This window comes from Cetorhinus maximus, chromosome 32 (genome assembly GCF_964194155.1).
Source record: "Cetorhinus maximus chromosome 32, sCetMax3.hap1.1, whole genome shotgun sequence".
Lineage (NCBI taxonomy): Eukaryota > Metazoa > Chordata > Chondrichthyes > Lamniformes > Cetorhinidae > Cetorhinus > Cetorhinus maximus.
Window position 1 is genome coordinate 4760877 of NC_135910.1, and position 71795 is coordinate 4832671.

A 71795-nucleotide genomic window follows, 5' to 3' on the forward strand; every position below is an offset into this window, starting at 1 on the left:
GAGAACCTAGAACTAGGGGGTCACTGTTTAAAAATAAAAGGTCGCCCATTTAAGACAGAGATTAGGAGAATTTTTTTTCTCTCAGAGGGTTATGAGTCTTTGGAACTCTCTTCCTCAAAAGGCCGTGGCAGTATTTGAATATTTTTAAAGCGGAGTTAGATAGGTTCTTGATTAACAAGAGGGTTATCAGGGGTAGGCAGGATCATGGCGTTGAGGTTACAATCAGATCAGCCATGACCTTATTGAATGGTGGAGCAGGCTTGAGGGGCCGAGTGGCCTACTCCTGCTCCTAATTCATATGTTCGTATGTCCTGCCCTATGACCTATCCACTGTTCCTACTCCTTTAATCTCATGGGCTTCAATTTTGCTAACAAGCCTATTCTGTGATACTTTAACAGGTCCATGTACACAACACCGACCAAACCTTCCTCATCAACCCTCTCCATTACTCCATTGAAGAAATATTGAGGAAGGGTATATAAGGGAGATTCTTTACCAGTACCTCAGGCAATCGTTAGGTTCTTCCACATCCAAATAAACTATCTAATGTCTGGTTGTGGTCCCTACTGCGAAATTGAATTGTCCTGAAGCAGCCCAGGACCATCGCAAGCTGCACTCAGGGAGATCAGCCTCTTTGAATACCTGAAACAAAGATGTAGTAATGGGGATTTCCTCCTAATCTCACATTCCCGACTCCTGACCTCCCGGCCCCAGCTCTCCTCACACAATACCAACCCACCCACCACACATCTAGGACTCTGCTCTTCCCCTCCTGGTGTCCCCTTACCTGAGGGCCACTAAGATACCAGTGGCAGTCCAATTGCACCCCCCACCCCACCCCACCCCCCCATCTCAGGAGGGGCCCTCCAGTGGCAATGAAGCCTGAGGCCCTGGCTCGAGCCCAGGCTTAGGCCTTATGCAGAAAGAGTTAGTGAGAGGCTATTGAAAAGACCAGACCAATACTGGGGCTTAGAAAGTTTTTAAAAATTCTTTCACAGGACATGGGGGTCACTGGCTAGGCCAGCATTTATTGCTGATATCTAATTGCCCTTTGAGAAGGTGGTGGTGAGCTGCCTTCTTGAACCGCTGCAGCCCATGTGGTGTACATACCTACAGTGCTGTTAGGGAGGGAGTTCCAGGATTAAATTATGAGGCCAGTTTGGACTGTAGACTCTGTATTCCCTTGAGTATAAAGAATATGGTGATTTGATTGAGGTGTTTGAAACATTAAAAGGATTTGATTGGGCAGTCACGGAGAAACTATTCCTCCAGTAGGCGAGTCCAGAACAAGGGAGCACAACCTTAAATTTAGAGCTAGACTGTGCATGAGCAATGTCAGGAAGCGTTTCTTCACACGAAGGGGAGTGGAAATCTGGAACACTCTCCCCCAAGAAGCAATTGAGACTGGGGTCAGTTTGGAGATTTCAAGATAGAAATTGATAGATTTTTTGCCAACTAGGGACTTGGAACCTAAGATTACAAATGAAGTTGTAGTAATTATGGTTTTATTTAGCTGTAACGTACTTTAAGAATAATACTTGTTAGGCAAGATCACATGATCTGTAATGACCAATAGGAGAGTAGTACGGGCTACCTCAGCAGTCATTGTAGAGATAGAGTTGGAGTTGAAACTACATGTGTAGTTGCTGCTGAGTATATTGTAAATAAACTTAATGTTTCCACCTAAGAAGTGTCTGCAGATCAACTCTATAATTAATAGCACAACTCAGCCACCCTACAGCAAACTGGCGATGAAGATAAAACAGTATTGAACAGAAGAAAACAAGTTAGGAAGAAATCGGCACTGTACCTCACCCAGTGATTGTAAGTAGCAAGCTCCATTAGCATTGAAGAAGTTATCCCCTCCTAAAATGCCACAATTTGGGAGAACTGATCCTTTTGAACACAGATGATTGGTCTGAATACATAGAATGCCTCACGCTCTTTCTTCAATCAAACAAGATTATGGGGGAAGAGGAGAGGCGAGCAATCCTCTTGAGTACTTGTGGGAGTTTGATTCGAGGTTTGACAGCACCCAGTGCCCCAGATTTGAAGAATTTCAATGAGTTGGTGGACCTCGTGAAGGGTCATTTTCAACCCAAGCCCTCAGAGGTTCAGGTTTAATTCGTGAAATAGAGCCCCAGGTGAGACAACTGCATGCTACGTGGCAAATTTGAAGCAGGTAATGGAACATTGTGAGTTTGGTACGTCTCTGAACAACATGCTCAGAGATTGTTTAGTGTGTGGGGTGAAAGAAGACACTATTCAGAAAAGATTATTGTCTGAAGTGAATCTGGATTTCAAGAAGGCGCTAGAGATAGCGCTGGCCATGGAAAATGCTGTAAGAAGTTCACAACCAATGCAGGGCGCTCAAAATGGTGCCGTCCTCCACATCGGGCAGGAAACCTCAGTGGAAAATGGCGTGAAGAAGCGAGGCTTTGCTGAGAAGCGGGGAACAGCCCCCACTAGCTGAAGAATAAAGAAAAATATCTCAGTAGCAAAATCGAGGAATAATTTTAATAGAGGTGGCAACAATCAGTCTTTTAGCGATTGGCAGTTTAAAAAAATCAAACGCTACTATTGCCACAGAAATGGACATACGATGAGGCAGTGCAAGGAAAGATTCAAGCAGGCTTGTAAACAAAAGAAGAAGCCCAATGAAATCTACAATGTGGAAGAGCCCGAAACAACAAATTCAAACATTTACTCATTGTTTAATCTGAAAGTTGGAAAGGGAGAACCAATATTTGTCACAGTGAAAGTAAATGACAAAGCTGTTAGAATGGAAGTGGACACGGGAACTTCCACTACAGTAATTGGGGAACATACCTTCAGATATCTGAATAATGGTGAACATCAATTAAGTTTAGAAGAAACAGTCACCAAACTAAAAACATATACGGGTGAAGACATTCAAGTGAAAGGCATAAGCAGAGTGACTGTCCATTATGTAAGCCAATTGGCAAAGCTGCCAGTGTTGGTATTGAGAGGCAGAGGACCAAGCCTCCTAGGGCGAAATCGGCTAAGGGAAATCAACCTTGAGTGGCCACTGAGATTCCAAAAGGAAGCTGGGAGTGTTCCTGTTTTGAAAAAGGAGTGTGCAAGGACTCAACAACCTGGAGAAATGCAGGCTGTCTTAAACCAAAACCTGGAAGAACAGCAGAAGGAACTTGAAGAAACCCTGCTTGATGACAGAGTTTGAGACGAGGTGAGGGACCTTCGAAGGGAGAAAGAAAACCTGCTGGAAAACCTTCACACACGACATGATTCCCTCAGGTCAAAGTTTGTACCTCTGGAAAAGTATGAAGAGAAACAGAAAGAATTCAGCATTTCTTTGAATAAACTGAAGAACGAGTTGGCAGGGAAGACACAACAATGCTCAATTTTCCAGGAGGCAGCAAACAAATACAAGAAAGAGATGGAAAAGCTGAAGAATCAGCTAAATGAAGCCAAAGAGGCTTTGGAAGAAAAAGCTGCAGAATTTTCTAAGAAGCAGGCAGATGATGAAATTTTGGGAGACTCAACCACTGAGCTCAGACAAGTTGAGCTTACATCTGAGAGAAGTCTGGCCAATGGTGAAGTCAAAAAGAAGGTGGAGATTAAAGTCTGTGTTAGAAAGAAAAGTGCACGTTCCAAGCGAGGGAGGTAATCTATTTGGGTCACTGGGTAGATTCACAGGTCCTCCACCTGGTTGAGGAGAAAGGGAGAGCCATAAGAGAGGCACCTGCACCAAAGAACGCCTCAGAGCTCAAATCATTCCCGGAATGATCAACTATAATGTATGGTTCTTACCCAATTTGTCTACAGTGCTGCCCCCCACTGCATTCTCTACTCAAAAAGAACCAGTGTTGGTCTTGGGAGGTGCCCCAGAAAGAAGCTTTCATAAAGGTGAAGCAATTGTTGCGCTCGTCCAATCTATTAATGCATTAGGACCAGGCGAAGGACTTGATGCTGACATGTGACACATCTCCCTATGGAGTGGGAGTAGTGCTCTCTCATTGGATGGATAACAGCACAGAACGACCAATAGGTTACATATCAATAACACTCACCACAGCGGAAAAGGGATACTCACAGATAGAAAAAGAGGGCCTATCCACCACCTTTGGTGTCAAGAAATTTGACCAATATGTGCACGGTCATCATTTTACAGCCGTTTGGCTGTGGCTCAGTTCATAGCACCCTCGCCTTTGAATCAGAGGGTTGTGGGTTCATGTCCCACTCCCGGAAACCAAGAAACTGTGATTGTACTCGAAAGAGTTGCAATCTGTGACTGTTGATAACTCGAAAGATTTTACAGCCGTTTCAGACCACAAACCATTACTAGGATTGTCTAGTGAAGACAAGGCTATACCACCCATAGCCTCAGTGAGAATACAATGATGGGCTTTAATTCTGGCAGCGTACGAATACACTTTGGTACATAGGCCTGGTGATCAAATCAAACGCCGATGACTTTAGTCTTTTGCCTTTACAAGAAAATGATGAGCATGTCCCAGTTCCACAGGAACTTGTTTTACTGTTAAATTTCTTAGATTCCTCACCGGTATGTGCTCGACAGATCAGAGACTGGGCAAGTCGGGACCCAGTCCTATCTCAGGTATGAGAACAAGTGCTACATGGTTGGTCCCAGGAGCCGGTATCTGACGAAATGAAACCGCACTGAAACAGAAGCCAGGGGCCAGAATTCTACGTCCCACAGATGGATGCACATCTGATCCGATCGGGCACAATGACGTTGGGCGAGCGTCCCGACGTCATCGCGCACTCACGCGACATTTCGATTGGCAGGCACACCTGAGTGTTGGCAGTGCGCCCGCCGACAATTAAGAGGCCTATTAAAGCCATTAATTTAGTAATTAAGAGAGATTTCTCGCTGCCCGTCCAATGTTACTGTTGGCGAGCGGGCGAATCAGCCAGGCGGCCTTTGCATTTTTTAGGAAACCTCATCCACGGGCGGGATGAGGTTTCCGACAGTAATTAAAGAAAAATGTTTTGATATAAATTTTATTATGTTCATGTGAGTGAGTCTCGCCTCCACCCCAGCAGCGCTGAGCCTTTCAACGCGTCTTTCATGCTGGAAGGCCGTTAATTGGCCAGCCGGCGTGAAATCGTGGTTGGGGGCCGATCGCGGGTGGCGGACGGTTTCCTGGCCGCTCCCTGGCCCGCCCACCGTGCCCACCCGATGGCCCAAAAATTCTGCCCGTGAAATAACCAGCCAAGATGGCGTCTTATTGTGGGGAGCACGAGCGATAGTTCCTCCAAAGGGAAGGGAGCCACTGTTAGTTGAACTACACAGTGTCCATCCGGGAATTTCCCGAATGAAGACCATTGCATGCAGCTATCTATGGTGGCCTGGGATGGATGGCGAAATAGAGAGTTTAGTAAAGCATTGTGTGTAATGTCAGCAACTGTAAAAGTTGTCAGTGACAGCTCCGTTACACCCATGGGAGTGGCCGGGTAGACCCTGGGTGCGGTTACACATTGACTACGTTGGACCTTTCCTGGGAACAATGTTTCTGCTCATTGTCGATGCCCATTCAAAACGGTTGGATGTTTATGAGGTGAAGTCACCAACGTCGGGCGTTATAATTGAGAAATTACGTCAGAGTTTTGCCATTCACGGGCTGCCAGAAGTAGTTGTTTTTGATAATGACCCGGCATTTACGAGTGTGAGTTTCAACGGTTTATCAGCCTCAACAGTGTCACTCATGTGAAAACTGCACCGTACCCACCCTCCCTCAAACAGACTGGCCGAGGGGGTGGTTCAAACGTTCAAGACAGGCATGGAAAAGCTAACTGGCGACTCCTTGGCAACCAAACTAGCACACTTTCATTTTCATTACAGGACCACCCCTCACACAACAACAGGTGTCACACCCGCGGAGTTATTGTTGAAACGCTGTCTCAGGGCGAGATTGAGTTTAATAATACCGAATTTAGAGGGGAAGGTGGAAAGGAGTCAGGGAAGTCAGAAAACTAGACACGACTGGCATAGTCGGGAGAGGAAATTTACCGTGGGAGAGTCGGTATACGTGAAAAACTTCGGAGAAGGACGAAAGTGGTTACCGGGTGAAATAAGTGCAGTGACTGGACCTCTATCCTATCACGTGGAGATGAAAGGCCGGATCATCCTTAAACATATGGACTATTTAAGGAAGAGACAGACAAACCACTAAAATTTGGTTCCACCAGTGATCACAACTGGGTCAACGTTTCCTGTTGAGGATTCTCAACCCAGGACAGACATGCCTGATGTTCCTGTGAGAGTTGAAGATACAGAACTGAAAGTGTCACCGAAGCACCTGATGTTCAGGCAACTCCAGAAAAGGAGATTCCTGACAAAGAATCTGAAGTTGTGGAGCTGAGACGTTCCACATGTACCAGGAAACCACCTGAAAGACTGAACTTGTAAATTCCTGACCCAGTGTAAATATAATGTTGTCTTGAGAAATATGTACTTGTGAATATAACATGTATAGCTGAGTTAAAGGGGGAGGAATGTAGTAATTATGATTTTATTTAGTTGTAATGTACCTTTAAGAATAATACTTGTTAGGCAAGATCACATGATCTGTAGTAACCAATAGGAGAGTAGCGCGGGTTACCTCAGCGGTCAGTGTAGAGATAGAGTTGGAGTTGAAAGCTCACGTGTAGCTGCTGCTGAGTGTATTGTAAATAAACTTAACGGGCAGAATTTTTTGTCCCGCAGGCGGGCGCATGCCCAACCTGATCGGGAGTAAAATAGTCCACAATGCCGCCGGGCGAGCGTCCCAACGCCATCGCACACTCACGCGATATTTCAGTCAGCAGGTGCACGCGAGAGTTGGCAGCACACCCGCCAACAATTAAGAGGCCTATTAAGGCCCTTGGGGAAGTAATTGAAAGGTTTTTTTCACTGCCCGTCCAACCTTACGGTTACCGGGTGAGCGAATAGACCAGGCGGCCTTTGCATTTTGCACGAAACCTCATCCACAGGTGGGGTGAGGTTTCCAACAGTAAATAAAAATAAGATAAAAATGTCTTAACATCATTTTTAACATGCCCCTCTTCGTGTGACTGAGTCACATGTCGGGACACGTTTATATCATTTGTTAAATATTTATTTTTCCTTTTAAAATTCTTCAGCTCCCTGAGGCAGCTCTGTGCCTCCAGGGAGCTTTCTGTCAGTGCTCGCCCGCACTTGTACTAACTTCAGCTCCTCCCGCCCCCCCATCCCAGCAGTGCTGAGGGTCCCAGCGCGCGTTTCACGCTGGCTGCCTGTGAAATCGCGGTTGGAGCCCGATCGCGGGTGGCAGTCGCTCTCTTGGCCATAAGACCATAAGACATAGGAGCAGAAATTAGGCCATTCGGCCCATCGAGTCTGCTCCGCCATTCAATCATGGCTGATAAGTTTCTCAACCCCATTCTCCCGCCTTCTCCCGTAACCTTTGAGCCCCTTACCAATCATGAACCTATCTATCTCGGTCTTAAATACATTCAATGACCTGGCCTCCACAGCCTTCTGTGGCAATGAATTCCATAGATTCACCACTCTCTGGTTAAAGAGGTTTCTCCTCATCTCTGTTCTAAAAGGTCTTCCCTTTACTCTGAGGCTGTGCCCTCGGGTCCGAGTCTCTCCTACTAATGGAAACATCTTCCCCACATCCACTCTATCCAGGCCTTTCAGTATTCTGTAAGTTTCAGTCAGATCCCCCCTCATCCTTCTAAACTCCATCGAGTATAGACCCAGAGTCCTCAAACGTTCCTCATATGTTAAGCCTTTCATTCCTGGGATCGTTCTTGTGAACCTCCTCTGGACCCTCTCCAGGGCCAGCACATCCTTCCTGAGATACGGGGCCCAAAATTGCTCACAATATTCTAAATGTGGTCTGACCAGAGCCTTATAAAGCCTCAGCAGCACATCCCTGCTTTTATATTCTAGTCCTCTCGAAATAAATGCCAACATTGCATTTGCCTTCCTAACTACCGACTCAACCTGCAAGTTAACCTTAAGAGAATCCTGGACTAGGACTCCCAAGTCCCTTTGCACTCCAGGCCCTTCCCGGGACCGCCCACCCGACGAGGAGAAAGTCCCCCCCCCTCCCCGCAATGTTTCCACCCAAGAAATGTCTGCAGATCAACCCTATCATCAATGGTCAACTCAGCCACCCCCTACAACAGAAGTTAAGATACAGATCAGCCAGGATCTAACTGAGTGGCAGAACAGGCTCAAAGGGGCTGAATGGCCTCCTCCTGTTCCTAAAAGGTGAGCGGAGATGTGTGGGACTTGTGGATAAAGGGGGCGAGCTGAGGGTGCGGGGAAGGGACATTGAAGGAGGTGAAAGGGAAATGTGCGTAATGTGAATTGAGGAAGGAATTGGTGGTTGCACAAGCGGTTCAAATGTGATCGGAAAGTGAAGTTAGATCGTGGTGTGAGATGTGGGCAGCAAGAGGTGGTTGTAATGAGAAGCTGAGATGTTCGGCCTGTTGGTGCAATTGTACAGCGAAGAATGAGATGGAAGGGAATTCTTCAGGGAGATGGGGAAGTTGGTGAAAGGAGTGTTGCCAAGTTCTGGCTGATAGGGGCAGGGTGATGAAGAGCTGGACTCACCCTGGTTGCCACCCTGTGAGACACTTGAAGCAGGTCCTTGGGGTAATGCTGTGAGCATGGAGCCCATCATCACTATGGATACTGACCCTCCTCACTCAGCCTGTTGGTCACCTCTGTCAGTGGCCTTGATGGCATTTCTGGGGGGGGAGGGGGAGAGAGTAGCTCCCCCACTTCCCTTCAATTCGTCCGCTTTGACCCTTCCAGGAGGCATTTGAAGAGTACGAGGGGAAACCTGTGCTCATTGCAGCTAACCAGGAGCTGTTCCAAGGTGAAAAGGCCGACCTGAGGATATGACCACACTTCCAATAGGCCTCGGGAATTGCATTGGAAATGGTGCATGGTCGGTGGGCGGCTGCCTGGTTTCTGGACTGAGTTAGAGGGCAGCACAAGGCTAGGAGTTACAATAATCCAAACCTCCCCCCTCCAACACCCTGCTGGGCTTTGCTCTCTGGCCCACGGCACCCCCAGCCTGAGTTAAAATCAGGCCTATAATCAGGGCAGCCCTTCAGCTATCAGATGGGGGGGATGTAGGAAGAGGAGGAGGCCACTCAGCCCTTCAGGCCTGCTCCGCTGCTCAAGTAAATCACGACTGAATGATCTCCTTCCACCCCCCTTTGCTGCATAAATAACCTCACCCACAAAAACCTCTCAACCTCTGTCTTGAAAGCTTCAAATTGACCTGGGCCTTTGGGGAGGGGTTGAGGGGAGGGGTTGGGGGGAGGGGTTTAGGGAGGGGTGGGGGTGTTGGGGATTCCCACTACCCTTTGTGTGAAGAAGTGCTTCCTGACATCACCCCCTGAATGGCCTGGCTCGAATTTTAAGACCCTTTGTTCTGGATTCCACCCCCCACCAGGAGAGATGGAGTCCTGGGGCTGAATTTGACAATGAGTGGCAGACTGCTCACCCCCACCCCCACCCCCACCCCCACCCCCACCCCCACCAAAGTCAGCCCTGGAATGACCGACTCTAAACGAAGCCGCCCTGAAGCCTTAACAAGGTGAACAATCCCAACTTCTCCAATCTATCGGCGGAACTGAAGTTCCTCATCCCTGGAACCATTCTCGTCAATCTTTTCTGCAACCTCTCTAATGCCTTCACATCTTTCCTAAAGTGTGGCGCCCAGAACTGGACGCAGTGCTCCAGTTGAGGCCGCACCAGTGTTTTAAACAGGTTTATCAAACTTAATTGCTTTTGTACTCTATGCCCCTGTTGATAAAGCCCAGGATCCCATTTGTGCCACAGGTTCTCTCTGCAAACCCTATCGCATTGTTATATTGTTTTAATAGGTTAGGTTTTACACCCCGTGTTGTGTGTGGGGCTGAGGAGAGGGAATTCCTGGTCCTGTGAGAATTCCCAAGCACTTGAGGGTGGTGGGGGTGGAGCAATGATGGGAATGGGGAGTGGGCCCAATCTGTGTGGGTACTGGCCAAGTAAAGTAAGCATTCAGAAAGAGCCCAAAAATACCGAGGGGAGAAATTGAACTCCCATGAACGGTTTGGGACGATTTGAAAATTTTAAAAGAAATAAGATTGACATTTATACGTCAGGCAGGGCCTTAAGTTTTAACATCTCACCTGAAAGAGAGCACCTTTGGCAGTGCAGCACTCCCTCAGAACTGCACTGGGGAAATCAGCCTTGGTTGTTTTTTTTTAAATGCTCAAGCCCCGGAGTGGGCCTCGAACCCAGAAACCTGCAAATCCAAGAGAAGGCGCTGCTCCCGACTGACCCACAAATGGCTCTTTTTTTGAGCAGGTCTTTCAAAGAGCCAGCACAGGCAGGATGGGCCGAATGGCCTACGAATCTACAATTCAGTCAGCGGTAAAGGCCCAGCCGGGCCTCGGCCTTCAGCAAAACGCTCTGAGCGTGAGTCAGTCTATCTCCTCGCTTATTGTTTTTATTTGGGGGTTTTATTTGGCCGTTGTACTGTTTTGGATTAATTTGTTAGTTTGTTCCCTGCCACCAGTAACTGGATAAAAACCAGTGGCCGTGTGACGTAGGGAGTCATTGTGTCTTCTGGCTGGGGCCTTCAAGAGAAGCCTCCGGCAGGCCTCTCGCATGGAGGTGTTTAGAGGAAAGCTTGGGGGTGTTGAGGAGGGGGTGGTGGTACAGAATTCTCTCCCACAGACAAGCACTGGAGGCTGGAGGCTGAGTGAGACAGAATTTCGACTGGCGAGGGAGTCAAGGGTTGTGAGAGGGAGGGGTGGGGAGGGCGGAGTGGTGGGGCAGGGTAGGGGGGGTGGTGGAGGTGGGATGGAGTGCGGAGTGGGGTGGGGTGGGGGGGTGAGGTGGGGGTGGGGTAGGGTTAGCGGGGGTGGTGGAGGCGGGATGGAGGGGTGGGGAGGGTGGAGTGGTGGGGTAGGGTGGGGTGGGGGGGTTGGAGGCGGGATGGAGGGGTGGGGAGGGCGGAGTGGTGGGGTGGGGTGGGAGGGTGGGGTGGGGTGGGGGGCTTGGAGGCGGGATGGAGGGGTGGGGAGGGCGGAGTGGTGGGGTGGGGTGGGGTGGTGTAGGGTTGGGGTGGGGTAGGGTTAGGGGGGGTGGAGACGGGATGGCAGACAGGGAAGCGGAGTTGAGGCCACAACCAGGTCAGCCGCGATCAAGGGGCTGAATGGCCAGCTCCTGCCCTCAGACCTGCTGAACTTTAACCGGCTATTTTTGTTCTTTATTCCTGCCCCTTAATTCTTGGGCTCACCCCGAGGACTCTGTACAACATTTATCCCTCAATTGAGGTCGTGAGAGAAGTGAAAAAAAACAACCAGACCTGACCTGGTCATTAACACAAGTGCAGTTTGTGGGATCTTGCTGTGTGTAAATTAGCTAGCAGGCTAAAACGGTGACTGCACGCCTATTGCAAATTGTCTGCGAAGCACTTTGGGCAAACGCAAATAAAAGTGCTATTTTCCCTTTTGGTCATGAGGATTCTCAGTTTGAGGGAGGGGGTGGGGAGGGATTTACTGGCAGCCCGGACTCACGTGACCCAGCTGGCATTCTTTTGTAACTTGAGAAAGCCGCACACGCTCATGGGACTGAGAGTTTGTTCCTGTGACACACAGAGAGCGGCGGGGCGGAGAGGGAGAGAGAGAGAGAGAGAGGCTGCGAATCAACCAGGTCTTCCTGTGCCTGAGAACACACTCACACACACTCACACACTTGTACACACTCACACACTTGTACACACTCACACACTTGTACACACACACACACTCACACACTTGTACACACTCACACTCACTCTCTCACACACACGTACACACACACACACACACACTTGTACACACTCTCACACACTTGTACACACACTCTCACACACTTGTACACACACTCTCACACACACTTGTACACACACACACACACACTCGTACACACACACACTCTCACACACTTGTACACACACACTCTCACACACTTGTACACACACTTGTACACACACACACACACCCGTACACACACACACTCTCACACACTTGTACACACACTCTCACACACTTGTACACACACTTGCACACACACTCACACTTGCACACACACACTCACACACACACTCGTACACAAACACACACTCACACAGAGGATAACTGCAAGCCACAAGGTTCAGCCTGACTGGGTATCCGTGAGTAATGGGTTTGTTTGCTGTGTCTGTCTGGGGTGGGTCGAGTGGCTGAGAGAACAAGGCTGTTCCGAGGATTCTGCAGCCAGGAATTCATTCATTCGTCCCGGGCTGTGGGCCTTATCCAGTGTCTGTAAACCACCCCCTCCCCACCACCCCCCCCCCACCCACCACACTGCAGCCGGCTGGACCACCTCGGTGGGGCCCCCCAAGCTTCACCCTTAAGGGTGACTATGGACCCGGGAGGCGTTGCTGAAGGGGCTGCAGAGGCAGGTTGTAGCTTTGCGGAGGGAGGGAATCAGATAAATACTTGAAAAGCTGAGGGGGGGGGGTGTGGAGAAGAGTGCGAGCGATTGGGTGGATCTTTCAAAGGGCTGGCACGGGCACGATGGGCTGAATGGCCTCCTTCTGTGCTGTGCTATCACCCCCCCCTGTGGCTCTGTGTGCAGAGCTCCTGCTAGCAGACACCCCTCCCCTCCTCCTATGTGACAGTCGAAGCTGCAGCACACGGTGGGTGGCCGGAGTTAGACGTTCCCCGATTGAGGAGGACCCAGCATGTGTCTCAGTTCATGCCCCGTTTGCCAATGACCAGCCCATGTCCGCGCCGACAGTGGGTCAGGGTCTCCGGGAGCCAGGGTGAGTGATCAATAAAGCAGCGGGTGTGAAGTGTCACGTCAGCTCCTGATAGTGAAACCACCCCAGCGGGTTTATTGGAACAATCAGCTGATAAAGTTCGATCCCACACCAGAAAGGGAAGATCTCTGGGTAAAGGGCTCTGACTCACAGGGGAGGGTGAGGAATTGGAGTGCAGCTTGTTGGGAGGCCTCCTCCCCATGACGACAATGAGTTATGCCTATCGCTAAAAAAAAAACAGACAACCCCTGGTCATTGGTCGCAGTGCGCTGTTTGTGGGATCTTGCTGTGCGCCCATCGACAGAAAGCCACAGTAACGGCGCCCCATTGGCGGCGAAGCGCTAGGGACGTCCACTGTGGATGTGAAAGGTGCTAGAGGAATGCAGGTCCCCCCCCCCTTCAGCCTTGTCTACAAAACGGGCCGGTTATGTGAGGAGCGGCGGCGGCGGCTGTCCCAAGGCAGGGGGCAGGGGGCAGGGACAGGGACAGGGGGCAGGGACAGGGGACAGGGGGCAGGGGCAGGGGGCAGGGACAGGGACAGGGGGCAGGGACAGGGGGCAGGGGCAGGGACAGGGGGCAGGGACAGGGGGCAGGGGGCAGGGACAGGGACAGGGGGCAGGGACAGGGGGCAGGGGCAGGGACAGGGGGCAGGGGCAGGGGGCAGGGGGCAGGGACAGGGGGCAGGGACAGGGGACAGGGGGCAGGGGGCAGGGACAGGGACAGGGGGCAGGGACAGGGGGCAGGGGCAGGGACAGGGGGCAGGGGCAGGGGGCAGGGGGCAGGGACAGGGGGCAGGGACAGGGGCAGGGGGCAGGGACAGGGGGCAGGGACAGGGGCAGGGGGCAGGGGGCAGGGACAGGGACAGTGAGTGTGTCCGGCTCGCTGCTCTCGCTAGGTTTGGGGTGCAGGATGAGGCCTCGGTGCCGAGTTTATGACCTTCTGGATGAATGATAGAATGCAGCACAGAAGGAGGCCACTCAGCCCGCTCTATCTGTGCCAGCTCTTTGCAAAAGCAACTCCTACCTGGTGCCACTCCCCCACCCCCTCCTCCTCCACCACCCACCCCCCCCTCCTCCTCCACCACCCACCCCCCCTCCTCCTCCACCACCCACCCCCCCAACCTACCTCCTCCACCCACCCCCCCAACCTACCTCCTCCACCCACCTACCTCCTCCACCCACCCACCCCCCCCACCTACCTCCTCCACCCACCCACCCCCCCCACCTACCCCCCCCCACCTACCTCCTCCACTCACCCCCCCCAGCCTACCTCCTCCACCCACCCCCCCACCTACCTCCTCCACCCACCCACCCCTCCCACCTACCTCCTCCACCCACCCACCCCCCCCACCTACCTCCTCCACCCACCCCCCCACCTACCTCCTCTACCCACCCCCCCCACCTACCTCCTCCACCCACCCCCCCCACCTACCTCCTCCACCCACCCCCCCCACCTACCTCCTCCACCCACCCCCCCCCCACCTACCTCCTCCACCCACCCCCCCCCACCTACCTCCTCCACCCACCCACCTGCCCCTCTCCCTTTTCCCCAGCGCCCTGCAAATGTTCTCCTCTTCAGATTTTTATGAGGGCCATGTCAACAGGGAGATGGCTGCCCCCCCCCGCCACCACCCCACTTAAAGCCGCTAGGCCCCTTTGCAAAAGGAGACGTCTCATTACACAGCCACAGTGAAATCTCTCTGCGGGGAGGGAGGTTCCCTCTACTCAGATACTTCAGCGGTTTCAGTAAGCCCAGTGACGGAAACTCAAAGTACTTGTTGGTGGTTTAGAGGGGAGGAGGGAGCGGAGTTTCTATAAGATAACCAGTGTCTTTTTGCAAACACTTATGCAATCGACCCAAGTTCCTCTTTTTGGTTTAGACCTGCGGCTTAACGTGGAGATCGGGGACAGTGTTGCTGTCCTGTTGTGTGACATTTAAGGGAGCCTCCCTCACTCACCTAAGGGGCTTTCTGGTCCACTGGCTGCGCAGAGTGCAGTCAATCCCAGGGCTCGCTAAACTGGTCTGAGATCCTGTGCTCTGAGCCACAGCTTTGCCAATTCCCCCTCTAGCTCCCTGACACCGAAATTAGTGCCATAGGATTGACCTCGTTTCAAACTCTCGCCCACTCTGAAGGTGCAGCACTTCCCTCAGAGTGTTCAGCGGAGTGGGACTTGTCTTCGGCTAAAAGCTGATCAAGGGATGATCGCGATGGGGGGTAAACGTATTTAATACTGAACCTTGTTACTCACAGGGGTCACATCCCTACCAAACACCCCGGAATATATCGCAGGCAACTCTTTGAAACGCTGACGGGTCGCAAAGAAGCGAAATGAGTCACGTGCCCATTTTGTTGTTGGAGCTGTTGGCTTGAGGATGAGTTATGGGGCTGGGCCGCAGGCGGCACTCCCAACTTGGCTGATGAGTCAGTCTAATTGTTGAGCAACTCCTTCAGGGGGCTGGAGACTGGCTCGAGATGAGTTTCATCGTTGTGCGTTTTTAACCGCTCAAAGCTGCAGAAGGGCGCGGTGGGCCTGGACGGCCTCCTTCTGTGCTGGGGTTACCGCCCTGTGGTGGTCCTGCGGGCTCGCAGAGCTCCTCCTATGCAGACACCCTCTGAGGTGACCTACGTGGACCCTCGGGGCTTGAGGGCCATGAGCCGACTCTGGGTGCTGCCCACTCTGGGTGCTGCCCACTCTGGGTGCTGCCCGGGGCGGGGGGGGACACCATTTCCTGTTCGAGATGCCCCAGGTGGAGTGGAATCACAAGCAAAATGGCTGCTGCCGATCGCAGGCCGCTGAGCGCGATGCAGGGTAACCATGGTAACAAGAGGCGCCCGGCGAGCAGCAGGGTAACCATGGTAACAAGGGGCGCCCGGCGAGCAGAAAACAACCGGAAACGAGTCACAACTAATAATACTCTAATTAATAATAATTAATAAATAATAATAATAATACAACTAAATAATAATGCAAGGGAGAGGAAGCTTTAATAAATTAGATATTATTTCTTTGATCACGATTCATTATCCAGCCTCTGCCATGCCTGCCACAGACTGAAGGCCTCAAGCCAGTGGACTCCACTCCAGGCCTAACTGACCCTGGACCAGGCCACAAGAGTGAGTCAGACAGACAGACAGACCCAGCACCCCTTGTCCTCCCCCCTCACAGGCCGCATCCAACCCTAGATTTGTGGAAGGCCAAGGAGCGGATTCATGAGGTTAGTTACCTCAGCCTTGGCTGCTCCACTTGCCCTCCCAGCCCGACAGCCACCACCGGACAGGGGTGTCCAAAGCCAGGACCGTGGGAACTGAAGCCGGGTCAGAAACTGAAGAGCTTTTCCCCCTTCACCCCTTCAAACAATAGAATGTGATTTACAAGCTGTCACGCTCTATATACACGAGAAACACGGAATCATTCAGGCTGCTAAAAATGACATGCGGCCCTAAAAAAAAGGCAGCTCTGTTCCGCGCAACACCGACTTCATTCCACCCCCCCCACCCACCCACCCACCCATGTGCACGCTCGCCCAGTCAGAAGGGCCTCACTGAGGCTCCTTGGCCTGCGAGACGCCCAGGCCTGTGTCCAGACAGAAGATAAGTGCGGGAGCTGCCCAGATCGGAAACCCTTCGGCAGGGTTGGAAGAACTGGGAATCTCCCCTCTTCCCGCCAGCCCTGAAGCTGCTCAGCTTTGCAAACTGGACCGAGCTCTCGGTTTCGTTCAGTATTAAATACGTTTACCCCCCATCGCGATCATCCCTTGATCAGCTTTTAGCCGAAGACAAGTCCCGCTCCGCTGAACACCGAGGGAGTGCTGCGCCGTCAGAGGTGCTGTCTTTTGGGTGAGAGTTTGAAACGAGGTCGATCCCCATGGAACTATTTCGAATCAAAGAGCGGGAGAGTTCTCACCGGTGTGCTGGCTGATATTTATCCCTCAACAAAAATCACAAGAACAGGTTATATGGATGATTATCACGTTGCTGTTTGTGGGAGCTTGCTGTGTGCAAATTGGCTGCTGCGTCTCCTACATTACAACACTGAGTAAACTTCAGAATCGTACTTCATTGGCTGTAAAGCACATCGAGATACCCAGTAGTCGTGAAATTTAAATGCAAGTCTTTCTTTGTTAGTTAAGGACATTGACAACATCATTAATGTGTTAAAATGGACAACTTTCCTTTTACCATTTATTTAGTTTCAGGAATTAAAGTTTAATTTGTTGTCATTAAAAATTATCCTGTTCAACTTGAAACAGTGATCAAGAAATGCCCTCCTTAACTTCTTCGTAAATAATAATTCCACAAGGGCTTATATCGAAAAGCAGAATACCGTGGATCCTGGAAATCTGAAATAAAAACAGGAAATGGTGGGGAAAAAAAACTCAGCAGCTCAGGCAGCATCTGTGTAGAGAGAGAGAGAAACAGAGTGAACGTTTCAGGTCTGTGACCTTTCATCAGGACTGGGGAAAGTTGGACATGTAACAGGTTTTGAGCCAGGGGTGGGTGGGACAAGGACAAAAGGAAGGTCTGCGATAGGGTGAAAGTCAGGAGAGATTGAATGACAGAAGAGTTCGTCTTCCAGGGCCAAAGGGAAGGTGATGGGGCAAGAAAAGAAATAGCGAAATAAAAGATAAGCCTGGAGCAGGTGGGCTACTGTCTGAAAGGGGGAAAAAAACCCGAAACAAGCAAAGAAAAGGAAATAAATTGGAGGACAGAGTTTCTGGTCTGAAGTTGTTGAACTCAATGTTGAGTCCAGAAGGCTGTAAAGTGCCTAATCGGAAGATGAGGTGCTGTTCCTCAAGCTTATGTTGAGCCTCACTGGAACAGTGCAGCAGGTCGAGGACAGAGATGTCAGCGTCAGAGCAAGGTGGAGAATTAAAATGGCAGACCCCCGTGAAGCTTGGGATGGTGCTTGCGAACTGAACGGGAGGTTTATGCTTTGTTTGGGATACACTTACAGCTTTGTGCTCCTCCCTTTACGCAGCAGAGAGTTCCTTTTTGCTCAACCAGAAACCTGGCCACGACGAATATTAAATTAGCTGCCGCAACCCGCGTCCCCCCCTCCACAACTCCCCCAGTCAAAGTAGAAACCCCTGTAGGTCTGTCAGCTCTAAGTCAGCAAGAACTGATGTTGGATAGTGGAATTCTTCCCGCCAAGGTGAGGTTTGGCAGTTCCCGTGTCAGCCAGCCTGGTAACTGGGTACTGGAGCACAGTATTTGGAACCAGTGGTTGCTGAGTACAACGGTCAGCAGCTTTAACCAACCTGGATACAGCACAGGGCAGCAAAACTCTCAAGCTGACGTTGCCTGGCTGGGTTGTCGATGCTGTTGAGGAGGGGGAGGGGCACGCGCCGTGGGGCGGGGGTTAGAACACCGAGGTGTCCGGTGTCAGCACCCGAGGTGCCTGTCTGCGTGAGACCAAGAAAGGAAAGGGCTTGCATTTGTCCCCTGTGTGACCCCAGGACCCATCCCAAAGTGCTTTACAGCCGATGGCGAGCTTTTCGAAGGGTCATTGCCGCCGGTTGTCCTTCGATTCGAGGGTGGTGAGCTTCTGCCGTGAGTCATAGAGTCATAGAGGTCTACAGCACAGAAAAAGGCCCTTCGGCCCATCGAGTCTGCGCCGGTCAAACAAGTACCCACCTATTCTAAACCCGTTTTCCAGCACTAGGCCCATAGCCTTGTATGCCATGGCATCGCAAGTGCACATCTAAATTTGCTATATGAATCCCTGGTCCATGTACAAAGATGTATTCATATGCTGTCAAAATTAGAACCCTGAGCAGGTCGATTCCCGGTGCACAGATCATCGGGCATGGGGTGGGGGGGGGCAAGGATGTCCCACACAGAGGCGGCGTGTCCCAGAGTCGCTGTTGTAACATAGGAAATTCTGCAGCCAGCATGCGCACAGCAAGATCCCACACACAGCAAGGTGATCATGATCAGATAGCCTGTTTCTGTGATGACAGTCGAGGGATATATATATTGGCCAGGACTCCGGGGTGAACTCTCGGGAAATTCAGCCTGGTTTTTCTTTGCTACTGAACACACCACGTTAGATGAACCACATGACGAACATTAACTAAACAGACGAATAATGGGTTTGTTTACCGTGTCCGCCTGGGGTGGGTAGTGCTGCTAACAGAGGCCTGTATCTGTGATACTGTTAGCGTGAATTCGTTCATTCGTTCCAGTTTTGTGAACTTGTTCCAGTTTATATAAACAGCTCGCACTGCAGCGCAGGAGTCATAGAGTCATTTACAGCCACAGAAGGAGGCCATTCGGCCCATCAAATTTATGCCAGCTCCCTGTAGAGCAATCTGGTCAGTCCCGTTCCCCTGCTTAGTCCTCGGTGCCTTAAAAGTTCATCTCTCTCAAGTGCCCATTCAATTTTCTTTTGAAATCATTGATCATCTCTACTTCCATCACCCTCATGGGCAGCGAGATTCAGATCATGGCCACTCCCTGAGTAAAAATGTTCTTCCTCACATCCCCCCCAGTATCTCTTGCCCAAAACCTTAAATCTTGGTCCTTTTATCATCAGTAAATGGGTCAGCTTTTCTTTGCCTACCTTATACAAACCTGTCATAATCCAGTCCACCTTTATCAGATCTCCCCGCAAACTCCTATGAAGGTTTGGAAGCCAAGTTGGTCTGAAAATGGAAGTTGGGTGGACGCTCGAGGGAGATAAACTCGCAGGGTTGGTTCACACAGGAGGATTGGTCCATTGCGTCTGCTCTGGGACTCACAGCACCTTGCAGGCAAACCGCAGTGAGAGGCAGTCCGGGGTCAGGCGATACGGAGCAATAGGAAGGCGCAATGGGATCAGGTCTTCACTTCTGCACAGCTGAATTGGAGCAGAGGTCCCCTCGCTGAGTCAATGAGGGGTTCAACGCTGTCCTAACTCCATAATGTTCTTTACTGCAGGTGTACACCTGAGATCTGAGCCAGACTCAGGGGGAGAAACATGAAGCTCCAGCTGATACACCAGAAGGTAACTAGACAGAGACAGTGCACAACGTGATAAGGGACTGACACTGCCCAGGTTTACAAGTGTGAGCATGAGTGTGTGTACAGAGTATAGGGTGCATGTGTAGGGATGCGTGAGTGAGTGTGTGTGAGAGTAAGTGGGTGTGAGAGTGAGTGTGAGAGTGTGCGTATTAGAAAGTATGGGTGAGTAGTGTGTGAATGTGAGCGTGAGAGCATGAGTCTGAGTTTGCGAGTGTGATTGTGTGACTGTGTGTGTGAGTGAGCTTGAGTGAGTGTGTGTGTGTGAATGAGTGTTTGGTTGAGTGTGAGAGTGAAAGTGTGTGAATGTGTGTGAGTGAGTGTGAATGAGTGTAAGTGAGTGTGAGAACAAAAGTGAGTATGAGTGTGTGTGACAGTGAGTGAGAGTTTGTGCGTGTGTGTGTGTGTATGTATGTGCGTGTGTGTGCGTGCGAGTGTGTGCGTGTGTTTGTGTGTGTGTAATGCCTCATGGTTCCAGATCACTGGAGCATCAGGAGAGCGACATTAGGACATTTGACCTTTGTGGGCATCACAGTCCAGTTTGACCTGGATCGCTGTGCAGCCAAGTTCACTCTCCAGCCAGCGTCACTGGCTGGTGACCCCTTTCTCATCTACCCCTCCCCCACCACTCTAACCCCAGTGGCACTGAGGCTAACAGCAACTCCCTTCCAACCGGCCAGTCACCCCTTGACCCTTGGGGGTGAGTTTGGGTGGGAGTTTTCCGTGACTAGTTGAGGGGTCACTGACCTGCTCCAGTAGCACATGGTAAAGGTGGATTTAATTTCCTGTTTATGAAGCTTGATTCAATTCTTGTGTTAATTCCCAGGTTTCTCATGACCGTCTCACACTGATCCCTGCGACTCTGCCATGGGATCTTTAAACAGGCCCTGATTGTTCTCCCCTCTCCTGCTCCCTCCCCACCACCACCAGCCTGAAGCATTTCTCTCAGAGTCTCCATAGTCATTGCTTAATGGGGGCTGCTCTGTCTTTCAGACCAGACATTAAACTGAGACCCTGTCTGGGACCTCAGGTGAACATCAAAGATCACATAGGCGCCATTTTGAAGAGTAGCCGGGGGGCGGGGTTGGAGTAGCCGGGGGGCGGGGTTGGAGTAGCCGGGGGGCGGGGTTGGAGTAGCCGGGGGGCGGGGTTGGAGTAGCCGGGGGGCGGGGTTGGAGTAGCCGGGGGGCGGGGTTGGAGTAGCCGGGGGGCGGGGTTGGAGTAGCCGGGGGGCGGGGTTGGAGTAGCCGGGGGGCGGGGTTGGAGTAGCCGGGGGGCGGGGTTGGAGTAGCCGGGGGGCGGGGTTGGAGTAGCCGGGGGACGGGGTTGGAGTAGCCGGGGGGCGGGGTTGGAGTAGCCGGGGGGCGGGGTTGGAGTAGCCGGGGGGCGGGGTTGGAGTAGCCGGGGGGCGGGGTTGGAGTAACCGGGGGGCGGGGTTGGAGTAGCCGGGGGGCGGGGTTGGAGTAGGGGGTGGGTGGAGTTCTCCTCAGTGTCCTGGCCAATATTTATCTCCCAACTCATGCCTCGAAACAGGTTGTCTGGTTATTTTTCACACTTACAGTTTGTGGGATCTTGCTGTGCACAAGATGTCTGCTTGCGGTTTCTACGTTACGACGACGGCCGCCGCACCTGAAGCAGTGCGTCTTTGCCTGCGAGGCTCTTTGGGACGTCCCGAGGTGGTGACAGGTGCTATATAAATGCAAGTCTTTCTTTCACAGCCTGCTTACCTTCTTACCTGATGCATTTGTACAGGTGCACCTGGTGTAAAACAGACTGTGTCATTTATAAAGCTCCTGCCATGATGCAGGGACTCAAAGCCCTTGCACATCGTATTATAGAATATTCGAATGGTCACAGGAGGAGGCCATTCTGCTCATCATACCCATGCTGGCTCCCTGCCCTGTCCCCATGACGCTGCAAATGTTTTCTCTTCCGATAATTATCCAATTATCTTTCGAAAGCCTCGATTGAACCTGCCCCCGCCACACTCAGACAGGACATTCCAGATCCTAACCACTCGCTGCCTTAAAAATCTTTTCCTCGTGTCGCTGATGATTCTTTTGTCAATCACCTGAAATCAGTGTCCTCTGGTTCCCGACTCTTCTGCCAATGGGAATAGCTTCTCCCTATCTACTCTGTCCGGAAGAATGGGTTTGATGTCAGTGAAGCTGTTCAGGATACTGGGTGAACGACTCTCCTCTTCAGAAAAGCGCTGTGGAATCTTTTACATCCACCTAAAAGGGCAGATAGGGCCTCAGTTTAACGTCTCATCCAAAAGGCAGTGTCCCTGACAGTGCGGCACCCCCTCAGTGGAGTGTCTGTTTAGAGTGGTTCAGACGCTGATTAGGTTTTGGGGAGTTGTCTTGAGGTCAGTTTTCTGTTAACGATGAGTGTGTTGGCAGCTGACCCCTGGAAGAGGGCAAATCACTGATGGTGGGGCTGTAATTATGGTCAAACAGCACCTCAGGCCTGGATAAAAGTCCCTGTTCTCCATCACTGACAGCTGCTAGGAAGTGTTTGTGCTGATAAGTGTGTCTCTGTGTGTGTGTGTGTGTGTGTGTGTGTGTCTCTCCGTATGGTGTGTGTGTGTGTGTGTGTCTCTCTGTATGGTGTGCGTGTGTGTGTGTGTCTGTGTGTGTGTGTGTGTGTCTCCGTATGGTGTGTGTGTGACTCTCCATATGGTGTGTGTGTGTGTGTCTCTCTGTGTGGTGTGTGTGTCAATTTGTGTGTGTGTGTGTGTCTCTCTCTCTCTGTGTGGTGTGTGTGTGTATGTGTGTGTCTGTGTGTGTGTCTCTGTTGTGTGTGTGTGTCTCTCTGTGTGGTGTGTGTGTGTGTGTGTGTGTCAATGTGTGTTTCTGTGTGTGGGTCTGGTGTGTATGTGCCTGTGTGAATATGTGTCTGGGTGTCTGCATATATCTCTGTGCTTGAGTCTGTCTGTGTGTCTCTCTGTGCATCTGTGTGTGTGTGACTGTGTGTGTGTGTGTGTCTCTCACATGGAGTGTGCGTGTCTCCATGTGTGTGTCTCCCTTGTCTGCCCCTGTGTGTGTTTGTGCATTTGTGTATCTGTATGTGTGTCTGTCTGTGTTTTTGTGTCTGTCGTACTAAATGAGCAGAACTTTCCTCCAACCTAATATTGGGAAGACCAAAACATCGTCTTCAGCTCCCAACACAAACTCCATTCCCCAGTCACCATTTCATCTCCGCCATTGACCACTGATGCTCATCTCAGCTGCCTGCAATTCCTCAACGTGAAATAGAGCTGGGCTTCTGACCACATAACCCCACTATACACCTACCTCCAACGCCAACCTCTCCCTTTCTTACCTGTAGAGCCAACTATTCCGAAGGTCTCCTGGCTGCCCTGCCACATTCTACCCCCTGTAAACTTTGGGTGCTGGAGGTCTGGTGGCTCAATGGGTACCTTTCCCTGCGTCTGAGCCTGAATCTCCAGGTTGGAATCCCACTCCAGGACTGGACGGCCACGGAAGTTGCGTTCATAACGCGGCCAAACAGGTTGAGCGTCAACTAGTAAATCCTTCCAGTTTGCCTGATGGCTGGTGGCAAGAGCAGGAGAGGCTGCTGCTGCAGTGCAACAGCCTCCCTACGCTAACCCCAGCTTTCAGGCCCCTCCCCCAGCTCCAAAACCCTCCGAGATATCTGCGCTCCTCCAATTCATACCTGACAAACTGATTGGAGCTTTTTGAGGATGTAACTAACAGAGTAGATGAAGTAAAACCAGGATGTGTGTGGGATGTATGTTTGGATTTTCAAAAGACATTCAACAGGTGCCACACGAAAGGCTGTTACACAAGATTATGTCTCTTGGGGTTTGAAGTGAGGTATTATTTTGGATAGCGGATTGGTCAAAGAACAGAAAACAGAGATCCCAGGGGTCTTTGAGGATCAGGGCTCTGCCACTCCATCATTTAACAAACGTGTCTTCTTTCTTGCTCAAGGTGAAGACATCACATCCTCCCGCCGATGGGAGGTGGAGCTGTAGCTCGTGGAACTCAGGATCGCAAAAGGTATGGATCCCACACTTGCTGTGTGTCTCATCTGGAACCTGGAGCTCGTAGTCTGGGTGTAAGGGGGAATGGAGTTATCATAGTGGCTGCCCTCTCAATACGCGGCCTATTTCCATGCCAACAGGCAATAGTGGGGCCTAAAAGCGTTAAATTATAAGAACAGGTTGCACAGATCGGGCTTGTATTCCCTCAAGCATATCAGATTAAGGAGTGATTTAATTAAAGTGTCTAATTTAACTAAAGGGAACATAACTTTACAATTAGAGTTAGGTCGCTCAGGAGAAGCACTTCACCTGGAACTCTCCTTGAGGCGGGAGGGTCAATTTGCAAGTTTGAAAAGTGCATTTGATAGATTTTTATTGGGTAAGGGGTTAAGGGTCACGGAACCAAGGTGGGTAAATGGAGTTAAGATACAGATCAGCCATGATGCAATTGAATGGCGGAGCAGGCTCGAGGGGCTGAATGGCCTACTCCTGTTGCTAAGTTCCTTGCCTTTCCTGATGACTGTATCTTGCTATCGTTGCTCAATGTTTTAATCAATGCATTGGGTTGGGTGGAGAGGTGATGTTTTACTCTGGCCAAACAGCCTCATTGGAGCCCCCACTGTGGTGGGACATTGAGTGGCCCAGCACTGATGGGACAGATTATACAGATATTCTAACATCTGCTCCTTCTCTATCTCCTCCTCCAGATCTATCGAGATGCGGTTCTGGTGCTGACGGTGATCATCATTCTCATCCTCCTGATGATGGTGCAGTTACTGCTCTCCCCGTACACCCACCAAATGGACAAAAAGGTCCAAACCCCCATTGGGATAGGAAGAGCTGCTGACAGCCTGGGGAAGGGCTGGTCTGACTCATGCAGGTACGGGGGATGCAACAGGGACCCCAGCACCCTCTGTAGGCACCTGGGGGAAAGGCAGGCTCTGCAGCCCATCCTGTAGTAAACTGAGAGAATAGCAGGCTCTGTGGTGCCCCCTGTAGGTACCTGGGGGAATAGCAGGCTCTGCGGTGCCCCCTGTAGGTCCCTGGGGGAATAGCAGGTTCTGTAGTGCCCCCTGTAGGCTGCTGGAAGAATAGCAGGCTCTGTGGTGCCCCCCTGTAGGTACCTGGGGGAATAGCAGGCTCCGCAGTGTCCCCTGTAGGTAGCTGGGGGAATAGCAAGCTCTGCAGCAACCCCTGTAGGCACCTTCAGGAATAGCAGGCTCTGCAGTGCCCTCCCCCCACCCCACCCCACCCCCCATAGGAACCTGGGAGATTAGCAGGGTCTGCAGCTCCTCCGATAGGTATCTGGAGGAATAACAGGCTCTGCAGTGCCCCTTGTGGGTGCCTGGGGGATTAGCTGGATCTGCAGAGCCCCCTGTAGGTATCCGGGGGGGTGAGAGGAGTTAAAGGGCTGCAATGCCTCCTCTAAGTATCTGGCTACAAACAGTGGGTTGCAACATCCCCTGAAGGGACCTGTGGGATTGGCTGCAGGTACCCGGGGGCGGTGGAGACAATCAAACCCCCTGATAAGATGGAGCTGCTAGTCCTATGTCTGAGCTGTAAGGCCCCTTGAGCTGATTCATTCTTACGCTCCCTCTTCTGCTCCCAGTCTCGTCCTCGTCGAGAGTATTCCGGAAGGGATGCACTTTGGGCCTAATTCCACTGTGAACCCACCATCCATTTTTGATGGCTGGATGAAGTTGCTGAGTGAGGCAAAGAACAGCATTGACATTGCCTCCTTCTACTGGACAATGCAAAACAACGACACACACACATCTGAACCCACGGCAAACCAGGTATGGCCCAGGGAAATGTTCAATATCAGTCATACTTGCATTAGAAGCAGTTCAGAGAAGGTTCGCTGGGCTGGTTCCTGGGATGAAAGGATTGCCTTATGAGGAAAGGTTGACCAGATTGGGCCTATACTCGTTGGAGTTTAGAAGAATGAGAGGTGATCTTATTGAAACATGTTAGGTTCTGGGGGGCGGTTTGACAGGGTAGATGCTGAGAGGATGTCCCCTCTCATGGGGGAAATCCAGAACTAGGGGGGAACACTTTAAAAATAAGGGGTCTCTCATTTAAGATGGAGATGAGGAGGAATTTGTCCTCTCATAGGGTCGTTAATCTTTGGAATTTTCTTCTCCAGGGAGCAGTGAGTGGGCATCGAATATATTCAGGGCTGAGTTAGACAGATTTTTGATTGGCGAGGGAGTTAAGGGGTTTGGGAACAGGCAGGAAAGTGGAGTTAAGACCACAGTCAAATCAGCCATTATCTTATTCAATGGCAGAGCAGGCTCGAGGGGCTGAATGGCCTACTGCTGCTCCTATTATGAACACTCATTAATATTCAAATTATACGCAATAATCAGATGTGTCAATCTTATTCGCCTTCCCCCGCCCCCCCCGCTAATATTGACCCCTGCCAAAGGTTACAAGGGCCGTCCAAGGGAACCCCACTCATAGGAGCAGTTGGTAGTGAACTGATAGCCTCTGGTAGACTCTGATTGGTCAAGGCATTACCCTGAAGAATGAACCAGTGAATGGCTGTCACTTATTTTGTTTAGCTGAAACAGGCGCAATGTGTGTACATGTTCTTTCTGTCTGTAAAGAACAGGGCCCAGTGTATTAATATATGCAGCTTCCAGTACACGCAAATGGGCCACACTGCGAGCCCAACTGACAATCTTAAATTGGTTGTCAGTGTAATTATTAGTGCACTGAGGATTATTTAGCAAATGTTGTCCAATCGTGAAATCACGTCTAATGTTGGACATTGTGGGTGGAATTTTATGGCCCCATCATGGTGGGGGTGGGGCTGGGACTGTAAAATGCAGTGGACCGTTCAAAACTCCATTGATTCGGCGGGACCGTAAAATTCCACCGGAGTAAAATTCCACCGGTGTAAAACTCCACCGGCGTAAAATTCCACCGGCGTAAAATTCCACCGGTGTAAAATTCCACCGGCGTAAAACTCCACCGGAGTAAAACTCCACCGGTGTAAAACTCCACCGGTGTAAAACTCCACCGGTGTAAAACTCCACCGGAGTAAAACTCCACCGGCGTAAAACTCCACCGGCGTAAAACTCCACCGGCGTAAAATTCCACCGGCGTAAAATTCCACCGGCGTAAAATTCCACCGGAGTAAAATTCCACCGGCGTAAAATTCCACCGGAGTAAAACTCCACCGGCGTAAAACTCCACCGGCGTAAAATTCCACCGGCGTAAAACTCCACCGGCGTAAAACTCCACCGGCGTAAAATTCCACCGGCGTAAAATTCCACCGGAGTAAAACTCCACCGGAGTAAAACTCCACCGGTGTAAAACACCACCGGAGTAAAATTCCACCGGTGCAAAACTCCACCGGTGCAAAACTCCACCGGCGTAAAATTCCACCGGAGTAAAACTCCACCGGAGTAAAATTCCACCGGCGTAAAATTCCACCGGAGTAAAACTCCACCGGTGTAAAACTCCACCGGTGTAAAATTCCACCGGAGTAAAATTCCACCGGTGTAAAACTCCACCGGTGTAAAATTCCACCGGTGTAAAACTCCACCGGTGTAAAACTCCACCGGTGTAAAATTCCACCGGAGTAAAATTCCACCGGTGTAAAACTCCACCGGTGTAAAATTCCACCGGTGTAAAATTCCACCGGAGTAAAATTCCACCGGAGTAAAACTCCACCGGAGTAAAATTCCACCGGAGTAAAATTCCACCCGTGTAAAATTCCACCCGAGTAAAATTCCACCGGTGTAAAATTCCACCGGTGTAAAATTCCGTGCTGTTTTTTGAGTTTTGCAAGCACGGGCTGGTTGGGTACAGTCTGTATCCTGCCCGTTGTGACCAGCAGCTGGGACTTGTTGTTTGATACGATCCACCCGTCTTTGGGATGTACAGCCTACATACCCAGCATCACACCAGCACTGAAATTCATATACCACGTTACTCATTTGTGTGATAGGCAGAATGTCTTTTTGACTTGATGACAGCATCCTGTTAGTGGTGAATACCACTCATGTTACTACTGCACAGTAGCAGCGTGAAACAGTTAGCTTCACCTGTTGCTCACATTTTTGAGATACCTTATCCTTCCAGGGTAATCTGAGGTAGGCTGGGCACTTTTCAGGGCCGGAACTGATGGCCTTAGACCCGTTCATGAGTTTGTGTGATATACAGTGTGAAATGATCTGATCAGGGTAGTCACTATCCTGCAGGATGCCTTTGATGCACCTATTTCAGCATCAAGCTTGCATGGTGAGCAAATGGCTCACAACTTATTTACAAGGTTGCCAATAAGACCAATCTTATAGCGTGTGGAACTGTAAGAATCCCAACGTGTATATTGACCAGTGAAGGCAGGCTTGCAGTAGACCGTGGCTTGAGATTTCTCAACTACTACGCCCAGGAAGGGGAGTCCATTTGACTGTTTCAGTTCAAAGGTGAATTTGAGCGCAGGATGGAGCCCATTAAGACATGTAGGTAAATTGTTACATGCAGCTGTGGATTTAAATATAGCAAACGTGTCATCCACATATCAGAAATATGCGAGGGGTAGGAGGTTTGGTGTCGTTCCATCAAAGACACGTTTCTCATGGAATCTGACAAAGATGTTTGTGAGAGCTGGGCCCAGAGGGGATCCCTTGGCAACACCATCTATTTGGGCATACATGGTGTCATTAAAACTGAACTCAACTATGTGAGTTCATAAGCTCAAGGAACACTGATTCACGTGATGGTGGTGGGTCTAGATTGCCATGATATAATGTTGCAGTGCAAATATCTATGGTTTTCTTAAGTGAAACACTGGTGAACAGGCTAGCAATGTCAAATGGGGACATGGACACAGGGATAGTGACTACCCTGATCAGATCATTTCACTCTGTATATCTCACAAACTCATGAACAGGTCTAAGGCCACCACTTTCGGCCCTGAAAAGCGCCTGGTCTACATTAGATTATCCTGGAAGGATAAGGTATCTCAAAAATGTGAGCAACAGGTGAAGCTAGCTGTTTCACGCTGCTACTATGCAGTAACAACACGAGTGGTGTTCACCACTAACAGGATGCAGCCGTCAAGCCAAAAAGACATTCTGACTATCACACAAATGAGTAACATGGTATATGAATTTCAGTGCCAGTGTGATGCTGGGTATGTAGGCCACACGACCCAAAGACGGGTGGATCGTATCAAACAGCCTGTCCCAGCTGCTGTTCACAACGGGCAGGATACAGACTGTACCCAACCAGCCCGTCCTCGCAAAACTCAAAACACAGTGTCCAACATTAGATGTGATTCTGCGATTGGACAACATTTGCTAAATAATCTTCAATATGCTAATAATTACGCTGACAAACAATTTAAGATTGTCAGTCAGTCTCGCAGTGTGGTGCATTTGCATGTACTGGAAGCTACATATATTAATACACTGGGCCCTGGTCTTTGCAGCAGGAAGAACATGTACACACATTGCGCCTGTTTCAGCTAAACAAAATAAGTGGCAGCTATTTGCTGATTCATCCTTCAGGGCAATGCCTTGACCAATCAGCGCCAAGGCCTGGTTTATATTCCAAACAATGCTTGGCAGTTAACTGTCAGTCACCATCAACTGGTGCATGCTCCATGGCAATGCCTCTACCAATCAGAGTCCACTTGCCAACCAATCAGCATTTTCTTCTCATACAGTATAAATTTGTTGCCTCCCTTGGATTGTATTCGTGCAAAATGTCCTGATGAGTGCAAGACAAAAAGCTTTGACAAAAAAATCTCTTTTTTCAACAATACTCAAGCTCTGTACTACCTCACGATTGAAATGGATATTGTTGATTTGCAGTTTCTGGGGATTAAGAACAGAATATAATGATGAAGTGGCGTATTAATGAGCATTAAGCACAGTATAGTGGAATATAGATTGATGAAAATTAAGGACGGTAAATATAATGGGGATTGGGAAAGACTATTATTGGAGGTTATGCATCACATGTACGGTGTAGTGGTAATGTCACCAGGTTAATGGCCTGGGGACATGGGTTCATATCCCACCGGGGCAGCTGGTGGAGTTTAAATTCCATTCATTAATAAGTCTGGAATTAAGTCTCAGGTGACCAGAAATGATTGTTGTAAAAACTCACTTGATTCGCTGGTGTTCTTTAGGGAAGGAAATCTGCCATCCTTACCTGGTCTGGCCTACATGTGACTCCAGACCCACAGCGATGTGGTTGACTCTTAACTGCCCCTCTGCAGTGGCCCAGCAAGCCACTCAGTACAAGGGCAGCGATAATAGTAAAGGGGGGAAAAAGTGTCGTGCTAAGGTATGTGGGCTGCATCATACAGGCGCTGCAGCAGGGCAGAGCGAGAGCCTCTGCAGGTGCTAATGCCTCTCAATGCAAACGGTGCGAACAGCCATACAAACGTGTGGGAAGACTGGGGCAGGGCAGGGCCCACCTGGGGTCAACCCACACCCCACCCGTTGGGTCGCCTTTTTAGAGACGTGGCTCACCACCGCCTCCTCAAGGTCAATTAGTGATAAATGCTGACCCAGCCCACACCCCAAAGATGGTTGGAAAAGAGGATCAACCCCTGTTGCATCTTCTCACCTTTCCGACCAAACCCCATCACCCTGACACTTCTCTGAGTTGAATTTCGTCTGCTATGTGTCCGCCTTTTCTCATGTCCTGTCTGTGTCCTCTTGAAATCTGAAACGGAAAGAAAAAAATGCTGGAAAAGCTCAGCGGGTCTGGCAGCGTCTGTGGAGAGAGAAACAGAGTCAACGCTTCGAGACTCATATGGACTCTCCGTCAGCATCGTCAAGAGTCTGTACAGACTGGAAACGCTGACTCTGTTTCTCCCTCCGCAGAGGCTGCCGGACCCGCTGAGCTTTTCCAGCATTTCCTGTTTCCTGTTTCAGGTTCCCAGCATTCCAGCGGTATTTTGCTTTCGGGCCCCTTGAAGCCTGTCGCTGCCTCCCTCGGGGTTTTGCTGCCCTTCCGATTTTGACGAATAAGTTGCCTCCCCAGGGCCAGGAGGTTTTGCAGGAGCTGCAGCGGATTTCCGGAAAGCTGTCTGTGCGAATCGCTGTCAGCAAACCCTCCGGTTCACAGACCTCGAACGACCTGCGTCTCCTGGAAAATAGCGGTAAGTTCACCAACGCTTTTGGGCCCTGGCGGCCTCCTGGAAAGTTCAGTAAACACAAACGCTGTCTCGCGCAGCTCCGTTGCTTTGCAACATCTTTGGAAATGTCTTCAGGGCTCCGGTCACAGAGCCAGGGTGTGGGGCTTAATTGGATTGTCTTCTCCCACTGCCGGCACGGGCGTGACGGGCTGAATGGCCTCTTTGTTGGACCGTCGTGTTTAATGATTCTGCAGTTCTCAGGCACTCAAGGGCGGCTCTCTGTTAGTGTCAGCTGGGGGGTTAGCGGGGAAACACTCGCACCTCACAATATGGGGGTTGTGGGTTAGGGTTGCCAACTCTCCAGGACTGGCCTGGGGTCTCCAAGTATTGAAGATCAATCTCCAGGACACTGCTGTGTGCAACCCTGGAGAAAAAATCACTGGGACATTCAAAAAATATATAGTTAAACAAAAAACTTCCTTGTACACTTCTCTTTCCCGGATATAGAAATATTGAAAATGGGGGCAATGAGGGCTGTTTGGCTGATAGTTAAGCATCATCCAATTGGGTAATGAATCTTTTTGCTTTCCGATTGACGTAGGAAGGCCGTACGTCACAAGGACGGACGTGTTGGCCGATTGATGGCTGGAGCGTGGGGGCAAGTCAGGTGGTGAAATACATTTAATCACAGTTGGCAACCCGAGTGTGGGTTCAAGTCCCACTCCAGAAATGTGAGCACAAACTCCAGGCAGTGCTGAGGGAGCACTAAACTGTCAAAAGTTGTCTTCTTGCGGAAGGGACTTTAAACCAAGGCCCCCGTCCGCCCTGTCAGATGTAAGAACCCAGGGTAGTATTCAGACAAGAGCAGGGGAGTTCTCCTGGGTCTTCCGGCCAATATTTACCCCTCAATCAACATCGGTAAAGCTGATTACTGTCTGTGGGATCTTGCTATGCTCAATGGGCTGCTGTGTTTTCGATATTACGACGAAAACTCGCTGAATTAATTCCTGGGATGGAGGGATTGTCCTATGAGGAAAGGTTAAATAGATTGGGGCTTTATCCTCTGGAGTTTAGGAGAATGAAAGGTGATCTCATTCAGACATACAGAATTCTTACAGGGAACAACAGGGTAGATGCAGAAAGGATGTTTCCCTTGGCTGGGGCAGGGGGCGGGGGGAGGGGGGCTGTCTAGAACCAGGGGACACAGTCTCAGAGTAAGGGGCAGGTCATTTAGGACTGAGATGAAGAGGAATTTCTTCACTCAGAGGGTGGTGAATCTTTGGAATTCTCTACCCTAGTGGGCTGGGGGAGGCTCAGTTGTTGAGTATGTTCAAGACTGAGATCGATAGATTTCTACATATTTAAAACATCGAGGGATACGGGGATAGTGCAGGGAAATGGTGTTGAAGTAGAAGGTTAACCATGACCTCATCGAATGGTGCATTGGGCTCGAAAGGCTGAATGGCCTCTACTCTACTTCCTATTTCTTATGTTCTTACTACAATGGTGTCTGCACCTCGGAAGTACTTCATTGTCCGGAGGCCCCGAAAGGCGGTATATAAATGCAAGTCCTTTGCCCTATGTTGACTCCCAAGTCAATACAAGACACGTGGTTATTGGGCTGTGTGTTCCATGTGTTAACAGGAGCAAAGACGGCCATCGTGGACATGCGCAGGCTGACGGCTGGGGTTCTACACACAAAATTCTGGATTGTGGACAGGAAGCACTTGTACATTGGAAGTTCCAACATGGATTGGAGATCACTGACCCAGGTACCGAGGGGAAGCTGTGGGCAGACAAGGCCGAAGCCTTCGCAATAAGTCAAACTCCAGGACTCCTTCCTCTGATTCAAAAGCCGAGAAATTTTCCAGAAAAAAAGTCATGGCAGCATGACCTGGGATCAGGGATAGGGAAGCATAGGCCCCAGGCTCACCCAATCCAGGGCCTCGGCCTCAGTTCCACAAGACCGATCAGTGCAAGTGTTTTCTAGGTAGAGGAGGAGGGGTGAGATTGTGACGGATGAGCTTCCGTTGGGGGGGAGGGGCTGTTACCTTGGGTGGGGCTACTGAGGTGGAGGGAGAGGGCGATTAAGGGTAGGGGCTATCGGGGGTGCTAATAGGGGTGGTAGAGGGGAAAGCAATTCAGAGGGACATTGGGAGCAAAGGCAGTACTGTGGATTCGGGAAAATCGCTCCCCCTGGCCTTCAGGGCTCCAGATTTAGGAAAATATTTTTATCCTCATCCTTGTTTCCAAATCCTTCCATGGCCTCGCTAAGACTGTAATGTCCTCCAGCCCCACAACCCTCCGAGGTATCTGCACAACTCTAATTCTGGTCTCTTGTGCGTTACCAATTTTAATCGCTCCACCATTGGTGGCCGTGCCTTCAGTTGCCTTGAAGCTCTGGAATTCCCTCCCTACACCTCTACTGCCCCGCTACCTCATCTTCCTCCGTTAAGACACTCCTCAAAACCTACCTCCTTGACCAAGCTTTTGGGCACCTGACTTAATACGTCCTCATGTGGCTCAGTGTCATACCCTGTTTTCTAATGCTCCCGGGAAGCACCTTGGGATGTTTCATTATGTTAAAGGTGCTATATAGTTATAAGTTGTTGTTATAAATGTATCTTTTTAGTGACCACCGTCAGTGGTCTCTTTAAGTAAGTCTGCAGCTGGTCTGGTGATGGCTTCCTTCAGAGAAAGCCAGTTTTGTAAACGGGGGGAGTCTCAAACAGGCTTGAAGGCCTCGATTTGATTATGATAAAGACAAAGATTTGCCTCAGGCAGAGGCCCCTTGCTGCCTCTTTCTCCGCCTTTACCAACCTGATGATGGTGGATTGCCCCGCCCGCCATGTTGGAGGCTTAGGCGCCTACTTTGTGCCCGAGAAATGGGTGCAGCGCTCTCGAGTTTCTGACCAACAGGTTTTAGCTTCAAGCCCCACTACAGAGACTTGAGCCCAAGGTCTAGGCTGACGCTTCAGGGCAGTACAGAGGGAGTGCTGCAATGTCAGAGGCGCCATCTTTTTTGGATGGGGCATTAATCTGAGGCCCATATGCCTGAGTGGGTAGATGGAAAATATCTTGTGTCACAACTTGAAGAAAGCAGGGGGTTTCCTTTAGTCTGTAGCCAGAATCTATCCTTCAAACAAGATCTCAAAAAGAAATGATATTTCCCTCTTCATTTCCTGCCTGGGTACAAATGGGCCGTGCATTACCTGTACATCAAGAGTGACTACACATTAAAAACGTTTTAAATGCCCTGTGAATCACTAGGGGGCATCCTGTGGATGAGGAAGGTGCTATGCAAATGCAAGTTCTTTTCAATAGGAGCTTTGTTTCATGGACATTTGTGATACACGGGTGGTGGGCGGGGGGGAGTTTCTCACAGTTTCCTGTGGGATTCATTACCTTAAATATATTCCTACCTTTTGGCAGGTTAAGGAGCTGGGAGCCATCGTCTACAACTGCAGCCGTCTTGCCCAGGATCTGGGCAAGATTTTCGAAGAGTACTGGGCTATAGGTGGGCCCAACAGTAGCATCCCATCTCCCTGGCCCAGTAAGTACTCAACGGCCTACAACAGTCAAACCCCAATGGAACTGGACCTCGACAACGCTCCAGCCAGAGTCTATTTATCGGTAAGCTTTGCAAAATGCTGTCTGTTTCTTTCGGTGGTTCAGTGGGATCCGCGCAGAGACGGGGTGGGTGTTGACATGTTGGCAGTTGGCGCCTTCAGTCAGTCTGGCAGCTGTATCCTTTAGGGCTTACCCAGCTGAGTCAGTGGTGGTACGACTTGGTCAAACCTGATGCTGGGCGTTGAAAGTTCCCCACCCAGAGTATGTTACTAGCCTCAGTGCTTTCTCCAAATCCTGTTTAACAGGCAGGAATGCTGACCTGTCTGTGGTCAGAGGCAATAGTGGAACGCACAACAACACAAGGAGTAGGAGCAGGAGTAGACCACTCGGCCCATCGAGCCTGCTCCACTATTCAATACGATCATAGCTGATCTCGGGCTTCAACTCCATTTTGCTGCCCACTCCCCATGTCCCTTAGTTTTTTTGGAGACCAAAAATCTGTCTGTCCCAGCCTTAAATGTATTCAATGATGGGGGCACCCACCACCCTCTGAATTCCAAAGATTCACAACCCTTTGAGTGAAGAAATTTCTCTTCATTTCAGTCCTGAATGATCGGCCCCCTTATCCTGAGACTGTGCCCCTGTGTTTTAGATTCACAGCCAGGGGGAAACAATCTCTCAGCATCCACCCTATCAAGTGCCTTCAGAATTTTGTAGGTTTCAATGAGATCACCTCTCATTCTTCTAAACTCCAGAGAATATAAACCCAATTTACTCAGCCCCTCATCATAGGACAACCCCCACATCCCAGGGACCAATTTAGTGAACCTTCGCTGTACCGTTTCCAATGCAGGTATGTCCTTTCTTAAATGTGACGACCAAAACTGCACACAGTGTGGTTGTGGTCTCACCAGAACCCTGTAAAATTGTAGCAAGACTTCTTTATTCCTATACTCCAATCTCCTTGCAATAAAGGCCAACATGCCATTTATCTTCCTGCTTGCTGTACCTCCATGCTAACTTTCTGTGTTCCCTTGTACGATGTCTTTGAATGTCAACACTTAAAAGTTTCACACCTTTTAAAAAATATTCTGCTCTTCTATTCTAAGCCTGTTCTAGGCTAAAGGATTGGCCAACTGAACATTTCAAAGCTGAGGCTAATAGATTTTTGTTAGGCAGGGTTAGGGTTATGGCACAAAGGTGTTCAAAATCACGAGGGGCCTGGACAGAGCAGACAGGGAGAAACTGTTCCCATTGGCAGAAGGATCGAGAACCAGAGGGCACGGATTTAAGATAATTGGCAAAAGGAGCAGTGGAGACGTGAGAAGAAACATTATCTTGCAGAGGGCTGGCACAGACATGATGGGTCGAATGGCCTCCTTCTGTGCTGCAACCATTCGATGATTGTATGATTGTAGCTGGGTAGATGGAGTTAAGATTCAGATCAGCCATGATCTAATTGAATGATGAAAGTTTCGAGGGGCTGAATGGCCTTCTCCTGTTTCTATGATAGATGGTGATAAACAGAATTGGTTTTCTGAAGGGAAGAGATGTCATGGGCTGAGAAATCAATATTGAGAATGTATAGGCCACTCTCACCAGACCGTATATCACTGTAGACACAGCTCTGGTAGGTCTGTCCTGCTGGTGGGAACCATAGAGTCATTAGGGCACAGAAAGAGGCCATTCAGCCTATCAAGTTCATGCCGACTCTCTGCAGAGCAATCCAGTCAGTCACACTCTCTATCCCTGCACTTTCCCTAGTACCTGTGAAATTTCCTTTGGAAATCATTCAACATCTCCACTTCCACCACCCTTGTAGACAGCAAATTCCAAGTCTTTACCAACCAGTCAAGCTATGAGTGAGAAACGCAGTCCGCGTCTGAGTGAGAAACGCAATCCGCGTCTGAGTGAGAAACGCAATCCGCGTCTGTGTGAGAAACGCAGTCCGCGTCTGTGTGAGAAACGCAGTCCGCGTCTGTGTGAGAAACGCAGTCCGCGTCTGTGTGAGAAACGCAGTCCGCGTCTGAGTGAGAAACGCAGTCCGCGTCTGAGTGAGAAACGCAGTCCGCGTCTGAGTGAGAAACGCAGTCCGCGTCTGAGTGAGAAACGCAGTCCGCGTCTGAGTGAGAAACGCAGTCCGCGTCTGAGTGAGAAACGCAGTCCGCGTCTGAGTGAGAAACGCAGTCCGCGTCTGAGTGAGGAACACAGCCCGTGTCTGGCCAAGGTCCTCTACAACTGTGGACCAGCCTCCTTCCCTTTGTATTGTCAAGGCTGCAAAGGTTATAGACAGGTTAAGTGAGTGGACAAGATGGTGGCAAATGAATTTTAAAGTGGAGAAGTGTGAAGTTATCGACTTTGATAGGAAAAATAGAAAAGCAGAATAATTTTAAATATTGAGAGACTAGGAGACATTGGTATTCAGAGGGAGCTCATGTACATCAATCACAGCAAGTTAACATGTAGGTACAGCAAGGAATTGGGAAAGCAAATAGCACGTTGGACGTTATTGCAAAGGGTTTGGAGTATCAGGGTAAAGAAATCTTGCTGCAATTATATAGGGCCTTAGAGAGACCAGGCTTGGAATACTGTGTGCAGTTTTGGTCTCCTTACGAAGGATATACTTGCCTTAGGATGAGGGAAACAAAGGCTCACTGGACTGATTCCTGAGTGGATTGAGGGGATTGTCATGTGAGGTGAGATTGAGTAGAGTAGGCCTTTAACCTCTGGAGTTTAGAAGAATGAAAGGCAACCTTGCTGAAACTTATAACATTGTTGAGGGGTTGACAGGGTTATTTCTCATGGCTGAAGGAGTCTAGAACCAGGGGACACAGTCTCAGAATAAGAGGTGGCCATTTAGGACTGAAATGAGGAGAAATTTCCTCTCTCAAAGGGTTGAGAATCTTTGGAATTCTCTACCCCAGGGAGTTGTGGATTCTTAGTCATTGGGTATATTGAAGAGAGGGTTCAAAAGGTTTTTGGATATGAAGGGAATTAAGGGATAGGGCAGAAAGGTGGCATTGAGGGAAGGATCAGCCATGATTTCATTGATTGATGGAGCATGTTCGAAGCGACAAGTAGTTTACTCCCGCTCCTACTTCTTAAATATTCCAGCTCCCTCAATTTAAGGGCCAACTTCCCACCAGCCTTTTGGTTTGTTTTTAACCCTGCGTGTCTACTTAGCCTTTAACTACACCTCGACACCAAATTCCTTCACATCGCCATCGCTCCTAGTTTCAACCCATTAAGAAAAGATTCCAGTTTTCCTTTAACCGGTTTAAAGTGAATAACCTCACACTTCCTCACTGCCTGTTTCCATGCCAACAGGCAATACTGGGGCCTAAAAGGATTAATTTATAAGGACAGGTTGCACAGATAAGGCTTGTATTCCCTCAAGCCTAGCAGATTAAGGGGTGATTTAATTGAAGTGTTTAATTTAATTGAAGGGAACATAACTTTACAATTGGAGCTAAGCTGCTCAGGAGAAGCACTTCACCTGGAACTCTTCTCCCAAAAAGCTGTTGAGGTGGGAGAGTCAATTTGCAAGTTTGAAATGTGCATTTGATAGATTTTTATTGGGTAAGGGGTATTCAGGGCTACGGAACCAAGGTGGGTAAATGGAGTTAAGATACAGATCAGCCATGATCCAATTGAATGGCGGAGCGGGCTCGAGGGGCTGAAGGGCCTACTCCTGCTCTTATGTTGCTAAATTCCTCAGATTCAACTCCACCCCCATAGTTCTGCTCACGTGTTCTGTCTCTGCCCCTTTTGTAACTTATACAAGGTACTGTCCCTCCTGACAGTGTTGGTCACTTTGACTGTTTGCAGAATGGGGTTGAGTTAACATTGATCTCTTGGTCCCCTTTCCCTTTCAGAGCTCTCCGCCCGCTCTGTGTCCACAGGGACGAACCGATGACCTCGCCTCCATTCTCAGCATCATCGATGATGCGGAACACTTTGTTTACGTGGCAGTCATGAATTATATTCCGACAACAGTGTTCTCTCATCCCCAAAGGTAAAAGGCAACTTACATGGATCATCTCATTTGTGTGTGTGTGTGTGTGTGTGTGTGTATGTGTGTGTGTGTGCGTGTGGTTGTGTGTATGTGTGTGTGTGCATGTGTTTATGTGTGTGCGTGTGTTTGTGATGTGCATGCGTTTGTGCGCCTGTTTGTGTGTTTGTGTGTGTGTTTGTGCGTGAGTTTGTGTGTGTGTGTGTTTGTGCGTGCTTGTGTTTGTGTGCATGTGCATGTTTGTATACGTGTGTTTGTGTGCGTATGCGTGTGTGTGTTTGTGTGAGTGCGCGTGTGTGCATGTGTTTGTATGTGTGTGTGTGAGCGTGTGTGTGTGTGTGTGCGCATGTGTTTGTGTGTGTGTGTTTGAGTGTGCGTGTGCATGTGTATGTTTGTATGTGTATACGTGTGTTTGTGTTTGTACGTGTGTGTGTGTGAGCGTGTGTGTGTGCATGTGTTTGTGTGTGTGTGTGTGTGTGTGTGTGTGTGTGTGAGTGAGTGTGTGTGTATGTGTGTGTGTGTGTGTGTGTGTCCATGTATACTGCTCTCTCTCTTTCTTTCTGCCTCGACCTCTCTCACTCTCTGGGCTGGATTTTCTCCATTGAAGTGGGAATCTCGATTTGGGAAATTTCCCAACTCCGCAGGTTTGCCTCCTTGAGAAAGGCCCCCTGATGGAGTTGGGCCCACAGCTTCCTGGGGCAGTTTGGAGGCGGCCAAGGAAGTGGGTGAGTACTGAGGAAGGCTGGTTAGAAGGCCCTCCTCAGTTCTTAGGGGCTTTGTACCAGTTGTTTTCTTATACATTGGACCTTCTAGCCCTTACCCCTCACACCTTCTCACCCCTCCACCTACTCTCCGTCTATGCCCCTTCCAGCCCCTACCATGCCCCCTCCATGCTCTGCATGCCCCATCCACAGCCTCCCTGCATGCTCCATGCCCAGTGTGCAGTCTAGAACCAATGTGCCATAAGGTAACAGTGACAAGTTTTGGAATGCACTTAGAAAACACCCATTGAGAAATCTGCTTTGAAAAAAACTGCTGCTCTTACAACCCTATAAAAGTGTCAGTCAGAACAAAGCCATTATAGTATCAAACACAAAAGTTTTATCTTAATTCACATCTCTATATCTTGTCCAAGTAAACATATTGAAAAAGTTGAAAGAAAAATTCAAATAAAGGATAATTTATTAAAGCATCACAAAGATGTCAATCAATCGAAGCCAATACTCCATTTCCCTTGTGAAAACAGACCCCTGTTGAGATAATTCCTTAGTGAGTCTTGGAGATTAGCCAAGCTTTCATAATGAGGCCATGTGTGAACAGGAGCACTCACTCAATGTCTCTCTTTTTCTAACTGTCTCTCTCTGTCTCTCCCTCTCCTTATCTATCTGCCTGTCTGTCTCTCTCCTTGTCTATCTGTCTCTCCCTATTTCTCTGTCCCTTTTTCTTTGTTTTTCTCTCTCTCACACCCTCTTTCCGTTTTGATCATTTACTATGAAAGTCAAGTTCCCAGTATCTGTCCTTTTCTAGTTTGAATTCTGTCCTGCTCCTGCAGTAAAATTTGAAGTATTATTCCGGATTTATATATTCCCATCTCTAGACTGTCTGGTATCCTAGTCTCCAGCTCAAGTCTCCCCTAGTTTGTAGTCAGTTTTGAATCCCGTATCCCTGGCTCTGAGGCTGGAATGCACCCACTGAGATGGAATTATTCATTACATTAGCTACAAACCACATGTGGCTAATTGCATTTTGATAGGATAAATAATAAGTAATGGCTAGACGCATGCATTGGGCATTTGACCTCAATATTCATATTCATACAGCGTCTGCAGGTGAACTTTAATCTTTCTCTGCTCTTGATAAAATGTTTAGACAAAACCCAGAGCATGTGAATGTTATTTAAAAGTTGTGATTGATTGCTTTACTTCCTTGGTTACTGAGTAGCAATCGACTTTTCTTTAGCATTGCTGAAAAAAGAGACATTTTTTTGTCAAAGCTTTTTGTCTTGGACTCATCAGGACAATTTGCAAGAATACCAAATGTACAGGGAACAACAATTTATACAGTAGGAGAAGAGAGTGCTGATTGGTTGGCAAGTGGGATCTGATTGGTAGAGGCGTTGGCATGGAGAATTCACCAGTTGATGGTGACTGGCAGTTAACTGCCAAGCATTGTTTGAAACTTTTCTTTAGTAAATACATGTGAGCTACATTTATCTGTCCTGCATCTAAATACTTTCCTACTAGACATAGTGCATATGGATATAAGTGTTGCCACAGCAACACCTGTGGTGAGTGAGCCATCGCTGCTGGACCACACTGAGCTAAGTCAAAGGCTTACTCCTCTCATCATTGAACCATGTCCATACAAAAAACTACCTCAGGATCTATGCATTTTAGCTGCTGGTGCTGAAAAAAAGCAACACGTCCCAAACTGTTTTCCACTACACTCCCATTTTAATTCTTGAAAATAAACGAGATCCCAGATGCCAGCAAAAACAATACAGAAATAAAGCAGCATAGTAACATTCAGTATGTAATTATTAAAGTTTGCTATAATAGATCAATATATAATACATCATATAAAGATAAAAATCTGTTTTTAAAGTACTTTGTAAAAATGTTGTTATTTTATGTACTCACCAGTCCATTGCTTCATCTGAGCCGCTCCAACTCATGGACCTAGGCCAGGAAGCAGAAGATGCACGTGTTGAGGGTCTTGAGGTGGCTGATGTTGGAGCCAAGGACATCTGCAGTGCTGGGTTGAAGGGGTTGGGCTCAGATAGGCCGCAACTCGGTAGCAGAGGCGTCACTGCTGGGTTCATGATCGGGCCAGAGCCTTGAGACTTGGAGAAGCAGCCAGAGGCAGAAGCCCATGGCCCAGAGAGACAGACTGACAGACGAACAGGGCAAGGGCAGGGATGGACACGGCCTGGGCCTCAGTATTGGTGCAGGATGGTGTCATGGAGGAGGAAGAGCTCACAAACCCATTGGCTGGTTCTGTGAATCTGCTAAATCCATGGTTTCCTCTGATTTACTTCTCTGTTTGGGTCGTGTGAGTGATTTGTTCTTCTTTGTATTAGCATCAGCACCATGGTGACTAATTCAGCTTCTTCCCCAGTTATTTTAGCCCCATGCACGGAGAATGTGTTATGTTTATTTCTGTCTTGCCTGGATTGAATTCCATTGGATACCGTTCTGTCCACGTGCACCTTTTATCCAAGTCAATCTGTCTTTGCTGAACTGCCCCCTTTGACAGGAGCCCTGTGCCAGGGAGAGTACATCTGTGACCAGCTCCACACACTGTCCACAACCTCAGCCACAACCTGTATCTATATATCTCCCGACCCATCCTTCAGATGAGATGTTAAACCAAAGCCCTGACTGCCCTCTTGGGTGGACATAAACAATTTGACCAAGTGTTTGCCCTGACCAATGGTAACCCTTCAAAGCATCATTTAAAAACAGATGACCTGGCCCTTATCACATCGCTGTTTATGGAATCTTGCTGTGCGCAAATTGGCTGCCGCGTTCCTGCATTACTGAAGTGACTACACATCAAAACAGTGCTCCCTCGCTGTGTAGCGCTTTGGGATGTCCTGTGGTTGTGAAAGGCGCTATAGAAATGCAGGCTCTTGCTTTCCAGCGGGCATGTCAATCTGGATTGTGGACGGGGTGCGGAGCTGGTCACAGTCGTACTCTCCCCGTCGCAGGGCTCCTGTCCAATGAACCTCAGGAGGATGATGGGAAGGGGAGTTGGGGGTGGGGCGGGTTGCCGACACGCTTATATGGCCGGGGGTCCTTGGCGCTGGTCCATTGGCGAGGCTGACGCCGCCTAATAATAATATCACCGTTATCGTTAGGTATTGGCCAGACATCGACACACACTTGCGGAAGGCAGCATTCGAGCGGAAAGTGCGTGTGCATCTCCTCATCAGCTGTTGGCTGCACACCAACCCCACCATGTTCCCTTTCCTTCGGTCGCTGGCAGCTCTGAAGAGCGGGAAGAAGCCCCTGAATGTGGAAGTGGTGAGTGAGTGAGTGACTATCTCGAAGGATGAATGGAGGGTGGAACTGACTGTGGGGCCCTTTGCTGAGAATCTTGTCCTTTCTATAACGTGCCCTGGGGGCTTTGGGTTTAACCCACTTACGAGAGGCAAATGTCACTGAGAACATGGGAACAGGGGGAGGCCATTCAGCCCCTTGAGCCTGTTCTGCCATTCAGTTAGATCACAACTGCTCTGTATCCAAATCCCTTTTTCCCCACCTTGGTTCTGTAACCCAGGATACCCCTGCTCAACAATCAATTTCAGTCTTAAAATTTTCAATTGAGCCCCAACTGCAACACCTTTTTTTTTGGGGAGGGTGGGGGAAGGGGGAGAGTTCCTGATTTCCACTCCCCTTTGTGTGAAGAAGTGCTTCCTGACATCACCCCTGAATGGCCTGGCTCGAACTTTAAGCGTAAACCTCCTTCTCCTGAACTCCCCCATCAGTGGAAATACTTTCTCTCTATCTACCCTATCCTTTCATCATCTTAAACGCTGCGATTAGATCGCTGCTTAGACTTAAGAACATAAGAAATTGGAGCAGAAGTAGGCCATTCGGCCCCCTGAGCCTGTTCCAGCATTCAGTAATATCATGGATGATCTGATTAACTCCAATCTCCTGCGTGTTCCCCATAACCCTTGACTCTGTTGCAAATTAATAATCTGTCGAGTACAGTTTTGAATATAATGACCCAGCCTCCACTGCTCACTGGAGAAGAGAATTCCAAGGACTAACAACCCTCTAGTAGGAGAAAGCCCACCTCATCTGCATCTTAAATGGAGGACCCCTTATTTTTAAACCTTGCCCACCCTAGTTCTAGATTCCCTCAGAACATTGTATGTGTCAATACAATCACCTCTCAATCTTCTAAACTCCAATGAATACAGGCCCAAACTGCTCAATCTTTCCTCATAAGGCAAACCCCTCATCCCAGCAATCAGCCCAGTAAACCTTCCAAGCACCTTCTGCTAAGTGCACCGAAACTAAATAGTGAAATAAGACGTAGCATCCACAGACCCGCTGGGGTAGAGAATTTCAAAGATTCATAATGTAGCCAAACAGGTTGAGTGTCAACCTGCAAATCCTCCCAACACATTCCAATGGGAGGCGGTAAGAGCGGGAGAGGTTCCTGGTCAGCCATATGATGGGAAGAATGTTGGAGCCTCTATTCACAGCTCCAGGGCACAACATATGTTATTTATTCTTTCGTGGGACGTGGGCATCATTGGCAAGGCCAGCATTTGTTGCCCATCGACTGAGTGACTTGCTAGACCATTTCAGAGGGCAGTTAAGAGCCAAGCACATTGCTGTGGGTCTGGAGTCATATGTAGGCCAGACCGGGTAAGGGCGGCAGATTTCCTTCCCTAAAAGACATGAGTGAACTAAATGGGTTTTTAACAACAACGGATGATGGTTTTAATCATTACCATTACTGAGACTAGCTTTATATCCAGGTCTTTTTAATTGAATGCGCATTCCACCAGCTACTGTGGTGGGATTTGAACCCATGTCCCCAGAGCATTAGTCAGGGCCTCTAAATTGTAGTCCAGTGACATTACTACTACCCCATCATCTCCCCTTGAGTATAACAGTACATGTTGCCACAGCAACTCTGGATTCCCTGTGTAAACACATCACCAACAGCCATTTTATTCAGGTTCTGATCCTGATGAATCTGAGCTGTACCCCCTCCAATGCAGCCTTCCTGAGGTGCGGTGCTCAGAATGGATTACAGAATTCCAGATGGGGCCCAACCAGAGCTCGAATCAGCTGTCACATAACTTTCACCTTGAGATGAGGTGGAACACCCCATTCGCCTTTCAAATGATCTCTTGTGCAGCCCACTAACTTTTCATGGGATATCTGCACTTGGACCTTTACAGTCTCTCTTGGACCTTTACAGTCCCCTAGCCTCTCGCCTCAGGCTGCGCTCCAGATCATCTCGTTTAGCACCGCCCTCACGGACTGAGCAGCAGCGCACCGGGCAGGCTGTTTAACCCACAGAGGTATGAGGGAGCCGCCACCATTACCGCCAGCACTTCCACCGGCGGTGCGTTGCCGTGGAAACACGGACTAACCTTCCCCCGTTTCGCTCTTGCAGAAAATCTTCACAGTCCCCTCGACGCCGAAGCAAAGAAAGATCCCGTACGCGCGAGTCAATCACAACAAGTACATGGTGACGGACAAAGTGGCCTACATTGGTGAGCAGTCGTGTAACCCATCTGATCCCGCACACAATTCGTTTGCAACATATCAAAGTTGAACAATTGTGAATTTATGATCATAGGAGCTGTGCTTAGGAATGAGACACTACATTCTAGATACTCACTGTGCCGTAACAAATTGCAGATGAAACTCCATTATTTAAGAGAGTTGAGAGAGAGAGAGAGAGCAAGAGAGAGAGAGAGAGAAAAACCCAGACATTTTAAGTTAGCCTAACATCTGTTATGGGAAAGTTATTGGAATGGATCATTAATCATTAATCATAATGAGCACTGAGAGATTTGGTTCAAGACAACCAAGATGGAATTGTAAAGTGTAGGTCTTGTCCAATGAGCAGTTGAACTTTTTGAAAAACACAACTACAGCAGTAAACAGGGAAATGTGTCTGGATGTAGATTATATGGGTCTCCAGAAAGTATTCGATAAGGTTCCACGTAAGAGAGCGCAAGCCATAATAAAAGCTCGTTGAACTGAGGGTAAATTATTGCCCTTGTTCAGAGATTAGTTAGATAGTAGGAGACAGTCAGTGGGGATAATGGGTAAAAGCAAAATACTGCGGATGCTGGAAATCTGAAATAAAAACAGAAAATGCTGGAAAAACTCAGCAGGTCTGGCAGCATCTGTGGAGAGAGAAACAGAGTTGACGTTTCGAGTCCGTGTGGCTCTTCTTCAGAGCTAAAGGGTAGAAATGTGATGGAATTTATACTGTTTAAGGGAGGGTGGAGCAGGTAAAGCTGGGCAGAAGGTCAGCGATGGGTGGGGGTTAAGGAGAGATTGACATAGATGTCATGGACACAAGACAAAGGGAGTGGAATGATAGTGGTAGGGTTAATGGGCATTGGAAGAAAGTGACTAGTGGTGTACGCCATGGATTTGAGCTGGGGCCTGAATTAACCACCACATTTCCTAAATAACATGATAGAGTGTCAAATATCCAGTTTGCCGATGAGAGAAAGATTGGTGGCAGAGTCAATAGGATAAACAGGACCTTAAAATAATAAAACATTGATAGATTAAGTGAGAGGGCAAATCTGTGGCAGGTCAATGTGAGGTCACCCATTTTGGAGCATAATTATTTAACTGATGAGAAACCAGCACCAATAAGGTGACAGAGTGGGTTGACGAGAGTCATGCGGATGACGTGGTGGATATGGGCTTCCAAAAGGCTTCTGATAAAGTGCCACATAACAGCCTTGTCAGCAAAGCTGAATTCCAATGAATAAAAGGGACGGCGGCAAAATGGATACGATGTTGGCTGAGTGACAGGAAGCAGGGTGGTGGTGGACAGTTGTTTCTCGGACCAGAAGAAGTGGGGGTTCCCCAGGAGTCGGCATTTGGACCACTGCCCTCCTTGATTGACAACCTAGACTTGGGTGCACATGGCGCAGTTTCAAAACTTGAGCATTATCCCAAACTTGGAAGCATTGTGAACTGTGAGGAGAATGGCGATGAACTTTTAAGAGGACGTAGACAGGCTGGAGGAATGGGTGGACAAGTGACAGATAACATTTAACGCTGAGAAGTGTGAAGTGATTCATTGTGGTAGGAAAGGTGAGGAGAGGCAATACAAAATAAAGGGCCCAATTCTAAAGAGGGTGCAGAAGCAATTGGACCTTCGTATATGTGCACAAGTTATTGAAGTTGGCAGGGCACTTTGAGAAAGCGGTTAATAAAACATACAGATTATGGGCTTTTTAAATAGGGGCATAGAGTACAAAAGCAAGCAGTTTATGTTAAACGTGTACAAAACATTGGTTCAGCCTCAGCTGGAGTGGTGCGTCCAGTTCTGGGCACCACACTTTAGGAAGGATGTGAAGGTTATAGAGAGGGCGGAGAAAAGATTCACGAGAATGGTTCCAAGGATGAGAAACTTCAGTTGCGTAGATAAATTGGAGAAGTTAGAGTCTGTTCTCCTTGGAGAGGAGGAGATTGAGAGGAGATTTGATCGAGGCGTTCAAAATCATGAGGGATCTGGACAGAGTAGGTCAGGAGAAACTGTTCCCGTTGGTGGAAGGATCGAGAAGCAGAGGGCACAGGTTTAAGATGATTAGCAAAAGGAGCGATGGAGGCATGAGGACAAGTTTTACCACACAGCAAGTGGTTAGGGTCCGGAATACGCTGCCTGAGAGTGTGGTGGAGACAGTGTCAATCGAGTGGGTAGGGTCCGGAATGTGCTGCCTGAGAGTGTGGGAGAGACAGGGTCAATCGAGTGGTTAGGATCTGGGATGTGCTGCCTGAGAGTGTGGTGGAGACAGGGTCAATCGAGTGGTTAGGATCCGGAATGTGCTGCCTGAGAGTGTGATGGAGACAGGGTCAATCGAGTGGTTAGGATCTGGAATGTGCTTCCCGAGAGTGTGGTGGAGACAGGGTCAATCGAGTGGTTAGGATCTGGGATGTGCTGCCTGAGAGTGTGGTGGAGACAGGGTCAATTGAGTGGTTAGGATCTGGAATGTGCTTCCTGAGAGTGTGGGGGAGACAGGGTCAATCGAGTGGTTAGGATCTGGGATGTGCTGCCTGAGAATTCGAACAATTGAGGCATTCGAAAGAGAACTGGGTAATCACTGAAGCAAAGAACATTTGCAGCTTTACAGTGAAAGGTCAGTGGCGTGGGTCTGGGTGAGTTGCTCTTTCAGAGAGCTAGTATGAACATGATGGGCTGAATGGCCTCCATTCTGTTCTGTAACTAATCAACGATTCAGAGGAAGATCACTAAAATGTCATGATCCGGTACAAAAAAAAGTCAAAAAGGCTAATGAACCGTTAGCCTTTCTAACCGGGACAGTTACTGCACGGGGTTAGATACAGAGTAAAGCTCCCTCTACACTGTCCCCATCAAACACTCCCAGGACAGGTACAGCACGGGGTTAGATACAGAGTAAAGCTCCCTCTACACTGTCCCCATCAAACACTCCCACGACAGGTATAGCACAGGGTTAGATACAGAGTAAAGCTCCCTCTACACTGTCCCCATCAAACACTCCCAGGGCAGATACAGCATGGGGTTCGATACAGAGTAAAGTTCCCTCTACACTGTCCCCATCAAACACTCCCACGACAGGTACAGCACAGGGTTAGATACAGAGTAAAGCTCCCTCTACACTGTCCCCATCAAACACTCCCAGGACAGGTACAGCAAGGGGTTAGATACAGAGTAAAGCACCCTCTACACTGTCCCCATCAAACACTCCCAGGACAGGTACAGCACGGGGTTAGATATAGAGTAAAGCTCCCTCTACACTGTCCCCATCAAACACTCCCAGGACAGGTACAGCACAGGGTTAGATACAGAGTAAAGCTCCCTCTACACTGTCCCCATCAAACACTCCCAGGACAGGTACAGCATGGGGTTCGATACAGAGTAAAGCTCCCTCTACACTGTCCCCATCAAACACTCCCAGGACAGGTACAGCAAGGGGTTAGATACAGAGTAAATCTCCCTCTACACTGTCCCCATCAAACACTCCCAGGACAGGTGCAGCACAGGGTTAGTTACAGAGTAAAGCTCCCTCTACGCTGTCCCCGTCAAACACACCCAGGACAGGTACAGCACGGGGTTAGATACAGAGTAAAGCTCTCTCTACACTGTCCCCATCAAACACTCCCAGGACAGGTACAGCACGGGGTTAGATACAGAGTAAAGCTCCCTCTACACTGTCCCCATCAAACACTCCCAGGACAGGTACAGCACGGGGTTAGATACAGAGTAAAGCTCCCTCTACACTGTCCCCATCAAACACTCCCAGGACAGGTACAGCACAGGGTTAGATAAACCTTCCTCTCCTTGTCCCCAACGTAGTGGCTCAGCCTAAAGACCACGAGTGCGACTCTTTCCAACCTGTGAGCTCCCTGAGTCCCATTTTCAATGACAGTCAAATTTGAGCCAGGGTTTTTTTAAGGTTTTATTTGCCCCGGAGCTGAAATAAATGGGCCAGAGCACTGTCACTCTGCTGGGGAGTGCATGGGAGCATTCTCCCCTCAAACTATTCTATCTTCCTCAGACGACGCCAGGCCTGGAGCCCTGCTTTCTCCTGAGCTGGTGGACATGCTGAGTGGGTGATGCTGCCCTCTGTGGTCCTGTGTCTGGGAAACAGGAAAGGCTGGCACAGTTGCGACCGCCCTGGGATCGTTATTTACCCAAATGTGGGGTGAGTAGGAGCAGGAACCCCAACCCCTCATTAAAAGAGGACAAAGCTGCTGCTTCCCTCTCCTCCAGCCCTGACTGCTCCTGACTGTTCCTAGCACTAACCTCCTTCTTTGGCCTTTGCCAGCAGGAACAACCAGGGACGCACCTAACCCAACATCGCCCACACATACTCCAGACGCTACATAGGAGACATAGCCAAGCCCTGGAGTTGTTCAGGTTGACGTTGTTGTTCGTGTATGTGAGCCTCTCCCTCTGACTGCCATTTGACCCCTGGGCTTGATTAAACCGGATTTTTTTTGTGTGTGTTTCAGGGACTTCCAACTGGTCTGGTGACTACTTTGAGAATACAGCGGGTGTGGGCCTCGTGGTGAACCAGACCGATTCAGGCCTGCGATCCACGGGCTCGACTGTGCCAAAGCAACTGCAAGAGATCTTCGAGCGAGACTGGAACTCAACATACAGCAAGGCCCTGAAGGATGGGGAGGGATTGAGCAGCCACTGTAAATACATCTAACCGGTCCAGGGGAGAACTGGTTCACTCAGGGTCTTGAAGCTTAATCAGCTCGAGGTCCAAAACCCCAGCAAGACACTGAAACCGATTTGGAATCCTGAATGATCTTGAATCACGTTCATTGATGCCCTTCAAGGTGCAATATTCAACAGGAAGTGATAGCACAGGATGTGATCACTGACCTGGGGTGAAGGGTTGGGATTGAATTCGCTTTGGGAATTCTTCTGATCACCTGATATAACTTTGGCAGTAGATCCAAGGAACTCTCAGCCTTAATGCCATTTCTCCGGGATTTCTGCACGAGATTATTTGAAGAAATCTCACGGCAATTCAACCTCAACAGAAACCTGTGCTCCAATGGATGCTGCGTCTGATGATGAGCGTGTTACCCACCTTACTGTTCTACACCGTGAAATATTGTTGTGCCCTCGATCACATTCCTGGTTACTCACAGGCCACAAGACAGAATATGGGGCCGGGTGGGACATGAAACACTGGCCCCTCAACTCTGGTACGTGAGTCCAGACCGATGGCTCCCTCTGTCTGCTCTCTCTAAAGGATCCTAACATGTAATGGGATTGGGTCTGTCCCCAATCCAGGTCCCAGTGGGTTTGGACCACAGCAACAAACTGGTCCTTATTCAGCAGTGGAGCAATCTCACTCGTCGAGCACACAGGTCAGCGGCCGTAATATGTACCCGTCGGTCAGTGTTGGCCACTTCTCAGTCTGCACCATAATGTAGACAGAAAGCGAGGAGCCTTTACTCTGTATCTAACCCCGTGCTGTACCTGTCCTGGGAGTGTTTGATGGGGACGGTGTAGAGGGAGCTTTACTCTGTATCTAACCCCGTGCTGTACCTGTCCTGGGAGTGTTTGTTGGGGACAGTGTAGAGGGAGCTTTACTCTGTATCTAACCCCGTGCTGTACCTGTCCTGGGAGTGTTTGATGGGGACAGTGTAGAGGGAGCTTTACTCTGTATCTAACCCCGTGCTGTACCTGTCCTGGGAGTGTTTGATGGGGACGGTGTAGAGGGAGGTTTACTCTGTATCTAACCCCGTGCTGTACCTGCCCTGGGAGTGTTTGATGATTTACACAGTTTCTATTCTAACAATAACACCCCTCCAGTAAAATTGCCACCAAAGGAAATGGTCACGCAGCTGCACAGATATTATTTTATTTTTTCTAATCTCCCCCTCCCCACAAAGTACAGCTCCTGTGTGGGGAGAGCGACAGAGGTACTGGAGCCTGATGTACTGCATTCCAAATGCACATTACACTACCTCGTTCTGTGCACCTCCTTTCATCAGCTTTGAAATAAAATCTATTTTAAGTCCGAAGGCCTTGGTCAATTCCTCAGGCTTCCTCTGGAACCTCTCTGGGTTTAAGGGACTTAATCTAAAGTTTCACCAGAAACCAAAATGAATTCAAGTGTTCAATAATTATTCAACGGAACAAGGCAGCAAAACCAACATTGTTAAACTGAGCAAACCAGAGCGCAGGGCCGGGGCCCAGAGCGCAGGAGGAGGGCCGGGGCCCAGAGCGCAGGAGGGGGGCCGGGGCCCAGAGCGCAGGAGTGGGGCCGGGGCCCAGAGCGCAGGAGCGGGGCCGGGGCCCAGAGCGCAGGAGCGGGGCCAGGGCCCAGAGCGCAGGAGCGGGGCCGGGGCCCAGAGCGCAGGAGCGGGGCCGGGGCCCAGAGCGCAGGAGCGGGGCCGGGGCCCAGAGCGCAGGAGGAGGGCCGGGGCCCAGAGCGCAGGAGAACTTCAAGGTTTATAATGAGTTGGAGGGATGCTGGGGAGTGAGGAACAATTGTTTAGGTGACTCTAAGACTGTGTTTTAAAAGCCTGATTACAGGGGGCAGGGTTGTCAGCACTGAGAGCTGGAAGACAAGGATAAGGGTAACAACCGAGACTCATCTCATCTTCAACTCACTCCCCCCACTCCATCCTCAGCTCAAATTCCAAGTTCAAGGAAGCTCATGGATATTGTTTTTCCTCTCAGTTTGATGCTATTCACTCAGGAACCTCCTCCTCATCCACAGTTCCGGAACATCATTAGCCCTTTCATCACCAATTTCACTCTGAAGATCATCCCATATTCCCCCTGAGATTTCAATGGGCCCAGTGCTTCATTGACTCTACTTGACCCAACACCCTGGGGAGTCAGGAGGTGAGTTACGCGCTGCAGGATTCCCAGCCTCTGACCTACTCTTGTAGCCACAGTATTTATATGGCTCATCCAGTTCAGTTTCTGGTCAATGGTAACACCCAGGATGTTGATAGTGGGGGATTCAGTGATGGTAATGCCATTGAGTGTCATGGGGTGATGGTTAGATTCTCTCTTTTTGGAGATGGTCATTGCCTGGCACTTGTGTGGCACGAATGTTACTTGCCTCTTGTCAGCCCAAGCCTGGATATTGTCCAGGTCTTGCTGCATTTGGACATGGACTGCTTCAGTATCTGAGTCAACCTGTCAGCACCGATGATCAGTGATGAACCACTAGGCTGGGGCCTGTAGACAGATTTCAGAGCATTATACAATCCCTTCCAGTATGTGAAGTTTGTCTGCTTTCTGATTCAGCCAAGCATCTTGCAACTCTCTGAGCTTCTGCTGGACAGTCCAGTGGATGTTTCGATCGGCACGTTCAGCGTGGATAGTGATGACTCACAGTAACAACTCACCAAGGCTCCTTCGACAGCACCTTCCAAACCCACGACCACTACCATCTAGAAGGACAAGGACAGCAGACACATGGGAACATCACCACCTGGAAGTTCCCCTCCAAGTCACTCACCATCCTGACTTGGAAATATATCGGCCGTTCCTTCACTGTCACTGGGTCAAAATCCTGGAGCTCCCTCCCTAACAGCACTGTGGGTGTACCTACACCATATGGACTGCAGCAGTTCAAGAAGGCAGCTCACCACCACCTTCTCAAGGGCAATTAGGGATGGGCAATAAATGCTGGCCCAGCCAGTGACGCCCACATCCCGTGATAGAATTTTTTTCTCATCAAAGGACAACCCTCTCATGCCAGGAACACAGTATACAAGGCTGAATTTATTGCCCATCACTAGTTGCCCTGGGAGGGTGGGCCTTTTCTTGAACCCCCTGTGGAGCTCGTGCTCCCTCAGCTGTGTTAGGGATTTACCCAGTGACGATAACTGCTTTGTGATTGGCGGAAGGGGGAGCTTGGGGGTGACAATGCCCTGGCAGCATTCCCAATTTAGTTCTTTGTGGTCAGGGGATTAGGCTGTGCTGTAGAAGTAATCATGGTGAGTTGTCACAGGGCATTCAGTAGAGTGTACCCACTGCAGCCCCTGTGTGCCAGTTGTGGAGGAGGGACATGTTGAGTCCGGTGGTGGAACGTTGGGCCATTGAATATATTCACGACTGCGTTTAGAACTATAGATTTTTTGAACTACAGGGAGACAAATGTTATGGGGAACAGGTAGGAAATTGGAGTTAAAGCCACAATCAGATCAGCCATGATACTATTGAATGGCGGAGCAGGCTCGAGGGGCTGAATGATCTACTGCTGCTCCTATTTCTTATGCTCTTATGCTTTTGTGTAGCCATGTTGGTGATGGGGCTGGCCCAGCTCAGCTCCTGGTTAATGGTGTTGATGGTGGGGTAGCTGGGGATGGGGATGTCATTGAATATCATGGAAAGATGGCTGAGCTGAAAGTTTTCATTAGCTGGAACTTGGGCGGCGTGAACGCTACAGGCCACGTGTCTGGATGTTACCTGGGCCCGAGTGGTGGGCTGTTGTGAGCTGCTTCTTTACCAGAGAAGTTGTCAATGAAGCTGAATCATCGTAAACAGCTTCACTCCCGACCTTAAGATGGAGGGAAGATCATTAATGGAGTAGGTGAGGGTGGACAGGTCAGGAGCTTTGGCACGCTGTGTCGCCATCACCATGGACGAACCACAAACCAAAAGAATCAAATTGATGAAACGACCCCCAACTGAAGAAATTACCGACTTCTGTAACTTTTGCTTTAACATGAGTCAAAACCAAAACACATTAAATATGAATTAACAGGCAAACAGTGCTTCCAATTAAAGAAAAATTTCACTGTAAATAGTCGATACAACAAAGATATATTTTACACAAATGCAAGCATTCCCCTTCAACATATATGGCATTATGTAGCCGCACAGTTCCTCAATTTGCTGTTCTTTATTCTAGCAGGGTTGGTCAGGAGTCCTATCAACGACCCCAGTTTCATGGGTTTGATTAGCATCACCAAGCCACACTCCTATGAACCCTGTCCCCCTGGGATCACCACAGTCCTGACAGTCCAGTTAAGGACAGACCTGTCCTTAACTCCTTTTCAACTGACCAACAAATAACACTCCGTTCAGGTTTGGCCACTTCTAGTAAAACACCTGCCTCTTTACTGTCTCTGAGATATTCACACAGCCTTCCAGGTTTTCGACCTTCCTAGCCTGCTTGCTCAGTGCCTCCAAGAGCTCCTGCGTCTGTGCCCTGATTGCCTTCTGCCTTCGTGTTGGTACTGCTTCCAAGTCACTCAATGACTCACTCAAGATTTGCTCTGGTTAATATTTGGCACCATGGCAGTGCCACACTGTGTGCCCGTGCCCTGTTTAGTAAGCCTTTGTTGATAAAAGAGCACTCTTGCCAAAACAGAAAAAAAAATACCGTGAGACTCCTGTCTTCAACCAGATTCTGGTAGAGCAAAAATTTGGGATGCTGAGATAGCGATATCTCAACAGATCACATGGGGTGATCAACTCTTGCAGAGAAAATGAGGGGACTCTCACATGGGGGTCCATTGGAGCAGGGGGAGGCTGGGAAGGGAGGGTGCGGTCAGATCTGTGAGAGCATTGGAGAAGGGGCTGTTGCCAGGGTTGTGAGAGCAGGGGGTCTGGGTGGGGGGGCTACCAGACTGTGACACCTGGTGGGCGAGGGGTGGGATGCTGCCAAGCCCGTGAGATTGGGGAGGCTGGAGGAACAAGATTTAAGGGATTAAATTATGGGAAAAACAACATCCCGACACCATTTAACCCAGGACAAAGGGTGGTGGCCTCAAATGTGGGAAAACCCTATAAGCTAAGGGGTGGTTGGTCACCCTGGCACTACATGAGATCTCACTCCCGAGGGCTGAGCATATAATTCAGGCTGACACCTCAGTGTGGTAGTGAGGGAGTGCTGCACTGTCAAAGGTGCAGACTTTTGATTCAGATGATTATTTGACAAGAGTGAGTGAGTTCTTCTGGTGTCTTGGCGAATACTATCTCTCAACCAGATCAGGAATACCTGGTCATTCATCACATTGCTGTTAATGGGATCTTACTTTGCAGAAGGTGGCTGCCACATTTCCTGAAGTACTGAAGTGATTACTCTTCAAAAGTATTCCTTTGGCAATAAAGCACTCTTGGGTGTCCTGAAGTGGTGACAGGTGCTGTATAAATGCAAGTCTTTCATTTTTTATTAGTGTGGAGTTAAAGGAAAGGAAGTGTAAGGAATGAACAATAAATAGGAGCTAGAAGAATGAAGTTTAAGAGATAGGCAGGTATCAGATATAGGCAGGTATGGGAGATAGGCAGGTATCGGAGATAGGCAGGTATCGGAGATAGGCAGGTATCGGATATAGGCAGGTATCGGAGATAGGCAGGTATCGGAGATAGGCAGGTATCAGAAAAAGGCAGGTATCAGAAAAAGGCAGGTATCGGAGATAGGCAAGTATGGGAGATAGGCAGGTATCGGAGATAGGCAGGTATCGGAGATAGGCAGGTATCAGAAAAAGGCAGGTATCAGAAAAAGGCAGGTATCGGAGATAGGCAAGTATGGGAGATAGGCAGGTATCGGAGATAGGCAGGTATCGGAGATAGGCAGGTATCAGATATAGGCAGGTATCAGATATAGGCAGGTATTGGATATAAAAACAAAAAACTACTGCGGATGCTGGAAATCCAAAACAAAAACAGAATTACCTGGAAAAACTCAGCAGGTTTGGCAGCATCGGTGGAGAAGAAAAGAGTTGACGTTTCGAGTCCTCATCATAGGCAGGTATCGGAGAAAGGCAGGTATCAGATATAGGTAGGTATCAGATATAGGCAGGTATCAGATATAGGCGGGAATCAGATATAGGCAGGTATCGGAGATAGGCAGGTATCAGATATAGGCAGGTATCAGATATAGGTAGGTATCGGAGATAGGCAAGTATCGGGGCAGACGAGATATGGGTATTCAGAAGGGGCTAAAGTCTGGATTTGGGGGAGCAGGTGTGTGTGGGAGTGAAATTGGTGCAATAAACAGCATGGTATAATTGGTGTAATAATCGGTACGGTATGGGTGCAGTAATTGGCATGGTATAATCAATGTAACATTGGGCACAGTATAATTGGTGTAGCAATCGGCACAGTAAAATTGGTATCATAATCAGCACAGTATGATTGGTACAGGATATTTGGTGTATTACTTGACAGTATAATGGTGCAATAATTGGCACAGTTGGAATCGGCATAATAATTGACATGGTATAATTGGTGTAGTAATTGGCACAGCATAATTGGTATAATAACTGGCAGAGTAAAATTGGTGTAATAATTACCATGGTATGGGTGCAGTAATTGGCATGGCATAACTGGCGTAATATTTAGCACGGTATAATTGTTGCACTAATCGTATTGGTACCATCATTGCCAACATTCACCATCTGCGTACACACTTTGGGGTGAAGTACCAGAGAATTGCCGGCGACTTTACTGTCAAAACTGGCAAAACAAACCGTGTGGCTAAGGTGCCCTTTTGGGGGGGGGTGGTGGGGGGGCACTCCCCATACGCAAGAAGGTGGACTCCAGGGAAGATTATTCAGCTCAACAAAGCCTGATTGATTTTCAAACAGTTTTATTAACAATACAGAATACACAGGGTGCATTTCAGGTTTTAACACTGAAAAACAGATCAAAGCTTTTTCCAAACCTCCCAAAAGTTTCGGGCAGTTGAAGACGTCGGCTTCAGGAATGGATTGGATAAACACGTAAGATTCAATCACTTTAAACTGGCGACTTTTTTGACTGAAAGAACATTCCCCCCCCTTCAAAACCTCCTCTCTGCTCCACTCCAACATTACCCGGCTACCCACCGTTTCGCTTTCAGGCCTTAGCATATTTTAGCATTACGTATTTTAAATGGTTTTCATTCAATCGAGTTAGAGGTGTACATTTTCACCATGCTGTACTATTAATAAAATGATGCTTACAGTTGAGGATTTAATGACGGTTTATTTAGCGGCAAAGATGCAAGGCATTTGTCATTTTGAAAAATCATTAGAAGGTTTATTTTGATTGGCAGAGGGCATCCTTTACTAGGCTTATGTGAGCAAGGAAACTAATGTTGATTTTCCATGTGCACATAATTCTGATAACTGTTACTTCGTGGCTGTAACTCTTCATATTCGATTGAGACAGAATCTGTGCTCTCAGGGCTCCATGTCTCACTGTCATTATTTAACCATTCATTCTCGTAGCTATCGGAGTTTTCGGAATCCTGCTGGCTTGCTTGAGCTCTCTAGGAGGGAACAACACACACGTCAAGATCAATCCCCGCGGAAAGGGACCCCTGTCTAATTGTTGGTCAGCTTTCGCGCCCACCACCTCCCTGTCCCGCCTCAACGAGAGACTTGGACAGTTTCGGCACGTGCGCGAATTGTTGTCACCCTTACACCTGCAGCATGAGGCAGGTGGCTGTGTGGCGTCAGTGTGACCCGAGGCCATGAAAACCAGGCTAATGCTTTGGGGTCATCATGGGTTCAAATCCTACCATGGCAGCTGGTGAAATTTAAATTCAATTTATCACCAAATCTGGAATTAAAAGCTAGTCCCAGTGACTGTGAATCTATTGTCGTAAAAACCCATCTGGTTCACTAATGTCCCTTTAGGGAAGGAAATCTGCCGTTGTTACCCAGTCTGGTCTACGCATGACCCCAGACCCACAGCAATATGGTTGACCCTTAACTGCCTAGCAAGCGACTCAATTATACCAACTTCCTCAAGATCATATTCATAAAGTAGCCACTAATCACTTTTTTAAAAATTCATTAATGGGATGTGGTTGTCTTTGAGATTGCCCCTTGAGAAGGTGGTGGTGAGCTGCCTTCTTGAACCACTGCAGTCCATGTGGTGTAGGTACACCCACAGTGCTGTTAGGGAGGGAGTTCCAGGATTTTGACCCAGCGACAGTGAAGGAACGGCCGATATATTTCCAAGTCAGGATGGTGACTTGGAGGGGAACTTCCAGGTGGTGGTGTTTCCATCTCTCTGCTGCTCTTGTCCTTCTAGATGGTAGTGGTCACAAATGATCAATCGTTAAGTATGGGAAAGAAAAGCTGCTGGTTTTCTCTGACCTTTACACAAGGAAGGACTTATAGATTAGCAGCAGCTTGTTAATTCCTAAGAAAAGAAAGTCTTGCATTTATACACCTCCTTTCGCACACCGGAACGTCCCAAAGCACTTTACAGTCGACAAAGTAAATTGTGAAGTGTAATCACTGTCGTAATGTAGGGAAAGCAGTAAACAGTTTGTGCACAGCAAGATCCCACAAGAAAAAACAATGTGATAATGACCAGATAATCTGTTTCAGTGATGTCGGTTGAGGGATAAAATATGGGCCAGGACACCAGAAGTCTCCTGCTCCTCTTTGGTAAATAGTGCCATGGGATCTTTTATGTCAGAGGGCGGAGAGGGCCTCAGTTTAACATGGCACCTGAAAGACATCACCTCTGACAGAGCAGCACTCCCTCAATGCTGCACTAGGAGTGTCAGCCTAGATTTTGTGTTCTAATCTCTAGAAGACTTAAACTTTGCATAGCAATTACTTTGAAATGTCTCTCCTTCGATGATATCCCCTTCAGGCAATGGAGTTAAGAGAACAATCCAGCTAAACACAGCTCCACCTTGGCACTAAACATGGCAGCCTTGACTTTTGACCCCTGGCTATTCATGAGCAGTGCCATAATACCAGTAATAAGTGAAGTTAACACATTTGTGTAGGCATAGGTATGTGCCTGCAGATCAAAGCTAATTTTAAAGCGATGCATTGGGCCAGCATGGATCTGTAATGGGTATAGCATCACTAGGGAGGTCTTGTGGCGCAGTGATAGTAGTAATAGTAGCCCTCTGGGTTCAAGCCCCACTTCGGGACTTGATGACCATGGACGGTGTGTTCATAATGTGGCCAAAGAGGTTGATTATCAGCCTGAAAATCCTTCCAATATGGTGGTTAGTAAAAGCAGGGGAGTTTCCTGGTCAGCCATACTGCAGAGGACAACAGCAAACTACTGCAGTACTTTGTCAAGCATCACCATGGACCAATCCAGTGTAAGTCCATGGTTGCAACGCCCTCTTAGGGCCTGGGACCTAAAGGGTTCTAACTAACTAACTCAGTAGAGTTCTTTAAGAAGGGGTAGATAAGAAAGTATCAATGGATGTTATTTCTATGGACTTTCAAGAAAGTTCCACACAAAAGACTGTTAGCAAACATGAAAGCACATGGAATTGGAGACAACCTATTGACATGGGTTAGGAAGTAGACAGAAAGTAAGAATAAGGCATAAATATGCAAATTGGCAGAATGTGGCCAATAGTACCCTCTCGCGGTCTGTACTGGGACCTTGGCTTTCCACTACATTGATGACGAGAAAGTAGAGAGATGTATTCCAAGTTTGTTGATACAGTAAGTCATGTAGAAAGAAAGCAGAAAGTTGCAAGGAAACATTGGAAAAAATATTTGCATTTATATTGGGCTTTCCACCAGCACAGGATGTCTCAAAGCACCTAACAGCCAATGAAGCACTTATGAAGTGTAGTGACTGTTGTCATGTAGGAAATGGGGCAGCCAATTTGTGCACAGCAAGATCCCACAAACATCAGTGTGGTAATGACTATATAATCTGATTTTGAGATGTTGGTTGAGTGATAAATATTGGTCGGGACACCGGGGTTAACCCCCCCCCGCTCTTCTTCAACATAGCGCCGTGGGATCTTTTACATTCAAATGGAGCCTCAGTTTAATGTCTCCTCTGAAAGACGGCACCTCTGACAGTGCAGCACTCCCTCAGTACTGCACTGGAGCATCAGCCTTAATTTCTGTGCTCAGCAAATCGGGCGGGTCACTCCACCACCCCCCACCAACAGCACCCCCACCCCAACCTTTAAATTTAAATTTTTGGCAGTGGCTGACTTCCAGTTCGTGGCCTAACCCACGGCCAGGCGTCCAGTTCTGGAAGGCCGACTGGACGTGGAGCCTCCCTTTCTCAAGGCTAGCTGGCCGCCTTCCTGGCAGGCGGCTGCTAATTGGCCATCTGACACTTGGTTCACGGTGTTGTGACAGTGGGGGAGGGAGCGAGCGGACCACACACACCTCCCGTTCCACCTCCCTCACTCCAGCTCCTGGAGTGCGGCCTGAACCAGAACCGCATGGTTCAGAGCGAGAGCTCCACCAACTGAGGCACAGCTGTCACACAAGATCACATCAGTTGACAAAATTGTGGCCAATCGAGTTCAACGTGAGGCCCTTCAAGACAGATAACAATTGAGAAGATGCGCTCAGGATCTTATATGTTTCAGTAAGATCGCCTCTCATTCTTCTAAACATTAATGGATATCGGTCTAACCCAGGAATGAGTCCAGAAATACCTGGAAAAACTCAGCAGGTCTGGCAGCATCGGCGGAGAAGAGCAAAGTTGACGTTTCGAGGACTCGAAACGTCAACTTTGTTCTTCTCCGTCGATGCAGCCAGACCTGCTGAGTTTTTCCAGGTATTTCTGTTTTTGTTTTGGATTTCCAGCATCCGCAGTTTTTTGTTTTTATCCAGGAATGAGTCCAGTGAACCTTATCTGAACTGCTTCTAAAGCAATTATATCTTTTTTTTTTAAATAAGGAGACCAAAGCTGTACACAGTACTCCAGATGTGGACTCACCAACACCCTATACAGCTGCAATAAACCTTCCCTACTTTTATATTCCATTCCCCTTGCAAGAAACACCAGCATTCCATTTGGTGTTCCTAATCCCTTGCTGTTCCTGCAAACTAACTTTATGTAATTCATGTACCAGAACGCCCAGATCCCTCTGTACCTTAAAGGTTCTGCAGTCTCTCTCGTTTTAAATAATAATCTGCTTTTCTATTCTTCCTGCCAAAGTGAAGAAGTTCACATTGTCCCACATTATACTCCATCTGCCATTTGTTTGCCCCCTCACAACCTTATACCCCTTTGCAGACTCTCCACCTCCTCTCGACAAGCTACTTCCCCACCCATCTTGGTGCCATCGGCAAAATTAGCTACCATACATTGGATCCCTTCATCCAAGTCAACGATATACATTGCAAATAATCGAGGCCCCAGCACTGATTCCCGTGGCACTCCACTAGTCACAGCCTGCCATTCTGTAAAAGACCCATTTATCCCTACTCTCTGCTTCCTGTTAGCTAACCCATCCTCTATTGATACTAATATGTTACCCCCTACACCATGTGCTCTTATCTCGTGTAGTAACCTTTGATTTGGAACCTTACCATTGGAATCCTAGGGTCTTAAAAGAAGTGGCTGCAGAGATAGTGGAGGCATCAGGTGTAATCTTCCAAAATTCCCTAGATTCTGGAAAGATCCCAGTGGACTGGAAAACCACAAATGTTACATCACTACTCAAGAAAAGAGGGAGGCAGAAAGCAGGAAACTATAGGCCAGTCAGCCTAATATTTGTCATTGGGAAAATGCTAGAATCCATTACTACCGAGGTATTAGCAGGACACTTAGAGAATCAAAATACGATCAGGCAGAGTCAACATGGCTTTGTGAAAGGGAAGTCATGTTTGACAAACCTATTTAGAGTTCTCTGAGGGTTTAACAAACAGGGTGGATAAAGGGGAACCAGTAGATGTGGTGTATTTGGATTTCCAAAAGGCATTCGATAAAGTGCCACATAAAAAGTTACTACTGCACAAAGTAAGAGCTAATGGTGTTTAGAATAATATATTAGCACGAGGCTAACTGACAAGAAGCAGTCAGGATAAATGAATCATTTTCAGGTTGGCAAACTGTAAGTAGTGGAGTTCCACAGAGGTCAGTGCACAGGCCGCAACTTGACTTGGATGAAGGGACTGACTGTACTGCAGCCAAATTTGCTGACAATACAAAGGTAGGTTGGAAAGTAAGTTGTAAGGAGGATACAAAGGGCTGTATTTTACAGCCCAGCCCCTCCTCCTGCCAGGCATGGTTTCAACAGGGCAGCATGTAAAATTTGAAGGTAGGTAGCCCACCATCTTTCTGCTCACCCCCGGCCCTGTCCCCGTAATACAGAGAGGGTGGACAAGGTACTCAGTAGCTGGCCTTCCCTTAAGGACATCAATCCACCTCCACTGCCATAATACACTGGGGCAGTGGAAGGTGGGCGAAAGCGGGCAAGTTGGTGAAAGGGTGGGAAGGAAGAGGGAGGGTTCGGTCCTTTGGGGGGTTGCCCTGTGTGCATCAGGGGTACCCTCCCCCCAAGATCATACCCATCCTTTGTGCACTCCACCTGGCCTCCAAACTGCACCCCACCCCCACCCCTTGCACTCCCCCTCCCCCCTCCCCCCCCCACCCCCCCCACCTCCAAGAGTGCCTGATCCTTCCCCACCCAAAAAGCCCAGGAATTTCCTGGGTCATCGACCTGCTTCACGGAGATGCTTGGAGGCCCAGCAGCAACCACTACTGAGCTCGGGCACGACCAAGACTGCAAGAGCTGCCGGCAATCAGACTGGCCAGCAACAGGTCCTGAGGGTGGGATTTACTACCACTGGGGGTCGGGGGGGTGGGGTAGTCCCACTCTCAGCTTGTTGAGGCCACCGCAGTGTCATATCCTGAGGAGCAGCCTTTTTTTAAAGTCGCTCAGTTTGCGGCCAACTTTTCTAATGGGGGTAAGAAGGTGGCGATCAACACTCCCCCCACGCCCCCCCCCCCCAGTAAAATTCAACACAAAAAATCTGCATAGGGCTAATGGCAGGTTGAGTGAGTGGGCAGAAACTTGGCAGGCGGGGTATATAACGTGGGAAAATGTGAGGTTATCCACCTTGGGAGGAAGACAATAAAAACAGGATGTTATCTCAATGGAGAGAGACTGCAGAATGCTGCGGTACAGAGGGATCTGGGTGTCCTTGTACACGAATCACAAAACAGGTCAGCATGCGGGTATAGTAAGGCTTCATTGCTCGTGTTTTCACTTACCCGCGCTTTGCACTCTCCTCTCGCGATGGGCGGTGCAGTGGACAATGTTCGCTGGTCCACACTTTCTCTTCCCTGCAATGGCTGCGTTCCAATGCCTGGATCACATGACGTGGGCAGGCGCTCACGTGACTTTCATTTACCAATGGCTTTTGGCAGCTGTTGAGCGTTAGTCTGGTGGATCCAGGCGGGAAGAAGACTCCCGACACGGAGGCAACACGGAGTCTCCTCGCCTACGCTCTTGTTTTTTTCTTTAAAGGAAGTGGCAATTGAGGCTTTTTGTTTGGCCGGGTGAATATTATTCTGGGAGCCGAAGCGCAGCCCGAACAATATGGAAACCTTCAGCGATGTACAGTGTTGCTCAGAGGCTCCCCCTGTCTGTAGTATACTGGCACTGCCCCTCAATTCGCTGTAGAGCAACCGCCCATAGCGATGCTGCCCTTGTGTGACTGGAACCCATCCAATTGAGTCCCACCGAAAAAGAGAATATTATCGCGATTGTGCGTTGTTGGTTGTATAATTGTTCACGGTTTTGCTGTTTGCGAGGCTTAGCGGAAACATGACCCCCATAAGTTGCAGGACTTTACCATACAGAATGGGCTTTAGAAAGGCAGGTGGAATGTTTGCCTTTTTTACAAAGGGGGATGGAATATAAAAGTGGGGAGGACCTGCTGGAACTGTGCTGTGTGCAGTCTTGGTTTCCCTATTGAAGGAGGGATATACCTGCATTAGAAGCTGTGCAGAGAAGGTTCAGTAGGTTGGTTCCTGGGATGCGAGATTTACCATATGAGAAAAGGCTGAACAAGCTGGGCCTACACTCATTGGGGTTTCGAAGAATGAGAGCTGACCTTACTGTAGCTTGCAAGATTCTGAAGGAGCTTGGCAGGGCGGGGGCTGTGTGAATATTTCCCCTTCTGTCGGGGGGGGGAGTGGGAAATCTAGAACCAGGGGGACATTTTCAGAACTATGAGACTCCCATTTAAGGCAGAGGTTGGGAGGAATTCCTTCTCTCGGAGGATCATTGGTCTTTGTAGTCCCATTCGCCAGTGAGCATTGGAGGCTGGGTCATTGAACCTGTTCAAGGCTGAACGAGGCTGATTTTTGATTGACAAGGGAGTCAAGGATTGTGGGGGGTGTAGTATTAGGGTGTTCAGGACTGAAAGGGTTAATGTGCGGGTGGGGAGACAGTACTGCCCACACGATGATGTAAAGGACTCACATGGTAGAGTAGTCTGATAGACGTCGGTATGAAGTTAGTTACGATTGAATCCTGTATGTAGTTATAACTAACAAACAGATGTTGTTCAGACCTTGAGACCTTGAGATTGCTTCATGAGATAACATTCAGCCTCACAACATGGTGGCAGCGGGTGAAGGACCTCAAAATCTACAAAGGTTAAAAGTTAAAACAAAAATACTCTGGCCTGAAAAAACACGCCAAGCCTGAAGGGCTCGAAGACACAGCTGGAAGTTGCCAAAAAAACCCTGCATCATAGGCATGGAGGCTGCAGGGCAGAGAAGGTTTCCACTGTGCAGCTTAAAAGGCCTCCACCTGAGCAGGTGGAGGTCCATTGTGAGACCGAATGGAAAGCAGAGTCGAAGGACCTGGCGGGATCGCAGAAGGTGAGCAATCTTCAAAGCGAAAAAGCCAGAAAAAGGCTTTTAGATCTGGCCCGGTAACCAGGCAGTGCTGGCGAACCGATTGTTTTAAGGATTACGGCTTGAAGACTGTCACAGCCCAGGTCCAGAGTCGGCACCACAACGCGTGGCAGCCGGGCGTGAAGAAAAGAAAAGAAATAAATGAAGAGAAGTCAGAGCAAAAAATCAGCTTCAATTCGATTCTCCAAAGCAACTAACTGGCAACAACAATCCATTTATACGATTCTTCTGCAGAGTCCCTGAAGTTTTCACACGGCTCAGTAACCACAGCAGGTACCCGAAAACCCATCGAGCGTGAGATAAAACGATGACTGCAGCGCCATTTAAAAAATTTAAAGCAAACCTCTCCTGAGCTGAAAACAGCCGTGGATGAAAAACTTATTCTGCCAAATCAATGAGGGCAGATGGAAGGGCCAGACCAAACCCAAAATTGGGCATTATGGAGAAGATTTTTAAGATATAGGACAGCATCAGGCTTCAATAACAAAGCAGAGGCCGAACAAGTAAATACCCTATTATATTCCATTGGTCCAATAGCTGATGATATAATAGCCAGATAAGGAATAAATGAATTTTCTGACAAGTTTGAAGAGTTCATGAAATGCTTTGACTGCTATTTTAATCTCTGAAGCAACAAACGTTTTGGAGAGAGCAAAATTTAACAAAAGAGTCCAAAAAGCCCAGGGAACCTGTAGAGTCCTTCATAAATGATTTACACCGATTGGCTGAAGGTTGTGACCATGGTGACCTTTCGTCAGAGCTCATAAGAGACCGTACAGTAGTGGGAGTAGATGACGATCCTCTTTCAGATATGCTTCAATCTAAAGAAGAGTTGACATTGGAAAAGGCAATCCAGATGGTCGGGGAATCTAAAGTCAGTCAGCAAAACAGATCCATTTTGCGAGGCAAAGATAAAACATGGTATAGAAACACCCAATGACAGTACAGCTCATAAAGTGGTGACAGGGCAAGGAGACTCCAGGACAAGGAAGACAATATTCAAACAAAACTAAAGATGGCGGTAAACCGTGTCAGCGCTGTGGCACCAAAAGGTCTCATAGGTGCGCGCAATGTCCAGCAGTCACTGTGTAGCACTTCCACTGTAACAGGCTGGGGAACCTTGGTAAGATCCAGGACCTCAAAACATGCAGAAGATCCCAAGAAAATCAAGAGCCAAACCAAGAGGAAGTCCAACAATGCTTCTTGGGAGAAATGAAGGACCCGAGATTCACATTTTGGAATGCTGACATATCTGTTAATGGTCACCTCACAAATTTTAAGTTAGACACAGGAGCCAGTGTGATGGGCTGGTTAAAAAATCTCTGTCTGCGGTTGACAGACACATCGCTGTGTGGTCCAGGAGGAATCCAACTACTGGTCATAGGCAAGATTCAAGAGCCACTCCAATGCAGCAACAGGCAGGTACTCGATAATTATATGTCATTCGCAATCAACACTTTTCTCTCCTGAGCAGAGACGCCCTACGTTGCCCTCAACCTCCTTAAAACAGTGGATGGATATTAAAGAAAACACTGTAGTTGACCACATCGAATTGGAGGTACCCAAAATGTCCATCAGTGCTGAATATCTCAACCTTAGAATTTTCCACACTTTTTGCGGGGGCAGTTATCTCAGACAGCTGAAAAGAGCCTTCTTCAGTCAGACCAGCAGGTCAAAGGTTACCTGAGTGCGACCAAGTCCCTGTACCACTCGGTACTGCATGGATACCGATTTATCCTCCAGGACTGGGGACCCTCGGGTGAAGTGCAGGTGTCCAGCAACGGTCTGGAATAAGGTAACAACAACGCGAGATCACAGGGACTACAAACCGGTTCCAAGCCACCGAATGGAAAAATACCAGACCAGCCAACCCCACAGAGGGGTAATGAGATGCTTCAAACAGAAGAGGCAAAGATAATGGAGATAAGGGTTGAACTTCCAGAAGGAGCATGGCAGACGACATGGACAAAGAGAGCCCGAGTCAATTCTATGAACAGACAGAGAGGACGTAGCCTCCATAAAAGAAAGGGATAGACCCATTTGATATTTTGTGTATTTCCGTAAGGCCTCCCTTTGTTTCTTTTTAATATGTATTATCTTTATACTTGTGTTAAAATGTAACCGGTTGTGAGGTGGACCAACGCCCTGAGCTCAGAACCGGCTGCTCGGAACATGGAGCGTGGAGGACATTGGGATGAAGGGAGAAGATTTTTGACTGAAGACGTCGACTCTGAGGCTTACATGGAACTTGTTAAAAATTAAAGGGGACAAGGACACACAGAGACAGACGTGTCAGGACATGTCACGGGGGCGATGGTTAACCATCCGACAGGAACTGAGTTAGACAGTGGCCTCTCAGGTATGTGTGAGAGGCTTTTCCTCCCTCCTCACCAAGATACAGAAATCACATCTATTGCTGGCAGGTACCTGGAGACAGCCCCTGCTGAGAGCAGGAAATGACCACATGCATCCAGTCAGGGTGGGATTGATAATCCAATCAGATGATTTGATTTAAGACATTACTTTATTTGCCAAGAGACCAGGGTCAGAAAGGGGTATAAATCCACAGCTCCCCAGGACATTGGGGATGCAACCAGGAAGTGTGTTTTGGTCAGTTGGTCAGTCGGGAAGTCTTGCAGAGGAATTCATTTGGCGTACCGACCACCCGGGAACGAGCTCATACACGTGGGTCTTACTAAGCAACAGGTGTCGTAAGTATATACTCTTGCTTAGTGGGTTAATAAAGGCTTTCCACATCGAGTGGAAATCGTATCCATAGTTTGTTTCTGTCATTGATATCAAGTACGGTGTGAGATCCCCAGGTGAAGAGTCTTACGCCATTGATATCCGGCCAAGGGGAACAAATTGCTGCCAAAGAGAGATATAACAGTGAGGACCACAAGAAAGGAATCAGATGTAGAAATCCAAATAATTAAGACACCAAGTGCTGCAACTTCAACTCCAGATCAACTAAGTCAGACCAAACTACCACTCCTCCAAACTTGAAAAGAACATGATCGTGACTCCAGGCCATTTGAACCTCTAAAGTCAGAGACTTAGCGGGGAGAAGGAATGTCAAGTAAATATTATTGTAAGAACACTTGGGGAGAGACTTGGGGGGGACAATAATTGTTCCATTTGCCAGTTTGTAATCCCCCAGCTCCTTTAGGTCAGTTCCATCGTCATTCCAAATCGAGCCATCCAATTCGCCGTTGCTGCTCCGCTTGGCTGTATAGCGGTGTAGGTACCTCATGGAGTGCATGGCTACCTTACCAAATCCCTGAATAACAAAGGTTTTATCTCCAAAGCTGGGGATAGGGGGTCATTCCGGTGTTCAGGGCTGAAAGGGTTAATGTGGGACTGAGCAAACAGTACTGCCCACATGATGTAAATGGTGGTAGTAGAGTAGCCTGGTAGAAGTCAGTGTGGAGATAGCTCATAGCCAGGACTGAATCCTGTATATATGTATATAGTTATGTGTTACTAATAAACGATTATTGTTCAGCCATACAAACCATTGGACCTCATCATGAGGCAACATACAGGCTTACAACAAGGGGCAGGCCGGAAAGTGGATTTAAAGCCGCAATCAGGTCAACCATGATGTTATTGAATGGCAGAACAGGCTTGATGGGCCAAATGGCCAAATCCTATCCCTACTTCTTATGTTCTTACGTCGTCAGTATAAAGAAAAATTTCTCAACACCCGCCATCTTGTGTGTTCATATGGCCGATGTGCAACTCTTATAATCTGGCAACGCATTGTTTGAAAGTGAAGGAAAGCACCTTTTCCATCAGTGCTGATCAATATTAAGCAGGTAGGGCCAAGTTTGGTCTGTGTTGTGTTTGAGTATCTGAGCCAGGCAGGGATTAATGGAGCTACAATCAGACTGTGCCTAGGATGAAGGCCTCAGGCTCTGATCACTGAAATAGAACTTTACTGAAAACTTCACATGTTAGAATCAGCTGAGGCAGCCATTAAACGCTTGCATATATTACTTGATGTTCGATTACACCTTGAAGGGTTTCCTTTAGCTCATCGAGATAAGAATGTGGAGGATCTAGAGACTGTCAAAATTTGGTTAAGTCAACCAACCACTCAGGCCCTGTATCAAATGTGCGCTGTAATTTCAGCAACGTTTTATTGAAGTGCATAGGTAACGGCAAAGTTAGACATCACTCTACTCTTCATGCTGTTTAAAGGATGAACAGGCAGGCAATGGAACGTTTCCTGTGTAGTTTTCCATTGTCATAACTAACAGCCTCACTGCAAGGGTGGCTGTATCTACACCACTTGGACTGCAGCGGTTCAAGAAGGCAGCTCACCACCACCTTCTCAAGGGGCAATTAGGGATGGGCAATAAATACTGGCCCAGCCAGCGACGCCCACATCCCGTGAAAGAATTTTTTAAAGCTGCCTTAATTAGATAATGTGGAGACGGCTTAGCAGACTCAAGGTACAATCTGTCCCTCAGGTTACAGTCACTCGGGCTCAATCAGAGTATTCAGCACTCTGCAATCATAAAAGGAGTGCACTGGAAACAGAGTGCAAAAGTTTAGAAGTTGGTGTAAGTGGGAATTCAGTGCAGAGGGCAAGGCAGGTGCTGCTCTTTGCTTCTAATGCTTCTAGTGTAAGCATGAGGCAGTGAGCACTTAGAAAAGAAATCGTCCATTGCTTTCACGTTTGGTGCAAGTTAATGCCTAGAAAGGAAGACTTGCAACAAACTAAAACGTAGATACAAATTACCTAGACTAAGTTATGCAGAGCAGGTTGTGTGGGCAGGATTTTCCATGCCCGGCAGCCTCCGGCATTATCGGTGGTGTAAGCGGACAATATGACGCGATCAGCTTTACGACAACAGGAAACCAGTTTGCGATCGGACGCTCAGCCCACTGACTGTGGGCTGTGTTTCCCACCATCGGCCGTCGGGAACCCCAGTGTAATACATCAGCAAATCGTTATCAGGCCAGCCCGCTGGAATCAAACCCCCCCCACCCCCCTCCCGCCACCCACAACTGGATCGCCCGTCCACATCAGCGGGAAAACACGCCGGCGTGTTTCACACCAGCACATAAAAGGGGTGCCCTTGGCGGCTGCTCTTTGAGGGGAACTCAGAGGTGAGTGAACAGGAACGATGTGAGCACTCACCAGGTGACTGGTGGCGGGGGGGCAGTTAAGGTGAATTGATGTTGAGGTGACTGGTGGTGGGGTGGGGGGTTTAAGGGCAGCCCTGATGTTGAATATAAACGCACAAGCATTCGGAGTGGGGGGTGGACAGGGTGGGCGAGGGAAGTGGCCACACATTCGGGACACCTGCTTAAAGTGACCATTCCTCTGCAACTGAGACAGTTCAGGCGCAGCCACATTGATATGATTGGGGTCGGGCTCCTGGATTATCTGCCCACTCGAGCGACACAGAGGCATCAAAGTGCCACCAAATGCCCCAGATCTTCCCCCTACCACCCACCCCCTGGCACAGACTGCAAACTCCTGAGCATTCTAGTGGGCTGCGGAACAGTTGGACGACTGCACATGTTGTATAATCTCCTCGCTAAATCTGGCCATGGGGCAGTCACTGCTGGAGATGCTCACAGCCCCTTGGCAATGTCATCATCCCGGTTTGGACCAGTCACTCCCATGGCTCAAGCTAACAGGGCAGCCATGCAGCGCACTAACCTCTGGCCATCCAAGTGGTGGTCAGCGCTCTCTGGGAAGCATTAAGCGGCCTTCACACTTAACCAGGACTGGTTCTTAGTGCACCCATACTAACCACGTGTCTCTCTCTCTCTTTCATCCTGCAGGAGGAGCACATCAGGATGATGGTGAACCAGCTGTAGCCCAATGGCCTATAGAGTGTGAAGATGACGGAGGAGAGAGTGACTGAGGCTCCTGGTTGCACAGAGGGAGGAGCAGCACCCTCGGGAAGAAGGGGTGGCTGGGACTCCCACACACACTGCCGAAGAGCCACAGGGTCTATAGGCACCGCCTTTCATTCCTGCAGGTGACCAAGAACCAGTGTCGCCGAAGACTGCACATGTCTAGGGAACTGGTCGGTCACACCTGCCAGCTACTGCAGGATTTGGTGCCACAGGGACAGGGAGGGCATCCACTGCCAGTGACTGTGAGAGTGACAGCGGTGCTCAATTCTACACCTGTGACTCTTTTCAGGGCTCCACAAGTGACCCCTGTGGGTTCTCACAAGCCTCCACCTATTAATGCATCCATGAGGTTACAGATACTATCTTTGCGAGGGCAACACAACTTTGTGCATTTTGTCCGGGACCAGGAGAGCCAGGACGCAGGAGATCCCGGGTTTTCTACAGGTGCAGGGTGTGATTGACTGCACTTGCATGGCACCAGATCTCCGTCACAACACAGGGTCAACTACACCAGCTCCAAGGGATTCTACTCACTGAATGTGCTGCTGGTGTGTGACCACCACAAACACATCCTGCAGGTCTGCGCAGAGTTTCCAGGGAGTGTGCACGATGCCTACATCCTCAATCGGACACAGATCCCTGAAATCTTCCACAGCCCACAGAGGCTGCAGGGTTGGCTCCTCGGGGACAAGGGCTCCCCACAGAGGACGTGGCTGATGACACCCGTGCAGCAGCCTCAGACTGCAGCAGAGCGACGCTATAATGAGGCTCATCCTGCAACTCGCAATTTGGTGGAGCAGACCATCGGGATGCTGAAAATGAGGTTCCGGTGCCTGGTCCGGTCTGGTGGGGCCCTGCAATACAGTCCACAGAGGGTGTCACACATCATCATCACCTACTGTGTCCTTTACAACCTGGCGCTGCGATGGGGAGAGGAGCTGGCTGAGGAGGAGATGGAGGAGCTGAAGGTCTCCTCTGATGAGGAGGACGCTGATCGGGATGAGGGTGAAGGGGTCCTTGGAGGCAACAATGACGGGGATGAGGCTCTCGCACGGGCCAGATGAGGCAGGCGCGTTCGGGAGGACTTCATAGCTGCTAGATTTGTGGAAGATGGTGGCGACATGCAGTGAGGTGTCCCCGTAGATCCTCACATTACACCTGTGAATGTTTGACTCCAGTCTGGCTTATGGCAGGGCACATACCCTCTGTGAGAATGCTCCTGTCATGGAGACGCAGCGGAGGCCCTAATAGTCACTCGATTGCCGGAGGATGATGATGACATGCAGTGAGGACACTCCATAGATCTTCACATAGCCTCTGAGAATGTCTGACTCCTGTCTGGCCGAGGGCAGCTCACTTGCGCTCTGTGATCAGGGTCATTTCATAGAGACACAGGCAGGAAACTTTAGAAGCATCTGATCCTTTGTCTGTCTTCAGCACCTGAGCCCTTCAGATGCACAGCGTCACTGGTCACAGATGCTGAAGAGATAGGGCCAGCCCCACCTTAAAGGTGCTGAGAGCCACCCAGAGAGAATGATGGAACTCTGTGTTGCCTGTCCACTACATTCTGACAGCAATGACC

The 71795-nt window shown here is 48.9% G+C and overlaps 1 protein-coding gene across 2 annotated transcripts; it reads left to right on the forward strand.

Moving 5' to 3' along the window:
• Positions 1-12164: 12164 nt before the first annotated feature.
• On the forward strand, positions 12165-50118 carry pld3 (phospholipase D family member 3). Of its 2 annotated transcripts, none has more exons than XM_078533450.1 (12): positions 12165-12201; positions 19751-19817; positions 23788-23856; positions 24548-24720; positions 25450-25636; positions 30852-30969; positions 32590-32717; positions 34378-34578; positions 38391-38530; positions 42387-42552; positions 44672-44771; positions 49249-50118. In XM_078533450.1, the coding sequence occupies exons 2-12, from the start codon at positions 19791-19793 to the stop codon at positions 49449-49451; spliced, it is 1512 nt and encodes a 503-aa protein (XP_078389576.1). In that variant the 5' UTR covers positions 12165-12201; positions 19751-19790; the 3' UTR covers positions 49452-50118. The 2 variants fall into 2 exon arrangements, with proteins under 2 accessions (XP_078389576.1, XP_078389577.1); XM_078533451.1 differs by lacking the exon at positions 12165-12201 and adding an exon at positions 15928-15946.
• Positions 50119-71795: the final 21677 nt, after the last annotated feature.

Coding starts and splice junctions, on each gene's coding strand:
- pld3 (XM_078533450.1), top strand. CDS start 19,791: ATGAAGCTCCAGCTGATACACCAGAAG. Junction 24,721..25,449: donor GGCTGGTCTGACTCATGCAG/GTACGGGGGATG, acceptor TTCTGCTCCCAG/TCTCGTCCTCGTCGAGAGTA. Junction 42,553..44,671: donor AGCCCCTGAATGTGGAAGTG/GTGAGTGAGTGA, acceptor TCGCTCTTGCAG/AAAATCTTCACAGTCCCCTC.